This window comes from Panthera leo, chromosome B1 (genome assembly GCF_018350215.1).
Source record: "Panthera leo isolate Ple1 chromosome B1, P.leo_Ple1_pat1.1, whole genome shotgun sequence".
NCBI lineage: Eukaryota > Metazoa > Chordata > Mammalia > Carnivora > Felidae > Panthera > Panthera leo.
The window spans coordinates 89,557,917-89,630,005 of record NC_056682.1 but is presented as its reverse complement, the minus strand read 5'-3'; positions in this window follow the sequence as shown (position 1 = coordinate 89,630,005).

Sequence of the window (72,089 nt, the reverse complement as noted above, 5' to 3'; positions counted from 1 at the left end):
CACCATAATCACTCCTATCTATGTAGAGTCAATAAAAAAAAGATACTTCCCCTTAGACTTTAATAAACTTTTATTTTCTTTCTCAAGATAGCTTATCCTATGGAAATGTTTGCTCATTAACTGTTTTGAGTAAGTTAGGAAGCAAGTTCCCTGGCTTAAACCCAATGCAAGTGTATCTAACTGAGAAATTGTATTTCTGACCTCCTAAGGAACAGTTCTGGGTTTATACAAAAAATATGAAAATAAATAGAAATAAGTATACTAATATCTCAGTGAAATTTTTTTTCGAAAGCTACAGCAACAACAATAAGCAAATAAACACTCCATTTTTTTTTTTGTTTTTGTAATGTACATCAAATTTTCCCAGTTATGACATAAGCATTAGAGATATTCCATTTTCTGATAAGGCAAGCTAATTAGGAGTGCCCTGGAATGATGCAAATAGTTAGCTATTGTCTTTAAAAGTAAGATCACAAGATATTTCATATGAATACCAAATTAGCTATCGGGATACCTGGAAAGAACAATAAAAACGTAAAACAAATTAAATATATATATATATATTTTTTTTCACAGCTCTTTATACACACACATATGCACACACACACACACACACACACACACACACACGGAGGAAAGGCCATACGAAGAACCAGAGGAAGGTGCATCTGCAAGCCAGGAGGATTGCTCTCACCAGAAACCTTGACACCTTGATCTTGGACTTCCAGTCTCTAGAACTGTGGGAAAAAATAAAAGAAAAGCCTGTTGTTTTAATGTCGTTTAAGCCACCCAGTCTGTGGCATTCTGTGATGGCATTCCAAGTTGACTGGGATAGAAGAATCTAATCAGCTAACTTATTTTGAGAGAGCAGTTTCAGTGAGCCATGAGCTGGACACTGGGGATCATAGTGACAAATAAGCCATGGTCTTTGCCCCTGGTGAGCACACCAAATACCCAAGGATATACCAGACCAAAGGAGCCTTGGGTACCTTAGGAGAGTGGGTATTTTGATGATGAGAGAAATATAAGAAGGTCCCTCCTCCACTGAGTGGGAACAGAAGAGTCATGTGTTTGCACCCCCACCCGTTGGGAGGAGTTCACAAATGAAAACTAAGAATGCAAGAAATTTGGAGACAGCTCAGAATCCAAGAATTCTTTGGGAGACTTATGTTTCTACTATTTTACCTCTCACTGTCATTTCTTCCAACTTCAAGTTTTTTTTTTTTTTTCACCTCTTCAAACTCTCTTGCATCTTGCAACTCCTGTTGTCTTCTATGACTACTTTGCTCTCTGCTGCCCAGAATTTTTATTCTTTCATTCCCTCCAAGTTCAATTATAGAAGGTGGTTGTGTGATTCAGACTTTACGCGTGAGCATGCAGTATTTGAGAGGAAAAATAGCTCTGCACAGTGAAATAGAGACAACTTAAAATTTAACATTAGTCCTTACTCCCAAGAAGATTTAACCCTTCCCCATCATAGTGATTTTTTGTAACCCTGAACATCATTAATGTCCCAGCTCACCACAATATCTTGCCTGCTCTCCCCCCTTGAAGTTTTACATTTCACTAGACTCCAGACTCCACATCCCATAGTTTGTAATATTTTGCTCAGAATTGTCTTACTTTTGTAGATACATACAAGAGAATACTACTCTGGGATCAAAAAAAATGCAATCTTGCCATTTGCAACAATGTGGATGGAATTAGAGTGTACTATGCTAAGCAAAAAAATTCAGAGAAAGGCAAATATCATACGATTTCACTCATATGTGGAATTTAAGAAACACAACAGATGAACATAGGGGAAGGGAAGGAAAAAGGATATAAAAGCAGAGAAGGAGGCAAACCATAAAAGACTTAAATTCAGAGGAAAAATTGAGTGTTGCTGGAGGGGAGGTAGGTAGGGGGATGGGCTAAATGAATGATGGTCATTAAGGAGGGCACTTATGATGATCACTGTCTATTATATGTAAGTGATGAATTACTGGGTTCCACTCCTGAAATGAATACCACACTGCATGTTAAATAATTTTAATTTAAATAAATTAGTTTTTAAGAAAAGAATGGTGTTACTTTTTCTACCTGTCTGAAAGTATGATCCAGAGCAATTTATACCCTCCAATTTTAAGGAGCTTTGAGAAACCAAATGCATCCTTGCAAGGTCATCATCAACCTTGTAACACTAACAAAAGATTTGTAAGTGTTGTGCTGTTGTTGCTGTGGTTGGAGTAGAAGGGAGAGAGGAAGAGGTTGGGGAGGGTTCTCCTTTTATATGCATATTATTATTGATGTTTGAAAATTATAGCCTTCTTAAGTGGTCTCTCTTATAAAGAAAACTTGACTCCATTTTGAATAAAATGTATAAGGCTCATATGGCCAGAATCAAGGGCCATGTGCCTTTCATGTGTAATAAGAATATGTCTCAGAGCATCACTGTTCCAAGGAAGAGAGATATGGAGAAGCCCTGAGTCCAACCCACAATCTAGAGCCAATTCCAGGATTTCAGGAGGAGCACATTCTAGATCAACTAAAGCCCAGGTATCCTGCAGAATGAAAAAAGCTATTCAATATACAAAGATGCCTGTTACACTGTATTTTTGCAATGGAGGCTGAATGTATGAGGGGGAGAGTGGAACCCCTGTGTCCACAGCTCTTGCTCTTTGCTATACCACTCTCTCCTCTTACCTCTAAGGACACTTACCTTTGTCTTAGCATATTGATGCCCCCTTTCTCTTCCTCCTACTAGATTATCATTTCCTAAAGGACAGAACATGAATTTTTCTCATGCTGTCCAGTCCCTAGCACAAATCTTTGTACCTTGCTGCTGATCAATGAAAATTTCGGATAAATGGTAAACTTGAGCCTCATGTTGGTGATAACTACAGATGGAAATTATGGCTTAATTACCTGCTGGTAAATAAATATCACCAGTCCCCAGTGAGACCGGATGAGATTTAGAAATGGGCTGGCACAAATTCATCTCTCTCATATTGGCAGAGCTTACGCCTGACAGCAGAAGTAGTGAGGTGAACCACAGTAATTTGTTTCTACCACTAGGGGTTTCATCATTACTTCACATTAGTGTATTACTGAAGACATTTTTGGATACATATGAAAGGGCTTATGACTAAGGTAAGTGACTGCTTCAAGTGGAAATAGTTGCAGTTAAGATTCTCTATCTTCTCAAGAAAAACTATTCTGGCTGCTGAGAAAATTAGGGAGTGTTCCTGTCTCTGCTACCTTCTCCTTTTCCTTTTCAGGTTTTCATCAAATAGACTTCCTTAAAATGACCAAAGCATGACGTATTGGTATGTAATATGCCACTACACCTAGCTGTTTTATGACTACTGGTGGCATTTAACTATTATAACAAAAATGCATACCAAACTGTAGGAAAAGCAAAGAAAAATATATATATATTTTCACAATCTCCTGTATTTCTCTAAAAATGTGCATTTTCAGGGTGCCTGGGTGGCTCAGTCGGTTAAGCTTACAACTCTCAGTTTCTGCTCAGGTTATGATCTTGTGGTTTCATGAGTTTGAGCTCCACATTGGGCTGTGTGCCAATGGTACGGAGCCTGCTTGGGATTCTTTCTCTTTCTCTCTCTCTCTCCTCTTTCTCTGTCCCCCCTCTACTCACACTGTCTCTGTCTCTCTCAAAATACATGAATAAACTTTAAAAAACAAATAAAAATAAAAATGTGCATTTTCTTTTATTATCCTTGGATCCTCAATTAATGACTCTCATTGATATAGTATATAAGGACTCATTAAACGTTTTGCGGAGATAACAGAAAAATTTTGAGTTCCAAGCAATAACTATTGCCATTATTTATGGTTAGTATGCTGCCTTTATCCTGTCATGGCTTAGTGGAATGCTTCTAAAATCCTGGAGATAATAGCAGCTTTAATTTTTTGAAGAATTTAACAATCATGATCAAATAGTAAAATTATGATTGTAACGACCAAAGAGGTTACTAATCAAGTGATCTACCAAAGGATGGTTCCCATGATTTTCTGTGAAATAGATTATGTCAAAACCTTGATCGTATCAATATTTCTTAGTGAATGAACTATGCTTAATCTACATTTGTGATATAGGCAATGCTCACTGATTTTATTAAATAGTGGCTCTCCTAAATAGGATTCACAAATAGGCAATTTCATTTCAGGTCTTTTGCACCAAAATGAACCTAATCATTGATGGATAAATAGTACATGGATTATTTTCTGTAACTAATCTAAAAGCAATTAATATATGACTCTAAATTTCTCACCTTGAAATTTCCTGCAATAATAGCTATAAATCTTTATCTTGGGTAATTAGGGAAAGGCATTAACAAGTGTGATATTAAAACAATTTAAAAGTTGTTTTTCGCCATCAAGAACTTGGGCAAGAATAATGAAAAGAACTGACAAAATTCCGACTAAGCAAAAATATGCAAATAAATTAGCAAAAGCTTTTTTAAGCCAGATTGACATGAACATGCTAATGACTACGTTCTGACTACTAGAGATTTCATTATAATTTGCATCCTCGATTTGGGTGCTCGTGAGCCAAGAGAGCTGTAACACTTTGGGTTAATACTGCAAACTCTGTAAGCAGTCTTTCCAGGTTTGTACCCCACATCTTTCGCATGTTAATTATGTACATGAATGCAAGGTACCTAAATTATCTGTTTCTCAATAAAATGGACCAATAAAGTTGGTAGTAATTAATGCAATTATTTAAGATTCAATCCTAAAACAAATCAGGTGCATTTTATTTAAATGAGTCTTTTTCTTAATTTACCCTATTATATATATATATATATATATATATATATATATATATATATAATACATATTATATATATATTATATATGTTATATATATAATATTATATATATTTTCTAATTGTAAAGGATAATGTATGCTTACTGATAAATGTAGGCAGCATAGGGAAACAAATGGAAGGAAAAGCAATCTTTTTTAGAAAACATGAGGTATACTTTAAATAACATTTAATTTGCCCTTTCAAAAACCCACTAAGATATTAATGATAACAGAAATATTAAAATATCTCAGCTACGATTTATTGGGCTCTTACTATAATTAATTACTTTACTAGTATTATGTATTATTATAAGTCCTTACAACAAAACAGGTAAGTATTATTTTTCACATTTTAAAGGTAAATAAATTGTATATCAAGAGAGTTTCTATTGTTTGTCAAAGCCAATTCAGCTCTTAAGGCATGAATCAAAAATTCCAAGCCCTTTCTGTTTAGATCCAAAGCACCCCACCTTAAACAGGATGTGCTTTTGAAGAAAATCAGGTTAATTGTCTTGTTCACAACTGAACAGCTTGACAGTTAAAGAGTCAGTGCTAATATTCCCAGCTCCACATATGGTGATTAACTGTAGTTTCATAGAAAAAATGAAAACAGTCAGTTCTTGTATATTGTTAAAAACTAAAACTAAGTAATGGAATGCTAAAAGGCAGTATGTGAATATTATTTAAATATGAGAAGTGATTTTTGATTCATCTCTTCCTTTTTATTTCTATAGTTGTTTTTTTTAATCACCAATGTTCCAAGACATAGCTTTGAATCCAAGACATGTATCCATGAGCAATGAAGACTTCATCACAAAATAAGATAAAATGATAAATTACAAATATCAGTGATGCCTATTTAAAAACAAAAAATACTTAACACTGCCTATGAATCTACGTTTTATGTTCTAGTTCTGCTGAGACAAAAGGCATCTTGTTCTCACAAAAGGGATCCAAAGAAGGAAGAGAGAAGAGAAAAGAACATGCTAATGACTACGCTCTGACTACTAGAGATTTCATTATAATTTGCATTATAGGGTATCATTTTATTCAGCAATGTTTTTAATGGAAGAATAAAATATTTTTTAATCAACTGCTAGGCTTCTGGGATTGATATAATAATATATCCACCTTTTGAATCTCCTCATTTGTATAGACATACGAACCTTTTCTTCTTTTCTTACAATTATTCTTTCCATTTAGAAGGATTTTGAAAATTACATTCTACCTCCTTTGAGTGTGCCAAAATGCATGGCTTGTATGTCTCCTCATCCTGAGCCGTTTGTATAGTTACATGGGCAACCAGGTAGGTCAGACAACACAGCACAATTTCCCTGTATCTGCTTACTTCCTGGAGGCAGGGATGGACTATTCATAGGATGCTTGTTGCTGGTTCAAAAAGGGCTAAGGCCTTGGCCTTGGGTACCCAATCAATATCACAAACCACAGCATGTGCAGGCATTATCTTTATCCTAAATCACATCACCCCAAAGAAGTTAGGGCTTAAAAATACTAGCACAGAAAATGATGATACTGTGACTGACTGCTATTGGTATAGTATTAAATGGTTCTTCGTTTCTTGGAGGAAGTCTTCTTCCAGCATCTTTGAGATGTGCCAGACTAATTTGTTAGCTTACAAATAATGGAAAATTTCAGACCTCTTCACAGCTTTTGGCAATCATCTTCATGGTGCTGACAGGATGTAGAATAGATTTTAAAGAACACTTTTTTCCAAGCTTATGTTCTTTTTTTTTAAAGTTATTTATTTATTTTGAAAGAGAAAGAGAGAGAGAGAGAGAGAGACAAAGGAATTCTCAGAGACACAGGAGAGAGAATCCCAAGCAGGCTCTGCACTGTCAGCATGGAGCTCAATATGGGGCTGGAACCCACGAACTGGGAGATCATGACCTGAACCAAAGTTGGACACTTAACCTACTGAGCCACCCAGACGCCCCTGGAATGGATTTTAAAAATAAATTCAATTCTTTTTTTTTTTTTTAATTTTTTTTAACATTTATTTTTGAGAGACAGAGAGAGACAGAGCATGAGTGGGGGAGGAACAAAGAGAGAGGGAGACAGTATCCAAAGCAGGCTCCAGGCTCTGAGCTGTCAGCACAGAGCCTGACTTGGGACTCGAACCTAAGAGCAGTGAGACCATGACCTGAGCTGAAGTCAGAGGCTCAACCTACAGAGACACCCAGGTGCCCCAAAATAAATTCAATTCTTATGGACAAAGGGCACATTATGACAGTAAAGGTCTTCCACTACAACCCAATCAACTGTGTGTCTTCTTGAGTCCCTGATTCACACCTCCATTCAAAAGATTGACTTTTTATTTAGGCCATGTCAGTAACTGCTTTGATGACTGGAAATAGAAGTTTTATTTTTGTATCTCCAAGGAAGCCATTCAAATCTGTTAGCTGCCAAATCCTTCCTTTAGGAAATAGCCATCAAGGTCTAAGGAAGCCCAAGCAACCATCATAATAGACATATATGGAAAAGAATACAACCTTAACTGAGCTCCTGGACAATGTGCATCCAGCATCAACTTCTAGCATGTGTGTGAGTCACCTGGACTGGCTGCTGCCATGTTTTACTGATCGTGGTTTGCCTGTGTCAGCTGACATACCAAGAGCAGAGAAAAGCTATTCTTGCTGAACCTTATCTAATTTGTAAAATCTTAACAAATAAAAGATGGTTCCTGTATTAAGCGTCTACGTATTTTTTTTGTTGTTTTGTTAACTAAACTTTTATTTTGAGATAATTTTACATTCACTTGCAATTGTAAGAAACAATACACAGAGGATTCCCCTATAGCTTTCGCGTAGTTTCCCTTATTTGTGACATCTAGCTAAACTTATAGCCATTATACTGACAATGGTACAGTCAAGATAGAGACTATTTGTGAAGAAACTGGTACCATCTTGAGTCACAGCTGGAATATCAGTCACCATAATGACAAATATTTCAGATTCTCACATAGGAGTCTGAAGGAAAATGGTCTGTCCCTTTAAAAATAATCAGTCTTGTGAACACCAGAGGAAGAGGGGTGCAGAACTGTAATAAAAACTCCTGAACAATTAAATTTCCCATATTTTATGCATGACTCTTTAATGTGAAGGTTTAAGGTATCTGATGATATACTCAATGTCTTTCTGCCCATTGCTGCTTGCTTCTCTTCAGGGTCAGGGGTATGGGTCTGTCACTTAGAGTCAACCCACCATCACCTAATACCATAAGCCAAGCATGTCTTTAAGTGTCGGAATACATCTCCACAGGGATGGATCCTGTGTTTCCTCAATGGAAGCTTTATACTTAGAAATGCAGCCATCTACAATATCACATTTCAGGGTATAGATTCAGATGTTTTCTTGGACAAACAGGATTCCCCTCCTCCCACTTTGAGGGTAGGTTACTTCTTGTAGCACATACTTCCAAAACCATGAGTCAACACCCATCTAGCTTTACATGAATAAAAATGGCCAGTATTGTGGTCTGCAGCCTTCCCTGCCTCTCGTTCATCTCACATCTAACTTTTTGTAAACAGTACTCTCTCTATCACCAATTTTGTACAAGATAGACTTTTTGGTAGGAAAACTGTGAGGCCAAGACTTTATATTTAACTGGCAGTTAGTTCTTCACAAAACCACTAATCTACCCATTTTGTAAAAGTAAATCTTATATTTAGAGGCATCTATTCCTTTGGCATTTTACTTTAAGGTAGCACAATATTACTATGATGTATATGTTTATATTTAATAGTCTATTTTTTAGAGGCATTTTAGGATTATTGAAAAAAAGGTATAGGAAGTAGAATTTCCTTCCATACCTTCTTCCCTTCACACAGTTTCTCCTATTATAAAAATTTTGCATTAGTGTGGTGCATTTGTTAACAAATGATGAACTAATATCAATACATTGTTATTAACCAAAGATCGTAATTCACGTTAGAATTCACTTTTTGTTTTGTTGCACATTTCTGTAAATTTTGGCAAATATATAATGATGTAACTATCATTACAATGTCATATACGATAGTTTCACTGCCCTAAAAACTCCCACGCTTCATGTATGTATCTCTCTCCCCTTCCCATGAAACCTTGGCAACTGCTGATACTTTTATTGTCTGTATAGTTTCCCCTTTTTTCCCAGATATCATACATTTGGGAATCAAGAGAATGTACCCTTTCAGATTGGCTTCTTTCACTTGGCAATATGCATATAATGTCCTTCCATGTCTTCCCATGGCTGCATAGCTTATTTTTGTTTATCACTAAGTAGTCCTCTACTTTTTCAATGTTTATCGACTCATCTACTGAAAGACATTTTGGTCGCTTCCAATTTTTAGCAATTGTGAAGAACAGAGCTACCGTTAACACTTCTGTGCAGGTCATTGCATAGAGACATCTTTAAAATTCATTTGAGTAAATACTTGGCAGCATTAATCCAGAATTGTATAGTAAATCAATGTTCAGATTTGTAACAAACTGCCTGTCTTCCAAAGTGGTTGCACCATCTTTCATTCCCAGCAGCAGTGAATGAGAGGTCTTGTTGCTTCCCACCCAAATCTGAAGAGTCATCTTGGACAAATATAATAGAGAAACTCTGAGCTGGGCCCATTTTTAAGAAGAATAGAGATGACAGAAAGGTGCAAACACTTAATTCAAGACCAAATCCTGCATTAGGGCAGTGACTTTAATTAGAAAGAGAACATTACATTTTGGGAATCTGTAATTACCAATTTTAGCAGTGATATTATGGAAATAAGACACATTGAATAAATCTTACTATATTAATGCCTGGCACAGAAATATAAAATCATGTTGTAATCATCTTTGGAGCTACTGAGATTAAAGTACTTAGAACTCAACAAAAAAATAGCTCCTATAGTTTATATGACTCTTTCCTGTGACAAGGAAGAGTCCATCAGTAGACTGAGCTGATCAATAGCCTTTGTGATATATTTTTACCTTTATATATTAAAACATAAAATTACATTTTATATAATAAGCAATTCATATACTACATGCAGCTTGAAAGAGTTTTTAGTAAAAATTGCTCATACATGCATATAATATATATTAATGGTTATACACAGAAAAATTATTGGTACATGAACAATTAATTAATCATTAATTGATAACCTTAAAATTGGAAAAAACATTTATCTCCAATAGAATATGGAAATAATTTTGTTCATAAAGAAAATCATCTGTAAGCTAATACTCATTTTTGATTCTTTTTCTTTTATTAGATTACTTTCAACATCTTTTGAACGAGTAAGCAATGATTTATTCTAAGATTTATAATTTCAGTACAAAACCAAGTACACCAAACATATTTATTTCATTTGTACTCATTAGGTCAACTCTAACAGTATATTGATGCTGCTAGATAGCAATTTAATTTTACTAATAATAAAATTCCAAAAGTAAGTAGTAGATAGATAATTAAGGCAGAAGAATTTGATTCGCAATTGGAATGTAAGAGAGAAAAAAGTTTGCAAATCATTAAAGTTTTTAATTTCTTTTAAAATTTATCTCACTTTTAGTCTTTTAAAGGATTTCATTGAGATTCAATTTAATGTGATATCTGTTGAAATAATGAGATTTATGGAAGAGATGTATTGTCATTCTTAATAGTTATACTGAAATATATTCCAGTACAATACTGAATCCTGCTAACCATTAAAACGGTGAACCAAATGAACTATCTAGTTCTCAGAATAAATGACATTTCATAGATCATTCGTTATAATTTCACAGTGGCAAATAGAAATTAAAATGATTTCAAACTAAGCAATAATTTGAAAGATTTGGAAAAATTATTCACACTATATATTGGAAGGGGAGCAGACAAAGAAACAAAAAAAAGAATGGTGAATTTAATACAATTTACCAGTACAATTTCCATAAACTAGTATGGTAAGTTTCATGAAAAAAGTATTTACTGATTTGCCTTCGTATTTTATTATTGGGTATAATATTTAACACTACGTTATGGGTTTACATGAGACCAACAGACATATGACAAATGGTACATTTTCTCTGAACTAAAAAATGTGCCTGTATTTCTCTCCTATGCTTAGAATTTGAAATCACTAACATGATAGTGGGCCCATGAGTCATCCTGTAGGCATTTTGCAAAATCTAGGAGCTCCTTTTATTCCTGAGAATATTTTTCTCATTCTTTCTGCCCCCTACCTACATTTACTAAAGCCATTCTGCCATTTATGTCCATCATTTGGTGAATTATGTGTTTTCAAATAGATGCTAAAAGCCCACATTTATTTTTTCACACTGTAGAAAAAAATTTTATAATCTTGTAAACAGCTAAATCTTTATGAAATATGCACTGAGGTAATTTTAATTAAAGGAAAATGTATTGTTTTACAAAAAAATGATCAAATGGTCATTCTTGAAATGATCAAAAGGTCTTACTGGTACCCTCAGCTTGACTAAACCTTAAGGAAGCTTTTTCCTTACCCTATGCCCTAACCTCCCTTTTGTTAGAGCATTTACTTTAGAGAATTTCTAATTTCTTTTTCTTCTTCTTAAATGTACAAATCTTCTGCCAGCCTCTTGCCAGCTTCTCAAGGACCGGGGAGCCATCCCTTTAAAATATAATCATCAAGGAAGATAGTGCCCCAATCTCCTAGTTTGTGTAGAAGGGTAGAGGCCTAACATTAGCAAGCACCTTGCTCCAAGTTGTAAAAATATCTTCTGTCATGAAGATATGGGAAAATTTACTTTTCTATCGGGCAAAAACAATTGGCAAACACTGATAGCCTATAATTTCTCTCTCGTTCCAGCCTCGCTATGGAAATAGTACGGAGGTTCGTCAAAAAATTAAAAATAGAAGTATCATGTGATGAAACCATTCTTAACCTCTGTTGTGTTTTGTTTTGTTTTGATTTGTTTTGTTTTGTTTTGGCAGAGCTGATCCTGAGTTCTGGCTTTCCTTCATAATTCCAGTAGCCTTGAATAAAGTCCTCCTTGCCTATTTAACATTGTCTGGTGCAACTTTGGCTTAGACCGAAAGGATAGCATTTTTTTTAATGTTTTTTTCAAGAGTTTTCTATTATTGAAAGACTAAGTTGAGTAATTTCAACCGCCAATGAGTATGTGATGTTATTTAATTCAGTTTAGTTGCATATTACTCACCTAAGAGAGTTTTGCTATTTTTTAAAAATAGTTAAATTTCAAAAAGATTAGCATATCTTAACACCTAATTTTATATTTTATTTATCTTGTTTAATTTCCAAAGAAGAGATATAGAGGGATAGAGAGACAGAGATAGAAAGAAAAGAGAGAGAGAAAAAGAAGAAATGAATGAACTGTGTCATTTCTATGAATGTGTCATACTAAAGTATTCATAACATAGAGTTCTTTATGGGATTAACTTAAAAATGATATTTTTAGGGGCGCCTGGGTGGCTCAGTCGGTTAAGCGTCCAACTTCGGCTCAGGTCATGATCACGCAGTCTGTGAGTTCCAGCCCCGCGTCGGGCTCTGTGCTGACAGCTCAGAGCCTGGAGCCTGTTTCAGATTCTGTGTCTCCCTCTGTCTCTGACCCTCCCCCGTTCATGCTCTGTCTCTCTCTGTGTCAAAGTTAATAAACATTGAAAAAAAATTTTAAAAATGATATTTTTGGGGTGCCTGGGTGGCTCTGTCAGTTAAGCATCTGACTCTTGATTTCAGCTCAAGTCACGATTCCAGGGTTGGGGGATTGAGCCCCACTGGGCTCTGTGGTGAGCATAGGGCCTCCCTCTGCCCTCTCCCCTGTTCACACACTCTCTCTCTAAAATTAAAAAAAAAAAAAAAAAGGAAAATATATTTAAAAAAAATTACATTTCCCTCAATTAAAAAATGTAAATGTGATTATAATAAATATAAGGCCTTTACTGTTTTTTTTGTTTTGTTTTTGTTTTTTGTTTTTTTTGGTGACAATTTAGCCTTCCAACATTACCCTTTTATGAATTCATGATGTGTTATTTACTGCTTCTAATTTTAAATTTTGACAGAAATTGTTGTGAGTTGAGCATGCATATATTTGAAATCAGGGTGTGAACACTCAGTTGCCAGTTATAAGTTGACCTCAATTTAGGATGTATGCTAATTTTAACTTTAAAATTTCTATGCTGTGTGATAGATCATTTACATGTGTAATTTTATTTGTAAAGCTTGGACACCAGTTGCAGTTTTGGATTGTGAAAATGTGTGGTATAAGATATGAGGGTTTTGTGGGCTTTCCTGTAATTATTTTTTAATCGTTAGTTGTGCATTTACTCCAGAATATAAAAAATAAAAATAAAAATAACAAATTCTTAGCAACTTTTTCTTCCTTAAATGCATTTGCCCTTCTGTTTTTCCTATCAATGTTTTAGAAAAAATTTCAAGAAAAAGGGAAACTTTTGGAAATCTTCATATGTGTTAATATTAAAGTGAGTCTTCTAATACATATAAAATATTGTTTTCACCTTAAGTAGAACATCACAAGTAGTGTTATATAAGAAAATACATGTTTAATGTACTTAAGGCATTGATTTGCTTATTTAAAAACAGTAGATAATCAGATAATTAACTTAGTCTCCTTATTAAATTTTAACTTCTCAAATACTAGTTATATTACCAAAAACGTGTGATTTGATGAACGTAAATTATTTTGGTGGTAATTATCGGTAAATCTTTAAAATATGTACAGCATTATTTATGAACAAGATTTAAAAGGTGCAATACATCTTTGGGTTTAATTCGGTGTATTTTCTTTGGAACATTAAATATTTGTCTGCTATCAGGTTTCTTATTATACTGAAATATGTTTAGATAAAATGACCACTTAACAACAGTCCATATTTGCCCAGGTACCTGCCAGGAGAGACCATGCTGCTTTAGTCGGGACTACACTGCTGGGGCCAGCTGTTCTCAAGACGTTAAAGAAAAAAATCATTGAAAGAACCCTGGCATACATTCCTAAGAAAGCAGTAAAAATATTTTCATTTGGCTCTAGAGTAAACTTTATTGCCCATATCTGAAGCAAGTTCAGATTACTGCCATGTCTCTGCCTTCAGGTAGCAAGGTTTCTGGTGATTCCTCATGAACCAGCTTTCATTCTTTTACACCAGGTCATTCAAACTGCCATATGATACCGTGGCTCTGCTCCCTTTAGAGTGTTTCCTAGCTGAGAAACTAAAGTGTAAAGAAATCACCTGTGAATCCTCACTTTCAAAAGTAAAAGAAAAACAATTAATATAGTTTTACCACTTAAAACATAGAACTTTACAGAATTGGCTTAAAATAACATGAAAATCTTCAGAATATGTACCTGACATTAGGTAACTACATTGCCACTCCCTTGAGATCTGATCACACTTCATTCAGTCTCCAAATGTGTTCTCATTTTGAACATAATTGTATGGGTTATTTTTCATCTTTGCAAAATTTGACATGTTTCCTTGATTATCCATTTTTAACCTAATACCTTATACAAGCTGTTACACAAAAATTTGCAGGTATAATCACCTTAGTTTTTAAAGTAAAGGCACCATGGATGTTATGAATCACGAAACGGCATCAATAGAGGGAAAAACAATCCACCACATTGTTAAAACCCTCAGTAGCAGAGTGATAAGAGATGCGAGAGAAGCTGGGAAAGGAAAACTGGATAAACTAGAAGTTGGCAGCTGTTGTGTTAGCATTTACGTGCTTGGTTTCTCTACCTCTCAGGTTACAATTTCTTTGGCTTAGAACCAGATTCAAGATCTGATATTACCTGAGGTGATTTTAATTTCATTCCTTAGTACAGCCGGTGCATTATTTTGAAAGACTGTAAAATTTGATGTGTCTCGATAGTAAATCTTTAGATTACATGTTTCTATGACTTTTATTCTAATCTTTTAGGGGACTGAGATTATATTTTTACCTACTCCATCTCACATGCTCGGAATAAAGTGCATGATATTTTAGTTTTCTACTGAATTTGTGATGCAAATTTTGTTGGAATTTCAGAAATTGAAGCATAGATTTATGCATATTTCAAAGTCTAACTGTTCAAAGAGGAGACAAGCTCACATGTAAAAAAGAGAGTTTCTTTAATTTCCCACTATATTGAGCACGACTTTTACGCTCACTGTATAAGTTTCAACAATCAGAACCACACCTACATAAAACCAGTCAATCAAGCAGACCAAATTTCACCACTGGAAAACATCATAATATGTTTTGTAAAATTTTATAGAAGTTGAATAGGCAATTATTTTGTACATGTTTTTCTTAATAAATGATTTATGAATAGTCATATTTTCAGATAGTGTGTTTGGTACTATATGCTACTGAATCTGGAAACACATGTGAATATATAATAAATGGCATATTAGTAGATATGTTTTAAGAGGTTAAGGTGATCCTAAGACCAAAAGAGTTGAGAACATTTTCTATAAGTAAATCATGTAGCAGGTTTTTAGGGAACAGAAGAGAAACATCTCAACTAAATGACCATTAATCTATCTTTTAACTGGTAACATATGCTAGACCTGAGAATTTAACAGAAAGCAAAACAAATAAAAAATCATGCACTAATACAGTTTCATTCTAGTTTTAGGAAATTGGTAATAAGTTTACAAAATAAAAAAAATTAATAGGGTGCAAATGTAAAGAGATAGAGAATGCCAATGGAAAGACAATGTTACATGATACTTAGGAAAAAAGAATTCATTCAAAGGAGGAAGGGGGTGTGAGCTCTGTGGCCATCCGGAGAAAGTAACCTATTGAAAAGAGAAAACCCACAACCATGGTTCTTGGGGGTGCTAACCTGCATGTTACTGGGAGCCTTGAGGAGGCCAGGGTGGCTTGGCAGAGTGAAGAGTGGTGAAAGCGGTAGATGAAATAAAGGGTTGAGAATTGACAAATCCATTTGTCCTGTCAAGGGATTGAATTTTACTCTGAGATGGGAAACTAATGAATGGTACTGAGGTCTATTATAGCTCAGATGGTAATGAGCTAGGCCAAAATCTAATGGGAATGAAGTCTCCTCCAGATTCCTTATGTTTTTTTTCAGGAAACAAAACCTACTGTGGAGTGAATCTATCTTCAGCAAACTGGTGGGCTTCCTCTTAGGATACTTTTAAGATTTTGAACTTAAATTTAGTAAAACTATGAAGAGCTAGGGTAGAATATTCTTAGAGGGAAATTAGATCTTCCCAGTTTTTCAGCATATTGCTTGAGAATCAGAAACAAAGTGGAGATAACCCTAGTCTATAAAATGTCAAAAAAGCCCTGAGTTAGTTCAATTCTTGATGGAATTGAAGTTAAATGGCATTTTTGTAAGAGAAAAAAAAATGTCTGTATTATTGTTATGTGTACAGTTCTCAAAGCTTACGAAAAAATACTAGACATTCAAATGAGCAAGAAAATATGTCTTCTAGTCAATAGAAAAAGAAAAAAAAAGTCCAGAGATTTTAAACAAAGCTGAAACATCAGAATAAAATTGGTTTCATTCCAGATAAGGCAAGGTTCATTAAACTTTGGAAAATCAATCAGTGTAGCTCACCATATCAAAAGACTTGCAGAATGATCATTTGCTCGAAATTTAAGAACCTAGTGAAGATCATGATTCTTAGCCAACTGGAGATAAATCACATTCTCCTAACCTAATAAATTATAAGAATTCTTGGGAGAGCATTATACTTAATAGCATTTATTAATATATAATTATCACTGAGAGTCAAATACAATTCTTTCTATTCCCATTCATACTCAATATTATATTGAAGTTCTAACCAGTACAATAAAGAAAAGATGATATTATATTATTTTGTAGATAAAATAAATTTTATGTAGATGACATAATTGAGTATATAAAAATTCCACTGGATTTACACATAGCTTATTTGAATAGAGAAGTAATTTTAGGAAGGTCAGTGGGTTCAAAGTTATCTATGAAATTTCTTGTATTTATTTTAATACTAACAACAAATAAATACATATTGCTATTTAATGTCAGTATACTTTTAAATAGTATCAAAATATCAAATACCTACAAATAAATAAAATAAATGAAAATGTTCAAGACCTATATAATGGAAACTACAAAATATTAATGAGAAAATATAAAAAAATAAATGGAAAGATATTTTATATCCATTGATTGAAACAGTAATATAAAAATGTCAATAGTCACCAAACTGATCTAGAAACCAAATGTATTTCACACCAAATACGTGGAAAAACAATGACCAAGTGAAAGAGACATTAATAAACTACAAAAGTGTTCATTGCCAAGGGTCATCTGGAGAATGCAAATTGAAACCAGATGTGATATGACTTCATACACTCAAAAATGGCTAAAATGAAAAAAAAAGTTAGCTTGCAAAAATTATAAAATCTCACTCTTCAAAGTTCTTAACAGTAGTGCCTGTTGCTGTAAGCAGGAATTGTAGGAAGCTGGTATTATCCTACTTTTTCATTTGGGTACTGGTTACATGAATTTTCATTTTGTGAAATTTATTAGCTGTTTGTTTTTTTATTTTTCAATTTTCTATCTTGTGTAATACTTCAATGATTTTTTTAAAAAAGCATTACTACATAGAATTGAGAGTCACTACATATTGATTAAAGTTTCACTTACCAAACACATATAACAAAGTATACCTATATATACCAAATAATTCAAACTCCAAAGCAAAATGTTAACTTAGAAAATAGAACAAGGAAACATATTTTCATAAAGAGGAATTTAACATACCTCTTAGCTTTTGATAGATAAATTATATTCCACTAAAAAGAGAAAACAACCATACAGAAAATTTGGAACATTAGTAAGACCACTGAGATAACAAATTTGATATACAATACTTCCCTTAACCATGGCAAGTAATACATTTTTATCAGGTCCTCTTGGGGAATTTATAAGAAAAGTAACATATATCTGACCATAATATGTTAACAACAAATGTCACAGAATCAGTGTCTGGAGTGGCTGGTCAGAATGTAATTGCCTAAGACAAAAATAGAAAGTAAAAGAATTTTAAAATCACTTCAAACTTAAAGAAAAAGACATCGCAAAATTCATCAGTAAAAGAACTTATAATGGAAATTCATTATGCAAAATTAGAAAAGAGCGTATATAAAGTGTGTGAGAGACATTTGCTGTAGAGATTAGAGGGAGACACATTACTCTAAATCCTTGTACTAGAAAATAGTAACACTGAGATGATAATATAGGTAGCCAAGATAATTCGTGGAATAGAAAAAATTGCAATACTGAAGTGTGATGAAAACAAAACAAAAAAAAAGTTTGTAAACACTAAACTAATGACATTGACACTCATTATATTGATTTAAATAGAGGAAGAGGGCAAGGACACAATTTTTTAAAATGAAAAGGAACACATAAATCATTATAAAAATAGGCAAGAGGAAAAGTCAGAGAAACTAATCTGAAATCTCAAGTTTGGTTAAAGAGCTATTCAATATAATTGAAAGAAAAAACAAACATTTCTGTGTAAGGTCACTCTTCAAAATTAAAATTAGATTAATGAAACATCAAAGAATCAGTGACCTGGAAGAGAGATTCCAGACTGCTGTCGGATTTGAAATTACAGATAGCTCTTCACTCCTATGTTGAGGAGAGCAAAGACATTCTGGTCAAGATAATATAAACAGAGAAATAGAAGCAAATCTGCAGCTAAATATTTTGTAGAGAATTTAAAAAGATAAAAAAAACAAAGAAACATGTAAGTGTAACCAATGTTATAGCTAAATTGTCTCAAATACATATTTTCAGCAAACATTGAATGTAAAATTCCCAGATATTTGCTGAAATGTAAAAAAAAAACAAAACAAAACACCAGGAACTTTATTGTAGAGAAAAACTGGGGTGCAAAATATAATGCTAAGATGGAGAATGAAACTAAATGTTTGGGTGAAACTAAATAAAAATCAAATTTTTCCTTTTAGCAGCCAATACTAAATGCATAGTTAAGACAGTATTGTCTTAAAAATAATAACTAACTTACAAAAATAATAAGACAGATTGGTAGGAGATATCGGCATTCCAATGTATCTGCATCCATGTACTGTTTGAAAGGAGAACAGAAGTTGGTTGACTTTATAATATTTTTACTCAAATATACATGTTAAAATATTAGATGGGGGATAAGTAATATATTAAAATATTTAACTCAAAAACTAAAGGAAATAGAAAATATTCTCTGACGTATTAAAAAAAACTATCAAAACAATAAGAATCAGGAAAGAAAGAAATGACACAGCCCATCGCCCCCCACACACATACGAAAATGACATGGCAAATAGAAAATGCAAAGTAACCTAAAATCAACAAGCCTAAATAATCAGTAATCATCATCAATAAATATGGATTTAAGTAGCTAATTAAAAGAGGTATTTTCAGATTTTAATTTTCACATCTCTTGCTATTTTTATAAGACAGAAACATAATAAGAGAAAAATGGAAATTAGATTATAAAGATTCACTTTAGTAAATATTAACAGAAAGAAAAGTAGCATAGTTTTAATAATATTAGAGTACAATTTAAATAGGAACTAGAGATAGAGTGTATTTTTTAAATTACTGCTAAAATGAATATTTCAAGAGGCAGGTAGAATATACAGCAAAAATTAGCATAATCACGAAGAAAGTGGACAAATCCACAACTGTGCTAGAAACCATTTTGCCTAGATACTGATAACATGAAGCAGGCACACAGGTGAGTTCAGTGAGTATTTAGAAAGTTTAATAATACAACATACAAATATAGTCACATATAGAACCCTAAACCCTGGGGCACCTGTGTGACTCAGTTGGTTAAGCATCCGACTTCAGCTCAGGTCATGATCTCACTGTTAGTGAGTTCGAGCTCGCATGGAGGTCTCTGCTGTTAGCACAAAGCCCGCTTCAGATCCTGTGTCTCCCTCTCTCTGCCCCACCCCTGCTCACACTAAGTTGTTTAATAAAATAAACATTAAGAAAAAGAACCCTAAACCCCCAAATTAGAGTTGTAAATTCTTATAAATATATGTCAAATTTGATTTGAAATATAAATTGTATTACATAATTAATTATTTAATTCAGTAGGATACATTATGATTGTAATTTTGGACATACAGAAAGGAAGATTTAATTTGACACTGAAAGTGGCTTAGTGCTTTGAGAGACAGGAAATAAAAAATACGTGATGTTTTGAGATAAGGATTGATACATGAGTACAACTAGAATTTCCCTCTGAGAATAGCTAAATGGTATAAAGTGACACTGATTAATAGTGTGCCTACTAACATAAGAATATCTAAAGAGCTCACATTATGTGCCAAGCACTTTCCTAACCAACTTTGATTTGTCAGTTCACACAGTCCATACAATCCTATTGGTGGGCTTGCCCCATTTACCATAAGGAAACTGGAATAGAAAGAGTACAGGACCCCTAATAGCCAAAGCAACCTTGCAAAAGTAAAGCAAAGCTGGAGGCATCACAATTCCTGGACTTCAAGTCATATTACAAAGCTGTAGTGACAAAAATAGCATGGTGCTGGCCCTAAAATAGACATGTAAATCAATGGAACAGAATAGAAAACCCAGAAATAAACCCACAATTATATTGTTGATGATTAAAATTAAAGAATATCCAATGGAAGAAAAGACAGCTTCTTCAACAAATGGTGCTGGGAAAACTAGACAGGAACATGTAAAATAATGAAACTGGACCACTTTCTTATGTCATACACAAAAATAAATTGAAAATGGATTTAAAAACTAAATGTGAGACATGAAACCATTAAAATACTAGATAACATGGGCTGTAACCTGTTTGATATCGGCTGTAGCCAACTTCTTACTAGATATAACTCCTGAGACAAGGGAAACAAAGGCAAAAAAATGAACTATTAGGACTTCATCAAAATAAAAAGCTTCTGCACAACAAAGAAAACAATCCACAAATTACAAGGCAACCAATAGAATGGGAGAAGATATTTGCAAATTACATATCTGTTAAAGGGTTAATATCCAAAATCTAAAAAGAAATATAAAATCCAACATAAAAAATGAATACTCGAGTTAAGAAATGGGCAGCAGACATGAATAGACATTTTTCCAAAGAAGACATCCAGAGGGCTAACAGGACCATGAAAAGATGCTCAACATCACTCATCATCAGGGAAATACAAATCTAAACCACAATGATATATCACCTGTCAGAGTGACTAAAATCAACAACAAAAGAAACAACAGTTGTTGGTGAGGATGTGTAGAAGGGGGAATCCTCTTCCATCATTTTTGGGAATGCAAACTGGTACAGCCATTCTGGAAAGCAGTATGGAACTTCCTCAAAAGGCTAAAAAATAGAACTATTCTACAATCCAGCAATTGCATTACTAGGTATTTGCCTGAATACAAAAATACTAATTCAAAGGGATACATGCACTCCGATGTTTATAACAGCATTATTTACAATAGCCAAATTGTAGAAACATCGCAGTTGTCCATTGACTGATGAATGGGTAAAGAAGAGGTAGTATATGTATGCAATGGAATAAAAAAGAATGATATATTGCCATATGCAACAACATGGATGGAGCTAGAGAGTATTATGCTAAGGGAAATAAGTCAAATACCATATGATCTTACTTATATGTAGAATTTAAGAAACAAAACACATGAGTGAAGGGGGGAGACAGAGAAAGAGAGACAGAGAGAGAGAAAGACAAACCAAAAAATAGACTATTAACTGGTAGAGAACAAACTGATTGTTACCAAATGGGAGGTGGGTTGGGGTAGCAGGGAAAGTTGACGTAGGTGATGGGGATTAAGGAGGGTTTTTTTTATTGTAATGAGCACCGGGTGTTTATGGAAGTGTTGAATCATTATATCGTACACCTAAAACTACTCTGTAAGCTAACTAACAAGAATTTGAGTAATAAGTTAAAACAAAAAGGAAGACAAGTAGTTAAACACCCTGATGTGACATAGCTAATAAGTAGCAGGATAGAATTTGAAACCTAGCTTTTGTGATTATTGTTTGGAGTCAGAGTAAGGTGTGTGTGTGTAGGTGTGTGTGTGTGTGTGTGTGTGTGTGTGTGTGTGTTTAAGTTTATTTATTAATTTTGAGAGAGAGGGAGCACATGCGTGTGAATGGGATACTGGCACAGAGAGAGGGAGAGAGGGAATCCTAAGCAGAGAGAGAGAATCCTAACAGTGCAGAGCCTGATGTGGGGCTTGATTTCACAAACCATGAGATCATGACCTGAGCCAAAATCAAGAGTGGGATGCTTAACCAACTCAGCCACCCAGGCATCACAGGGTAAGATATTTATTTACTGTCTGAATATGAAATGTTTCATAGAGAATAATTTAGGGAAATAAAGAAGCTAAATTTTACTGTGAGTGATTCAAGATTACACGAAGATAATCTTTTGTGCCATATTTTCTATGTAATTTTCATTTTGTATCCTTAACTACAGAAGAAAACATCAAGACTAGAAGTACCATAAGCAGTGTAGCTGGATCTTTTCTGGAATAATAAAAATCTGTACTATATAAGGCTTTATCTTTATATCAGAATATAGTCCTAAATCGATAGCCTTTTAGCAGATACATAAAACTTTAACGTACTATGGATTTAAAGTTTTTGTTTTGTTTTGTTTTACAAAATCTGCTAGTAGTTACGGTGCTTTTATGAATACTAGAGTCCATCACAAAGTAAATATGTCATTTTCAAACACAGAGGAAGAAACTACAGGTGAAAAAAATGAGAATATGCACATATAAGCCTAGGAAGATGAGAACTAATAATATGTTTGTTCCATCAATGGCTTGAATGTTAGAAATTTTGTGAGAGAAAGGAACTAAAAGCCAAGCCTGAAGTGGGCATGAGTGGAGAAAATAAGAATGTCAGCTCCCTCACTCTAGCTATTTGAAACACTAAGGAAATTAAGTTTTTTGTTTGTTTTTATTTATTTTTGAGAGAGAGATAGAGAGAGACAGAGACAGCACGAGTAAGGGAGGAGCAGAGAGAGAGGGAGACACAGAATCCAAAGCAGGGTCCAGGCTCTGAGCTGTCAGCACAGAGCCAATGTGGGACTCAAACTCATGAATGGTGAGATTATGCCTTGAGCCGAAGTCAGACGTTTGACTGAGCCACCCAGGTGCCCCATGAATTTAGGTTTTTAAAAAATCATTGGAATGGCTAGAAACATGAGTATTTGGGAATTCTACTTTTTTTAAGTGGAGAAGGGAATGGTAACAAAAGGACCAGTATGTATTAATTTCACTGCAATGATAGATATTCAGACTATCATTTTTAAAATGTAGCTTTCTAGGACCTGATCCCAAATACTCGGATTTCATCAGGTCCCAAGCACTGCTTAGAATACTCTACTCTTGGTTAGCCATGACTGCCCTATCCTTGGGCTGGCAACATTCTCAGAAATGATGACAGTAACAGTGCTCTGAAAGAAGGTCACCGGATTGCCATTTATGCATTCTTTTACTCAACTAATACCTGAGTACCCATTCTTTTCTGGATTCTAAGTATACACAAGTGAATAAGAGGAGGGGGGAGAATATCCCTGAGGGAGTTCACATCTGTTGTGGACTGAATGTCTGTCCCCACAAAATTCTTTTGTTGAAACACTATCCTTCATTAAGATGGAATTAGGGAGTGGGGAGGTAATTAGGATGAGCTGAGCTCATGAGGGTGGAGTCCTCATATCCTGGATCAGTGCCCTTGTAGGAGTCCCTGGAGAGCTTGTTTCCTCTCTCTGTTCCCCACCAGGTGAGCATATAATGAAAATTCAGCAGTTCGCAACCTGGAAGAGAACTCTCACTAGAACCTGACTCTTCTGGCACCCTGGTTTCAAACTTGTAGCCTCCAGAATTGAGAAAGTAAATTTCTATTGTCTGTAAGCCACCCAGTATATGGTATTTCGTTATGACAGACTGGACCAAGACATTCCAAGCTATGTGTCTTATCCATCAGCTAAGATGATTTCTTTCACACTATATCTAAATGTTTGAAATCGTATGTCCTGCAACAACCACTCACCATGTGACTCGCGTTGTTTCAACCGTGACAGTCATGCCTTATGAAAAACCAAATAAAACAACCAAATTAAAATAACAATTTGGCCATCATGGTCATTAAGCTGATTTAGCTCTTTCACTCAGTGTTAAATCTACAAATTGTAGTTTTATTATTATTGCTTCTTCACTTTATAACACACATCTGAGAACCTTTAAGTGATAGCATTGACAAGGATCAAGCCACGGAGAGACAAACCAAGGTAAAATTACAAAGTGCATGGGATAGAGAAAGCACAAAAAAACTTTATGTATTGAGGGAAAGTCCGCAAGAGGTATTCTCTGCACTGACTGATTCAACAGTCTTGCCACAAAGCAGGTCTACTTACAGTCTAAGTTCTATTAATTAAAACATGTGTCAGAATCATCAAGATTTATATCCAGGGAACAAAAACTACTCTATTTGAAACACAAATCAGTCAGGTTTTTACAAAGTCATTGGAAGGGTTGGGGAATTGGTTCTTACTTACATCTCAACAGTTGTTCCACAAGAACACTGCAAACCCTGGCCTTCCAGGGGAGCAAGCCTAATAGGGGAGCAAATCCTGGCACGGTGGACTTCAGGAGCATATTATCATGGCAGTTGTGATCTCAAGATCTGGAAGCTTCTGTGCCCAGAATTTCTCTCAATGGTCACAAATCTAATTATGACTGAACACCAAAACGATGCTGTCAAAACCCGCAATGACTCTAGGACCTTGCTTACCAACAGGAAGGAAGTAAAACCAAAAGAGAATGCCTCTAGGGAATACAGTCAATGATACAGTAATGGTGATAGCAATAGTCACAGGTGATAGATGGTAAGCAGGTACACTTGTGGCGAGCAAAGCATAACATATAAACTTATAAATGTATTAACCACTATGTTGTACACCTGAAACTAATGTAACATTGTGTTGCCAACTGCATTAAAGAAATTAAAAAACAAAACAAAACCCCCCAAAAATGCTTCTGTCTCACCTCCACCTTCCAAATATGCATTTTGCAAATGCATTTAATTGGCAAATCCCAATCTGTACCCAGAGTCTATGTCTCCAGAGTTTACAGTAAAAGGATGTTTAATATCCCACATTTGAAAAGGATGCATAATGCCAATTTATCCTGTCCTTAATAATCCCAACATGGAAAGCAATTTGGAGAAGGTCTTTGTTGACTGGGAAGTTTAGCAAAATAGTAAAAGGGATATTCTTGGGAATTATTTATTCTACCTCCAATGGTTAATAGACCTCGCTGCTTAGGACTTTTTCTGCCAGCAGTTAAGCTTTTTTTTTTTCTTTTTTCTTTTTTTTTTTTAATTTTAATTAAATGTTTTCACATTACCATTTGATTGATTGATTGACTTAGTCTCCCCTCCAATTGCATTCACTTTTTTAAAATGCCTTTCTCAGAATAAATTAATCTCCAATTAGCAGACTGATGTGGGGAAGAGACAGATACGTATCTGTGGATCTTTATATTCAGAAGCCTTGCTCATTAGAATCAGATTTAGGAATTGGTAGCTTCAAATATCTGTAAACTGCTTTATAAATACCACCGAAGCTCCAAATCATGTTCCGTGGATAGTAAATTTCCTGAATGAAGGGAATTGGAATGATATTCCTAAAATACAATGTATCCAAGTCTTACTATGTTCTCTCACAGAGTTATGATAATGACTACACTTCAAGATTAAAGTATAATTTTCTTAAACTACACTGTGAGATGTCTATGTGCCTGCTTATAATAACAATTATGATTAGACTATCATTACCAAGATACAAGCTTAGCTATATCTTGTTTCTTGGTTCTACATACACAGATTTTTATGTATCTTAAAATGTATACATATTGGTACCTCCAGCTTACTTTGCCATCACCTGTCAATGGTAAAATTGAACTTTGACATGATTTTCTAAACACACACTTATTATAAAAAATTGGAAAACAAATTTTTGAATTAATATTTAGGTTAATTTATCAGTGATTTTCTTTCTCAAAATTATTTTTATTTCATTTTTAACTTATTTTATTTTTTTATATTATTTAACGTTAAAATCTTACTTTTTATACGTGCAGAAAATGTTTATGTCAGTATCTATATTCATTATTTTTGTTTGTTACAGAATGTGGTATTCACACATTGGCATTCTTGAAAAAATATAGAAATGTTTGAAACACAGATTAAAATGAAAGTTTTAAGTGCAAGTCTGAATAAAATGAATTTAAGTAGAAAAATACAGTAAAGTACTAAGTTTCCACCTCTGAAGGTACAGAGTGAAATCTACAATGAAATAATTTAGTTTGCATTTTCCCTGTTGAGTAATTGTTCATAGCTGGCTCATTTAATTTTACTAAAATATATCTTAAAATATTTGAGTTCAAATTAATTCTCATGTTAAAACACACACTACACGTTTATTATAGTACATTTGTCTTTTTTAAGTGAGTTGGTTACAGTCAAAGAATTTGAAAAAAAAGCATGCTATATTATAATTAAACTATAATCCTCAGCTGGGGTTATAAATAAGTTGTTCTGTGTATAAATAAGACAGGTCTGTTTTTGAAAAAAAATAGTAAAAATAAGCTACAGTAAATATTTTGTTCTATCAAAACCTAGTTTACACAGGTTGCCTAGTTATTATGGCCAATAGAACTGAGCGCCTAAAGCTGTGGTTTTATTATATGTAAATTGTATTTCATTTTTTTGTTGAAATATAGTTGACATATAACATTGTGTAAATTTAAGGTCCAAACCATATATCAGATAAACAGTTAATGTTCAGAATATATAAAGAACTCATACAATTATATTACAAAAACAGACAAAACAAAACAAAAAAACAGAACATGGACAGAGGAACTAAGGCTTTTTTTCAAAGAAGACATCCAAATGATCAACAGATACATAAAAAGATGTTCAATATCACTAATCATTACAGAAATGTAAATCAGAACCACCACAATAAGATATCAATTCACCCCTATTAGAATGGCTATCATCAAAAGGGCAAGATGGCCAGGATGTGGAGAAAAGGAATCCTTTTCCCTGCTGGTGGGAGTGCAAATTGGTGCAGCCACTATGGAAAACAATATGGAGGGTCCTCAAAAAATTAAAAGCAGAACTACTGTATGATCTAACAATTCTGTTTTGAGGAAATGAAAATAGAATATATTTTAATTTTCTAACAGTTACAAGAAGCATTTTATTTTCTAATGTATATACTTTACTGTCTTTGGTTACTTATAAAGGACATCTTTCTAACGTGTAAGCTAATCTATTGTTTTGGAGTCAAATATTTTTAAATACATATTTTAAAACATGTAGGAATAGATTATTCAGCATTACATGGTAAGGCTGAAAGTCTCTCCTGATTTTCTTGGGAGCATAGGAGAGGTTTTCTACACATATTTATCCATGAAGATTTTTTCCCCCCATGGAATTGAAGACCATGACCATACAGATCTAGGATCTTTTGCAATTTAAATGGTTTTGTGTCAAACCCATTATATATGAAAAATAAGAAGCTTTTCTGTTTAGATTTTGGATGTTTGAAATATGTGTGAAGTTGACACTGATAGCTTTAAGTTAATATTGTACTACACAATTCACATTAGGTTTTCCCGTATCTTAACTCATGTTGGACCTTATTATTCATTCCTAACTCATGCCTAGTGTCTTTTAAATAGATTACAATTCTGCCTGATTTGACAAACATTCATTTATTGTTTTTTAGGTGTGAAATACTGCTTTAGGCGACAGATTTACTAAAACAATAAAAGGTTATCCTTTCCTTCAGGGAGCTTGAAGGGAGGAGAAGATTCATCTGCTAATGGCAGATCCAGATACTTGAACAGAGAGCCTGGTGATAAAGAGAGTAAAAGCCCTGGGGCACCTGGGTGGCTCAGTTGGTTAAGCACGGGACTTCTGCTCAGGTCAAGATCCTGTGAGTTTGAGCCCCTGTCTGACTCTTTGCTGACAGCTCAGCCTGGAGCCTGTTTCCCATTCAGTGTCTCCCTGAAGAGACAGACACCTCTCCCCCGTTTGTGTGTGTGTGTGTCTCTCTCTCTCAAAAATAAACACTTATACAACAACAATAAAAAGACAGTAAAAGCCTTGAATGCCTTCTCTATGTGTCTCGAGGTCTTACTTTCACACTGTTCATTCTATTTTGTTTTTTAAATATTGCACTAATAAGCATCATGTCAGAATATTTCTATGTTTGCAGACTTACCCAGAATCAAAAAATCTCCATACATGTTAGAATACATGTATTTACTATTTCTGTTCTTCCGGGGTTATCAAGTGCTCAGAGGATAGGTAGCCTTTGAAAGAAGGGCAGTTTTCAATTTATTTCCCCAATTTTTATACGGCTGCAAGTCTTCTTTTCATAGAAGCTAGTTAAATTCTATGGATCCTGGTTCTTACTGTGAATTTGGTGGAATGTGTAGCTAAAATTTTCTACTTTTTATAATATACAGAGTTTTATACAAAATCCCAAGAGGCATTTTTATTACCCGAACTCCCTAGGAGGATTGGCCTCGAACAAGACTGGGAACACCACAGATTTCTGATCACTTTCTATTGTTTGTTTCCTTAAGGCTACCTGGTTTCCTAACTTTTTTTTTTTTTTTTTTAATAAATGTACCCTTTATACTCCCCTTATTGTGCTTATGGATCAGTTATTTTAGTCTTGGTTAAGATAAATGTATGAATGTTCTTCCTACTTTATACATTTATTTATAATAATTTTGTAATATCAACAGTGATTGCCAAGGTAATTCTTTTAAAACATCATTTTGAAAAATGTTATGAGGTGCACAAACAGGGTAGAAAATGTAATATTATAAGATATATTATAATTGAATGGAACTTCCAAAAAATGATGATTGGTGTCGTGAATATTTAAAGAGTGAGTAGGGTGAAATCTAGACATCGTGAGCATCTGTTTTATCCATTATTTTTATGGCTAACCTTTTAATCTTAAAGTAAATTTAGTATGGTAACATTAAATTTTAAATTTTACTTAGATTAAGAGCTGAGATAATGTGATTTTCTAATAGTATTTAATCTATGTTTGAGATTTAATAATATGAATAATAATATGAATAATGTTAGATGTGCCTACCTACTCTTAGATTTAACATAAAGCAATGTTCAAGAATATATATCTTCTAAAATAATGCATTTTACCCTACTCTTCCTACCTTCTCCTACCCTCCACTTCTTTATTCAAAATTGAGGTCGTTTTGCATAAGCCAACCATCTGAGAACCGGCACAGACAATCAGACACCAAACTGTATTGATCATATCTCTTAAATATCTTTGATACATATTTAACATGATTGTCTGCTTTATTACTCACTTATATTCTGTGCAACATGTCTCCAAAGCATTAGATGAAAGAGAGAATCTGAAACAGGGTCCAGCTCTGAGCTATCAGCACAGAGCTCACGTGGGGCTCGAACTCACGAACTGTGAGATCATGATCTGAGCCAAAGTCAGACGCTTAACCGACTGAACCAGCAGGTGCCCTGCTGGTATTTGTTAGTGATTCACATAATTTAAAGGTAATCTATATCGACTAATTAATTCATATACATAAATATGCATATATATACTTGCATCTATACATTGAAAACATAAATAAATATGCTTGCAAAAGTTTTTCGGAAGAAAAAGAAATTACATGCAACATATTGAGTATACATACATTTCAATTTCTTTATTATCCTTGTTTTTTTTACAAAGTAGATTGACAGATTAAAAAGTTTTCTGCAAAATAATTCTTAATGGTGTAATTTAAATTCCATTAGTTTCTTAAAGTTATTACTTAATTGTATTCTATCTTTTCCTATCATGTTTAAAATTGTGTTGTGGTTTGGGAAAAGTAACATAGTATTTTGTTCAGAATACTGGATTAAATATTACACATTTTCATTACATACAAACTATACAGTATGCCTAATGATCATTAGTTTTAAGAATTACAGAACCACTGAATGGAGATTTAACATTAAAAATATATCTATAAAGAATAAATATTGGCAAAGGAAAACTCCATTGGGTTATAAGTAAACACATGTTTTTTGCCCTCAAAAAGAAATAGGATATATATTAGAAACTTGTATTTCTACTTTGTCCCTGAGTCTCATAATGCAGAATATTATTGACAGTCTAGTGGTCCCTTTTTAAAGGTATCACATTAAGCAATCAAGCCAACATTCATTCTTCGCTTGGCAAAAAACATTGTTTTAGTTATTCAGAATGTATTTCAGAGCCACAGGGGAAATAAGAAATACCCAATGAAAACAGATTCTTTTCTTGAAAGCAGTAATTTTCTCTCTTTAGATGAACACAGTGTGGGAGAAAACATCAACAGCCATTCAAGTGCTTATGTCAAAATGAAGCTAGGAGTATATATACCGCTGATAACTTCATCATTATGATTTTAAGTTTCATAAATATTTCTTGAATAGCTTTTGAATTAGAGTACTAATAGTTTAATTAGTGAAAAGTTCTCTCCAGTAAGTTGTTGATTACATTTCAGAGAGAGGGAATCCTGAGTCTGTAGAGTAATTAAACATTATATATATACATACTTTACTGTATTTCTAAAAAAAACAAAAACTGTCATAAAATGTCCCATTCCACACATTGGATTGAGAGATACTTACTAAAAATATGGCCAAATGATGAACATTTTACATAAATTATAACAGAGGATATAAATATTAAGCTTTATAATAGTAGTCCTTTTTTCTTCCCAAAATTTCCTATGACTTTTATTGTAATTAAACTTTCCAATAGTGCTGAAGATAAATAAAACATATATTTGTCTTTAATGAAGATATTAAAATATATATAAAAAAGAATTATCTATTGAATATATTGCATGTAAAATTATTTGTTAAACCTCAACATAGTTCTCTCCGAGTACAGATTTTAAAAGCTACATTTTTTTCTCTTTAAAATAAAAACTAAAATGTTCTCTTCCATTGTATGCTTTAGAATACTACTTTTAGGTTTTTAAAGGTAATGTATGCATAGTAGATAAAATTTTTTAATGCAGATGTTTAACAAAGGTATATAATCACAACATAAGACATAAATATTATAAACATTTTATATAACTGTATAGGCTTTTTAAATAAAATACATACACATTTTAAATTGTCTGAAATCACCTACCATTCATCAATTGGCTCTTTCCCACTGCCTTAATTATTGTGGAAATTTCCTATGTCACTCATTTGTATATTATTATTTTAAATAGCTGCTCATTTTTTCATCATTTAAGTATACTGTTAAGAAAGTTAGCAAGTTGATTTTTATTCTATACTTACATCACTTCTATTTTAATAAAGTTGTGCTAAAATCACTGTGCATATAACTTTGTTTACACTTCTGGTTGTTTTATTCATAAGACACTGAGGTGAAATTTAGGTACATAGAAGTTGAGAAGATTAAAAATGGACCATTTACTACATAATAGAATATTATCACAGCTATGTATGTGCATACATACATAATTTTATGAGTATTTGAAGAAAATCAAGAAATAGATGATGTCACTATATAATGAATTAAGTTACTCTCTAAATATTTCAAATGAAAGAAAAATTTCATATTTCATATATCTACCTTTCACATCATTAAGTCTTCAGAGTATATCAAAACTCCTGGAGTACAATAAGGAAGCATTATATATATCTTGTTGAGTCCTATAGTAAATCTAACCTTCTATAAAGTCAGGTATTACCTCTTAGAAAATTGTGTTTGCTTCACACAGATTACTAGTTGCAGAAGATATGCACCATTTCTAATCTTGCTAAAAGTTGCCTTTTGTAAGGATAACCAAAATAGTCATGCTGCTTAAAGCCTGGCTGTGTCACCAGTTAAACTAGGTGAAAACCATCAAACCATACTTTTGTAAACAATATAGACAATCTAGTGTGGGGCCCTCAGTCGAAATTTTGAACATTGAACAGCATATTATGAATCACCTGCTAACATATCTCATCCTTATATTGCCCAAGAGTGATTCTCAGGCCACCAGGCATGCCATACATAATGATAGCACTACCCAGTCCTCCTGTTAGGATGAGATGCAATCATGGTACAAATTAAGTGCACCAAAATAATAAATGTGACATGGAAACTTCTGATTGCACCATCCCTTAAACCACCTCTAATACTTGAACCATTGATAAATTGACAAAATGTTCAAATAGGTTGTGAATAAAATATTAACATTATTTCTGATAAAGTTAGTTGGGTACTACAGCTTGAATGTGCGATTACAAGTAGACTTCTTATCACTTTCACCTATTCTTCAGCTTGGAAAGACCCACTTGAGGGGAAGTTTGGTCTGTGAAGCAGTCATATTTACCTAGACTCACTGCGTCAAACCACATTTTTTCCCACCAACTTCCTTGTTGTTAAATCAAAAAGGATATTTCCCAATTTACGTCTGTCTTTATCCATTTGAACCATGTGATATTATGTTCCATTTTTTTTTTAATGCAAAGCTCTTATCAGTTGGATTTTGTGGGAAAAAAAAATGGTATCCTTTGAATTCTCTGGCTACTTTTTCTTAAAGTCCTTCCTAGTCTTGTCTTCCTTATCCTAATATGACCCATCTATATGTTGATAAAGTAATCATTTCTGTTTCCAGCACAGATTGATATTTTGAGCTCCAGACCTATTGACCCTGGTTGTTTTTGAGTTTCAGACAGAAACAAGAAATCTAACATTTAAAAAAAATTGAATTCATACAAATTTCCTGTAAATCTTCTCTTTCTTGTATTTCTCATCTGAGCAAAAAACACCATCCATAAGAAAGTGCATTTGGCTTCTTTCTGTACTCTACCTTTTCCACAAATTCAATCACTCAACAGCTATAGAAAGTCCTTGCTTTGCATAATTCTAATACATATGAACTTTACTTATCATGGTGTAGTCAAATAACACCAGTTTCCCACCAACATGGTTCAAATTCCAGATACCACCTGGTATTAATCGTCTAAAGTACATAAAGTACATATTTCACTGCAAGCTCTTTGGTCCACAAATCACCATATAAATAACATATGTGCCATGACTAGTGACCAACCATGTCATTTCTTTCAAAGTCTATTGATGATTGGTCACTACACATCTGTTATTCAGTTCACATACATACAGACAAAAAAGCATAAGTCTGAATGATAAACCTGCATGGCATTTTATAAAAATGGGTAACCAAGAGAAAACTAGTGTAGTAAGATGGAAGTCCAACAGAGAGTTGTGTTTTTTTGTTGTTTTTTTTTTTTTTAAAGACGATGCTGGAGGTGAAATTCAAATTGAATGTAAATGGAATTGTAGAAAACAATAGCTGTCGATGGGAGTATTAACACTACCTTGTCAGAGACTCTAAATATACAGTAACAGGATCTTAGTAAAGGTGAAGGTACACATAAATGAGAAAAGTGTTTTGACTAAAATAATAAAGATATCCCAGAGAAAGTGATGTCCATATGAAATTTCTCATTAAAGGAAACTTTTGGGGTGCTGAGTGGCTCAGTTGGTTAAGCGTCCTATTCTCGAATTTCAGCTCAGGTCATGACCTCAGGGTTGGTGAGTTTGAGACCTGCCTCAGGCTCTGTGCTGACAGCACTGAGCCTGCTTGGGATTCTCTCTCTCTGCCACTCCCCCATTTGCTCTCTATCAGTCTCTCAAAATAAATAAAAATAAACTTTAAAAATAAATAAATAGGGACACCTGGGTGGCTCCCTCGGTTAAGCATAGACTTTGGCTCAGGTCATGATTTCACGGTCTGTGGTTCCAGCCTGCTTCGGATTCCGTGTCTACCTCTCTCTACCACTCCCTTGCTCATGCTCTGTCTCTCTCTCTTTCAAAAACGAATAAACATTAAAAAAAAAAGAAAGTAAATAAAGGAACCTTCCAAGGTATTTTGAGACACGGAATGATGCACAAAGGACTAAGTGATAGAAGGTGACCCAAATTTAAAAGGGAGCATGAGAATTCTTCAAAAAATAGGAAAGATATTATGTAGACTTGAAAATTATAGAATAAGAAGGAAGCAAGAACTGCTCAAATTACTCTTAAAGGTTTTATAAAGAAATGATGTACTTTAACTTTCAATGTTTCCAATGCCATAAATTATAGAACACTGTATACATACTAAATACTACTTTTACTATTTTTCCATTTTCCTAGTAATTGATAACTAATATTGAGACACTTTTCAAATATTGTGACAAAAAAATGTAAAGGTCATGAACTATTATTTTTTCCATTGATTGTTGAGTTGCTACCAGTGGTTTCAGCTTTCACGGTCATTTTTATGATGTTGTACTACCGCCTGAAATGAGGATTGTCTGTATAGTGCATCCCCCTTTCCCAATATTCTACATTCCATTCTGTTTCTACTGCCATTTTCAGGACACAATCAACCATTACCTGGAATATTATAATAGCTTGTTAAGTTATTTTTTCCCTACATTTTAGATTGAACTTTTTGGAAAGCTATCCTTTTTAGCAAGCTTCTTGCGTTTAAATTTTCCATATAATTTTCCATTATTACCAAGGTAAGCAAGTCTAGATTTTCTTTTTTTAATTTAAAAAATTTGTTAAGTTTATTTATTTATGAGAGAGAGAGAGAGCGTGAGTGAGAGAAGGGCAGAGAACGAGGGAGACACAGATTCTGAAGGAGGCTCCAGGCTCTGAGCTGTCAACACAGAGCCAGACGCGAGGTTTGAACTCACAAACCGTGACATCTTGACCAGAGCCGAAGTCGGATGTTTAACCGCCTGAGCCACCGAGGTGCCCCAAAGTCCAGATTTTCTAATATGACTAAGAGGCTCTTCATTTCCTAGTGCCTAGCATCATAGTCTAGTGAATCTCTAAACTTCTCAAGATGTATACTGTAGTCATATGCAAAACCTTCAGTTTTCCAAATACTTTATAATTATTTTTGCCTCAGGAGACATTTTCATTCATTTATTCCACTAGTATTTGAATTTGGCATGTTCCAAGTATGTAAAAGATAATAATTATATAGTTTTCAGTAAAGTTTAGTGAATGATTCTGAAACCTGGCACTGTGATTTGGGAGTGATTATTAAGCAAGTAACCAATATGCAATTTCATAGTTACACAAAATATATGTGCTACTCGGAAAGAGTATGATTAGGAAAGTTTGGGGTGAGATTAGAATAAAGTTCTTGGAAATACTGAATGGCATTGAATTTGTAAAGATGATTAAAAGAGCCATGGGCTGGAAAGAAAATTACAAGTTAGCATTTCAGGCAGAATAATAGGACATGCAAAGATCTTTTGTTCTGTGTCTTGTCCAAGATTGCTTTATTCTTGGAAAATGGAGAGATTAAAAGCAGGGAAGGTACACTGTATGTTAACTAACATGAATTTAAATAAATATATATATTTTTTAAATCAGGTAAGGCGAAGAGTGCAGAGTATATAAAATTGAAAGTGGTAAATAACATGTGTAATGATCATTCTAAATATGTAGTTAAACATGATGGCATGCATGGTAGTAAAATTCAGTGATACAGAAAACTATGGAACACTATTGGCTGGGGATAGAATGATAAACAAGAAGATTGTGAAATATTTTAATAGAGCCATTAGGAGACAGATGTATACCACTAAAACTCAGAGGCCAAGTCTAGTCTTAAGATAAAAAGATACCAGCAATTTGGTATGGGTAGTAGGGGAGTTCCAGCATATTTTGTATTTTCTTTAGGGAAGCACACGGAGAAGCTTTTTAATTAGAGGACCAACAATTTTTCGTTTCTAACAGAAGGGGAGAAGGGCATGATAGGTAGGACATATGACTCAGATCTCATTATCTGGTTAGCTGAACGTTTAAGACCATGCTGTGTGATGGCTTCTATTGCCTCTTTTATTTAAAAAAAAAAAATAGTTAACTTATTGAGATCAGGAAGTTGTTTTGAGAATTCAGTCATGGAAGCAAATGAATTAGGTGGCACAGAGAAGAGGAATTCAACTGAGAGGCCCTATTTTTGGATGGATAAGCCTTAGAATACACATATCACACACACTGGTGCCAAATTGTGACACGAATAAGAAGACTTTAGACCAGTTATCAAAATATTTGTTTCCACTCGGGATAAAAGCTATAAGGTCAACAAATGACAGCATTTAGGAAAGGGAGATGATGTGTCCGTATCCAAATAGTATTGAGCCATCAAAGAGGTGCTTTTTATCATGATGATGTATGAAGGAAGTTCTAGAGTGACAACGGTGGCAGTTAGTGTGCTTAGGAGAATATTGACTTGATCTTACAACACCCATTAATGGTGTCATTTCCTAGGGCAGTCTTCAAAAATCCTACTTGCAAACATGAGAGTCATAGAGTTTGTTAACCAGGGAGTCCAGTATATGACAACTCTGAACAACGTAAATACTCTGTTAAGGTTTTCATAGTCAGTAATTCTTTTAATTTGAAAATATGCATAGGTAAAATGGCAAAATTATGTGGCTTTTCCATGAAATCTTATATGCTAAAGGCATCTATAGTTAAGTTGAGAGAGGTGCATGGTTGCAATAAAGAAATATAGAAAATGCAAGAATTATATCTAAACAGGAACATAAACAGGACATAAAATTAGCACATGGAGCCAACTTTAATAAAATTGAGAGTCTGACTATGTTTCTGTGAGAATTACATCATCAAAATATTCATAGACTGGAGAAAAAGAGACTACGAATATTTGAGATTTAAAATTACCCTTGTGCCAAACCAGTAATAAGCAAGAAGTAAACTGGAAAAAAAAATAACTCAGCTCCCAAGATGGTCATATTCCCTGGCATCCTCATTGCAGTTTTCAAAACAAGGTAAGAGAAAAAAAACATCTCTAAGAAGCAGGAGCCATAGTGAATAAATAGGAGGAAAGCTACATTTAGGAGACCAAACTGAACAGATTTTTAAAACTCAGTTTAATTGGCAAGAATATCTTTTGTATATAAAGCATGCTCTGAGTTGCTTCTAACCTGCACTCTTTCTATAAATGTGGGATCTGGTTAAAAAAATATGTAAGTCACCTTGCAAGCAGAAAGAATCAGGAAAATGGGGGAGTTGAATACAGAAGTGGGGAGCTGGGCAGTGTGGCCCTGAACTCAGTTTTTCTGTGGTTAGAAGCCCGCCTACATTCAGTTAAGCATGATTGCCTTCCTTGGGTTCTAATTACCACCACCTGGTACAATCCCTTTCTTCTCCTACCTGATACTTCTCTGAATTAGTTAGAGCAGGTGCCGTTTCCCATAATAGCATAGAGCGAGAGCAATCACCCTGATATTCCCATCTATAGTGATGACTCTGATAATTTACACTAAAGCTGCACTTTGATTATAGTTGAGTCTAGATAAAATTAAATCAGATTGCATATATACGTACATAGACATATATAGACATACATGTGTTTTTTTTTTAAGTGATGCATCTAAAATACTTTGTTGAAAACGATAAAACACCCTATTGATTTCACGAGGTCTGGCTCTATTGAAATATTTGAGTAGACGGGAGATACAGTTTAGGATTGGAGAAGTTTTTGTGATAGAAGGAACATTAATAACCACCTGGCTTCTTTACCAATTCTTTCAAAGTATGATCTAGGTCTTGAAGCATTTACATAAGAAATAGCCTTTGTCCTTAGGGGGTCTTTGGTTTAGATGGAGATTTAGGCAAATTGATATAGTGTGATACTGGTAAACACTGAGGGCTCTAGGACTAATAATGGCTGTTTAAGCAATCTTAGTGTTAAAGTAGTCCTTAATGATTTTCTGGAGGAATTGATAACTAAAATGAAGCATAAGGGGTTAAGAGTCTGTTATTAACTCAGTGTAATGCAAAAATAGGTCATTGATAAAGGGAGAGAGCTACATAGAAATAAGAAAAAGGAGTGTTTGTGGTTACTAAAATGTATTTATCTTGAAGGATTTGGGGAAATATTAAGGGATTTACATAGGGTAGAAATTCATCCTGGGATGCTATCTTGGGATGTCTCTTGGATGCAGATAGGTGTCTATTGGATTCAGGAAACAATTTGTTCCTCAAGCAAGTATATGGGTGATCCTCTTGGTACAAGATAATGTAAAGACTTGGTCAAATGACAGTTTCCCAATTAATAGGACAAGGGGAAATTTTTTAGTTTAATGTGAAACTTTGATTTGGAGTTTGGATCCAGAATTCATTCAATGTTTTCTCTTTCTTAATTAAAGACTAATTACAACTCCAATTTGAAATATGCATGCTAAGCCATTTAAAAATAATAAGTATGTAAAGACAATAGCTGTTGGTCCAGAAACAAAATGTATTGGCCTAATCTCCAGAGCATATTATTATCAAAAATTTCCCTGTTACTATTTTTGCCCTGTTCTCCTCTATATGCCCTGTTACTTATCTGTGATGGATTATATTTAAAATGCAGCAAAACATTTATTTTTTACCTGAATTTATTATATATAGAATTTTATTAGATTAGAATTTTATTATATTAGAATATTTTACAGGGGGTTGAAATTTTACTGTTAACCTATTAGGTGCCAGGCAATTTTTTAAGTACTTTATGTTTATTTATTTCATTGTCCAATGGTATTCAGTTGGATTTTAAAAACAATTATTCTGTTAATTGCTAATACTGAAAATCATGTCCAATTTCTCAGTTATAAAAGATGATAAGTATAAACTTTGTTTTATTAAAACAGAGGCATCTACTGAGAGAGGAAGGGCATTGTATGACAGTGAGCCTAGTGGCCACCTACTGTTTAGGCAGTGATCAAAGATGATGTTGGTGAGCTTAGGACCAAGAATAAGATCAAGGTTTTGGCAGATGAATAAATGTGTTGGACATCAGACTAGTATAGTAAGGCCAATAGAGACACACCTAGGTTTAAGTCCTTGAAAATCAGGAAGTCTGTAACTTGCATAAGCTATCTGAATTTTGAAATACTGGAAGCATTTTGGATAACATTTTGGATAATGGTGATGACTAAATATATGAAAGCATCTAGCATAATCCCCAGTGCAGTAGATATTCTCTAAAAGTCAATTTCACTCCTTCAGTTGAATATTTAAGTATTGAAAGTATTTTTGTATCTTTTCATATTTCTGTGTGTGTGTGTGTGTGTGTGTGTGTGTGTGTGTGCACGCATGCACATACATCCTATTGTGTTGAGCAGTACTTTTCAGCACATGAAATCAGTTCAGTATATGTTCTAGATTGGTGACTTTAATTTTTTGTCTGGTTTTCTAGTGACTCTACTAAGAATATATTTTTTATTATGACCCAGAATTCACAAACCATACTTACTTTAGGTGAAGACTTCTAATATTTAATTTTGTATTTTAATCTATTTCTGTTTTAATTAAAAAATCTAGTCTATTCTTTTTTTCATTTTAATTAAAAATCATTCTGATCTCCACACTCTATAAATCCTTGCTATGAAGATTTCACAACTGTTAATGAATTCCACTATGCACTTTGGAAGTACTCTCCTCGGAGGACGTAGGTAACTTACTCATTCCTTATTATTGTGTAATGAGAATAATAAAAATACTTGGAAAATGGAGAGAAATATGCCTTTCAGAACTGAAAAAAGGCTTCAACAGACATATCTGAATTAAAAATAATGGTTGTCTTCTACCCTATAAAGATGATGTCAGATGCTGGCTAATAAAGTGTCTTCTTGTGACCACTATGCAAAAAGAGGTAATGGAAACTGAGTTTCATAGAACAGTATTTAGGATGAGACTTCCTTATTAAAACACTTCAGTTTTAGTAAAGAAATTTTGCTTGTCTGAAAATATTCATCAAAATGAGTTGAAATGGAGTTTTCAGGTTGTCCTAAAAAATGTAAATAGACTCCTTAAGATATTTTTGATTCAAAAACTTGATCAAGAGCTTGACCAGCATGAGATAGTGCATTAGAACAGTAAAGAATAGGGACGCCTGGGTGGCTCAGTTGGTTAAGCGTCTGACTTCAGCCCAGGTCACGATCTCACGGTCTGTGAGTCTGTGAGTCCGTGAGTTCGAGCCCCGCGTCGGGCTCTGGGCTGATGGCTCAGAGCCTGGAGCCTGCTTCCGATTCTGTGTCTCCCTCTCTCTCTGCCCCTCCCCCGTTCCTGCTCTGTCTCTCTCTCTCTGTCTCAAAAATAAATAAACGTTAAAAAAAAAAAAAAGAACAGTAAAGAATATGTGGGTTGTCATTGTGTCACTTATCTCTTTCCTGAATAATCTATTACAGATTGTCCATTATAAAGTATTGACATATTTCATTCTCCATGTAGGCACTGTAAATGTGGCTTTTCTTGAAATGTATATGATATCTCAGGCATTCTTAAGAGTTAAATGATAGAATTTACTTATAACATTTGACTTATCATAGAATTGAAAACATCAGAAAAAAATTTGAATCGTTTGAAGGATCATGGTTTTATATTTAACACTAAATGATCTGATGATCTAAAACCATGGCCCTGAAGGAAGCAGAATGTGAACTTTTAAGCTTGATAAACTAATCACGATTAGACATAACCTGAAATTTGGATACTGATTGCACCAAGAATCTGCTCTATTTCAATTTCTACATGAATTTTTGTAACTTTCTTTGACCTTAGCTTTGGATTTGGTTGAAGAGAATATATTGAGAATTTTAATGTTTATCTGGCTTTAGTTTTTAAATTAAAGATTTAGTAAAATTTTAAATTAAAATACATCTGTGAAGCCTTTGGAAATAACATGTGTTTAAAGACAATAGCCTCTAGGCAAAGAAAAGTAGTCCTTTGCCTGCTTGCCAAATCATATTACTGTCAAAACTTGAATGGAGTAAGAAGCCCAATTACTCACTGTGATAGCTTACAGATGAAATGCAGAAAATTACTCAAGTTTTACCTTAATTCATTACATTTAAGGATTTTCATATGAGAAGATAAATAAGGTTTACTCCTGTCTACTATGTCAACCTATTTTGTAAATACCACAATTATTTGCTTCATTAGTTAATGGGATTTTAGCTTGATTTTTAAGCAATGGTAGTCTTGGTTGTTACAACTGGATGATATCCTATTTAGACTTTTTAGGATAGTACTTTACATAGCCTTAATAATAATATACTTCACATAAAATAGGGGGAAATAGAAAGTTCTATTTTGAGTAAAAAATATAACATGCTTTCCAAATTACTAAATGAAGCCACCAAATATTTCCTAATCATAGACTGTCATTATAGGGTTTCTCTTTAGTGAGGAAAATACAAAATCATCATCATCATCATCATCATCATCATCATCATCATCATTCCATCTTGTCAGCCTGGTTGAGCCCCATGTGATGTCCCTTTTGATACATCAAGTGTTTTCACCTGAAATATTCTGATCCAGCCTCTTCTTTTTGCCCAGTAAAAAACACCTAGTAAGGCCACTGCTATAGGGATGCAGGGCATATTGTGCTATTTATTTCTGTATGACTCTTCAATTATGAAGGCAAACTTTTATACTACACATACACTTTTGATGGGCGCATTTCAACTTTGCTCTTAGTTAATGAAAATATTTTAACAAGGGTAAATAATGCCCATAATTTATGAAATTATGAATATGCATGGGAATCACACACTGCTGCAGCATAAAATACTTGCCTTGTAAGCCTTCCCAGCCCTCCCACCACACCACTCCCTTTCCCCAACCAATTCACTTAGTTTGTATTCTATCAAACAATCATTTGTGTTTTTCTGCATCTTATATTGATATTACAGAGGAGAAGAATGATTTTGTTGCCATTACGTTAGTAAAAAAAAAAGTGTGGCTGTTGCCAAGCTTATGTAAATACATTTTCCTTTTTTAACTTTAGTTTCTTTAAATGATTTTCTTAATTCACTCACCTACAGGCTTATCTCACCTACTTTCCTTATAACTGCTCCTGTATTTCACAGATACTAGATTTTTAGCACATTTTAGAGTATACTCAAACTACGGTTTCATAAAATATAAGAAACTTAATTATCAGAATAACAAAATGTCCTTTACTCTCTCTTTTCAGGTTATTTTGTATTTTTAATTTAACTTAAAAAGCATTTGGCAATGAATAAAAGCCTAGAAGCACATGTAGTAGAATATATAGGCTTCAAAATAATTGTAAAGGGAAAGAAGACATTGAAACTCTCAATTGTTAACAGAGAAAAATCTGAAGGGTATATGGTGGCCTTTGCTAAATATGGACAAATATGGATAGACTGTATGTTGAAGGGAGACTAGCTTTCTCCATGGAAACAGGACATTTTTAGAAGTTATAGCAATGTAAACCTAGATTCAGTCAAAAGATGGATATGAGTATAATTACAGATGTTTGAAATTTTAATCTACTAACACTGAAACTAGTAACTCTCTCTCCCTATAAGAAGGCCACACACCTAGGACAACTATGTGACCTATTTTCTCCAAGGCAGAGTTAAGAGAGCTAAAACAAAATGCTGTCTATAAGCCTCAGATTTTGGAGTTAAGGATTCCTGATGATTTTTTTTTTTTACTTGAAACACTTTAACAAGAAAAGAAAGAATCAAAATTCAAGATGCAACTTGAGGTAAGAGAATATGAAGAGCTGAAATAGGTTTTAAGTATTTCCACTCATATTTACTGAATTCAGGACTGTTGTTAACATCAGATAATACTGTTAGTTACTTCTTTCTTCTAATATCTCGAAGATTTATTGTCTCTTTGGGAATCTTACAGCTGAGGGATGTCATTGCCATGTGTTGTAATTTAAATGAGATCAATTAAACACTACTTTAGGACCCTTCCTCGTTCTCCACATTACAGGGCCCATGGAAATGCCCTTTATTAGAAGGGTATACAAAGTAATAGAAATCATCTCAGAAGAACCTGAAATTCTTTGGTGTTCAACAATAAGTTCACATTTGTAATATTTTAGTTTCACATTTTTTTGTAATGAGGGCAAAAGTCACATTTATTTCTGCCACAGATTTTTTCTTAAATAAACACATAAAAATCATAAATGTAGGTAATAAGGTACACAACATAAATATAAAATTTGTGATATCATCAACACAAAGTGAGTGCAGATACAGAGATGATAAGCAGAAGAGTTTTTATATAAAATTGACAATATCAGTTTATAATGGTTTGTTAGGGGCTCCTGGGTGGCTCAGTCGGTTAAGCGTCTGACTCTTGGTTCCAGCTCAGGTCATGGTCTCACATTTCATGAGTTTGAGCCCCACCTCAGGCTCCACACTGACAGAATGGAGACTGCTTGGCATTTTCACTCACCCTCTTTGTGCCCCTCCTTCTATCTCTCTCAAAGTGAATAAATAAACTTTAAAAATAAAAGATAATAGCAGAGAGGGAGGCAAACCATAAAAGACTTTTAAATACAAAGAACAAACAGGTCGTTGGAGGGGTGTTGGGTGGGGCGATGGGCTAAATGGGTGATGGGCAGTAACGAGGGCACTGCTTGGGATGAGCACTGGATTGTATGTAAGTGATGAATCACTAAATTCTACTCCTCAAACATTATTACACTATATGTTAATTAACTTGGATTTAAGTAAAAATTAAAAAATAAAGAAATTAATTAATTAATTAAATTAAAATAAAACAGAGTGTTATATCTTTAAAATGTGTTAAGTAATCTTTAAGGTAATCACAATGAAAATACGTACAGAGAATATGTTCACCAATAAATAGATGATGACATTAATTCTATTATTATGACAATTCATCTAGAGAACATACTGCATTCACTGACCACTCACCAAGGAAAAAAATAAACAAGGTAAGTCACAAAGCATGCATGGGTTATATTTATAAAGAAAAATACATGGATAATTTTATTGGTATAGGGCATAAAGCTGATTTATATTTGGGCTACAGTCACACTGTCCAAAAATGTAATGTGGTGAAAATTGTCATCCTATAACAAAATACAGTTAAAAACAAAACCACACCTCAATAATGCTGTGGAAAGCCCTATACAAAAGGAAGCACATCTTCATGAAATTTCAAAACCAGAATAATACAAAATTTAATGCAAAAAATTCTACATACAAAAAGATGAACTATTTCAAAGGAAATATACTACAATATAACAATAATTTTAAACTGTGATTGTGTACCCATGAAAAACAAATGTTTTGAATAATTGGCATGTCTTCATGGACAGTAAAATTATAATGAATATTCATTAAAATCAACCATGAGGGGTGCCTGGGTGGCTCAGTCGGTTAAGCGGCCGACTTCAGCTCAGGTCATGATCTCGCGGTCCGTGAGTTCGAGCCCCGCCTCAGGCTCTGTGCTGAGAGCTCAGACCCTGGAGCCTGTTTCAGATTCTGTGTCTCCCTCTCTCTGACCCTCCCCTGTTCATGCTCTGTCTCTCCCTGTCTCAAAAATAAATAAAATGTTAAAAAAAAAATAAAAAAAATAAATAAAATAAAATCAACCATGAAAAGCTCCAATAAAAAGTTTTATGAATAAACACTTAAAAACATTAAAATTGTATTATGTTAATAGATTCTTTCTGTTATACAGAATTTAAAGGTACAATCTATTCTTCAGAATCAAGTAAACAAAAACCTTTCATTTCTAAATAAATAAGCACCACCAAAGTTGTAAAATATGCTAACACTCACTTCATAAAAAAAATATTTAGGATTATATTCAGATACATTCTGAGGAAAGTAGAAAAAACCCTAATGATCAATTTTTCCTAACGTAAAAATCACATTTATGAGTAAAACTTTTTTTCTAAATATAGGAATTTTATTAAGTATCTACCTCAATCATATAAAGTACATGTCCATATCATATCATCAAATTGTTTTTAGCCATCAAAATTTAAAAGCATCTTCCATGATATTATTTTTTTATTGATCAGTAGTAATTCCTATATGACTCTTGATGTACTTTACCTTGCATACAGCACATATAATGGTAATCTTTTTTTTTTACTTTATCTTCTCTCCCTGACTTTGAAATACTTCGCTACCACATAAACTGAAAGAGTTAATGTGCCATCTCCTGAGAGGCCTTCCATCTCTGTAGCAAAAGGCTGTTGTTCCTTGAGTGCCATGTCTGATTGGAGAGCCCGCAAGTTTACCGAGGCAGATAGCTTATCACTTCTGCAAGAAGTATTGAAACATGCAACTAAATCCTTGCTTCCAAAATTTGATCTTGATGTGTTACTGAGTTCTAGCAGATTGAAAATAGAGTCTATTGTAAAGTGTACTCCAAGCTGGGTATCAGGTCAGAAAACCAGGAAATGGAAAGGAAAGAGTGAATTCTACATTTCAGGAAGAAGCAAATGGTTTCATATTTACAGATAATATGTCTTTGATTCATGAAACTCAGAAAATATACATTACTAACAACAAGAGACAAATTGAATGTGGAAATAGCACAAATTTAGGTCTGTCAACATATGATTCAATGCTGGTATGTTGCTTAATGGGTAGATACTGGAAGGTGAGCTGGATATAACCTGTCTCACAATATTATTAAATTCAGTTGATAAAATCCCAATATTGAATGACATATACAATAGTATATTATGTTTTGGTGGTATTTTAATGTAATATGATTATAGTATCTGTCATACTTCTCTATGTTAAAACATCAAATGTGTATACGAGTTCCGTGAAATGGGTTCAACACCTCCTTATACCTTTTAACTGTGTACTTCTGCAAAGTCAAAGCAGACAATTACAAATACAGATAATAAATTAAAATCAAAGTAATGTTTCTATATTAGGAGAGAAAATATATTTTACATAGAATAGATAAATTTCTATGCAAAATTGTCAAACGTAATGAAGTTAATTGGGCCCCAAATACGAGAACAAGATACTGTTCAGTTTTTCTCTTTCTGAGCGAAATAACAACAAAAAACACCTTGATCCAATAGTTCATGGATATTTCTTTATATAAGAGTTTTAAATCTTAGAATATTAGCATTTTAAGACTTTTATTTATAATGTTTCTCCTATAAGTCTAAACTCTAGCTATGCATCTCTTATATAGTGAACAAAATAATGCAATAAATATGGAGAATTACCTCTCTCTGACCTTACAGGTCTAGGAGACTGACATTTTGGAAGCAAGGATGGAGAACCTTAGAGAACTGATTGAAACCCAGATCGGATGGATGAATAGAAAAAGGACCCATTTTTTTTTTGGCTGACTCCCTCTTATGTTATATGATAGCTGTTGGTGGTATAAGGGAAAAAATGTTAACTCTGAAGTTTTGTGCAAAGAAAGCCCAAATCTTTCTGTAATAGGTAAACATATATTTCTGCAGCAAAAAGTCCTATATTTTCCTGGAATAAAATTTTGTCATACAAATTTCAGACATCAAGAAAAACAAAATAAGTGCCTAAGTGGGCGATGAATGTCTGGCATAATAGCCATGAGAGAATTCCAAAGTAGAAGCGAGTACCTCCAACTCTTTGCTGCACTATATGTATTTTATTGTTAATTATGATGCAAACAAAAATGTTGACCACTGGAAATATGTACACCCAGAAAGCTTGATAAAATGATTACTATTAGACAAAGATTCTAGACAGTTGGATATTTAAATATGATTTCCTATTCCTCCTCTATAAATGAAAATCTCTGTTTCTCCTGAATCAAACTGTGGTTGGGTTTTCTGCATGGCTGAGTGTAAACAGTATTTTGGGCTTCATAAGAGTGGGCAGATAGAATTAATGTGGTTTGTACTCTACAGACTGTGTAAATGCTTGTATAGGAGTAAAACAGAGTTTGGACCTCAGAGATTTGGGTAGTTTTCATAGAAAATCTAACATGTAACCACTTCACTATGCCTATTCTCCTTGGCCTTCACAAGGGATCTGAAAATTTGGGCTGAAGGAAATATGTTTGTTAATTTGGGAAAATTAATCAATTTGGGAAATAGCAATTTGGGAAAATAGTGACCTCAAAATCCCTATAAAAGTATAGATATACATGTATATTCATGTATATATATAGATATACATGTATATAGAAATACACGTATATTCATATTTATGTATATTTTCACATAATTTATGTGCTTTTCCTGAGATTCCATATATAAGTAATATCTTTCAGTATTTATTTTTCTCTGTCTGGCTTATTTCACTTAACATATTATGAGAAATAAAAACAGCCTCTTTTGAAACATTGGTCATGTAGTTTCAAAAGTTCCACAGTATACTTCCAAGTTTCAGTTGCTCATAATTATTTATTTTACCAGTTAACATAGGAGCATGTATACTAATTAGTAAATGAGTCAGAATGAAAGAAGAGTTACCTTTTTTATTTGATCATAAATATTGTTATTGGCCCAAATATGGAGATGTAACCAGTATTTTTCTCACTTTTTCTCCCTGCGGCAACTCCAAATCCTATACATTTATGTTCAATATGAGTACATATAGCATCCAGTTAGAATATGTGAAAAAGTACAGAAGAATATAAGATAAACACAATGTGACATTGACCCTATAAGTCAAAGATAAACACTGTTAATATAAAATTTAATGCACATCTTTTGCGCTCATATAAAATTTAACTTTTCAAGGGTGAGAAATTAAATACCATTATTAAAACCTGGAGAGTTACTTGGGATAATTTTTCTTCTCACTTTGGAATCTAAAGGATGTGGATTTAAACTCTCTGACACTACTGTGTGGCCATGGTAAAGTCACTCGGCTTCTCTAGGAGTCACATTTTATGTGTAAATTGGTATTAATATTACGTAGCTCTCAAAGTAGTTGTGAAAATTAAGTGTTGTATTACATGCTGAGGGAAGAACAGAAATTGTTATAGCCATTTTGATTTTTAGTCTACTTAAGTACTTCTGTATTAGCTAACAAATACCTATTGTTTTTGGGCCCCCAAGTTCCCCACCAACTATATCAGTTGCCTAGAATACTCTTTTGAGACCTATTAAACGCTTCCATTATAATTCAACCATTAAAAGATTATTGTCTGCCACAAGGGATTTTCAGAACCTGACTTCATACTATAGCCAGTATATATTATGATTGTGTGTTGCCCATTCCATACTTGTTAAATATCTTTTTTTTTCATCATATCTGTTTTGTTTTGTTTTGTTTTCCAGCAGAAATGTCGGTTCTTTGCATAAAGTGCCCAACGCTGGAGTACTATCTTCTTATTTACAGCATTCAGAAATATTACATACTGTTGGTTTACCTTCTTTAATTAAAAGATGTTATGTAATTTTGGACAGTATGGCTTTCATCTTTTTCTTAAATCAGGATTCTTAAGTAGGATTCCTGGACCTAGTGACACTACTTTTACTTAGCCATTTTTTTTTTAAGTTTATGTATTTATTTTGAGAGAGAGAGAGAGAGAGAGAGAGAGAGAGATGGAGAGGCACAGAGAGAGAGGGAGAGATTGAATCCCAAGTAGGCTCCACACTGTCAGTGCAGAGCCCAATGCAGGGCTGGATCTAGTGAGCTGTTGATCATGACCTGAGCCTAAGTCAAGAGTTGGTCACTCAAATGACTGAGCCACCCAGGCGCTGCTTGTTTGGCCAGTTTTGTTTTGAAAGGTATTTCTGTCAGCATCCAGTATGATTGGTTGATGGCCAAATTACATTCTACCTGATTGGTCAGTTTCCCTACCATAAAGACCATCAAATCTATTGAATATTATCTCAGTGTATGGAAAGGCTACCTTAGGAAGATAGGAAATACCCAGGAATAAATATAAAACATATATATATATATATATATATATATTTTTTTTTTATTCCCAGAAGGGGAGACAATATTTATTAACTGCTCAGTGAGTATGATATATTAATATACAGGGTAAGTTCACTTTGATTACTTATCTAATCTACTGATGCTGGATATGATAGAGAAACTAATTAATTCAGTTAAAGCCAATTTGTCTATTGAAATGTCACAAGGTGTGAAGAGCTTAAAAGGGATAAACGAGGGTGGTGGGTACCTGAGTGGCCCAGCAGCCAACTTTGATTCAGGTCCTGATCTCACAGTTTGTGGGTTCTAGTGCCACATCAGGCTCGCTGCAGTCAGTGCAGAGCCTGCTCAGATCCTCTATCCCCCAATCTTTCTCTACCCCTCCCCCACTCATTCTCTCTCTCTCTCTCTCTCTCTCTCTCTCTCTCTCAAAAATAAATAAACATTAAAAAAATAAAAAGGACAAGTAAGAAAATATTTTATGGACAAAGAGCTATGTATTAGGGGCAAAGAAAACTAATTAGATCTCTCCTAATAATGTCTCAATTTATGATAATTAGAGGAAAATTAAAGTGGAAACATTTAATGAAAAGTTAAAGTGAAATAAAGCAGAACATCTCTATTTTAAATAAGTGCTCATTAGAAACGCCACTTTTGGGGGCGCCTGGGTGGCGCAGTCGGTTAAGCGTCCGACTTCAGCCAGGTCACGATCTCGCGGTCCGTGAGTTCGAGCCCCGCGTCAGGCTCCGGGCTGATGGCTCGGAGCCTGGAGCCTGTTTCTGATTCTGTGTCTCCCTCTTTCTCTGCCCCTCCCCCGTTCATGCTCTGTCTCTCTCTCTCTGTCCCAAAAATAAATAAAAAAAGTTGAAGAAAAAAAAAAAAAATTTAGAAACGCCACTTTTGAACCCAATGGAAGACATCCACAGCCTTACTCCCATGAGGTACTGTTTGATATAACATCAATAATATCTAAAATTCCTCTAATCTTTTCAATTTGATCTCTTTCTTCTAATCATATATAACTTGATATAATTCTCACAATAAGAGAGGATTTTTTCAGTAAAACACAGAAAATTACACAACTGATTTCTTGACTGGATATACTCCGCTTTATGACATAATAACTTCATTGATTTGTCTTTTTTTTTTTTACACACACAGCTAGCATTACTATTTGATTTGATGACATTTCTATATCACACTGAAAATTGTCAAAAACGCTAAAGATAAAAAAAAGATTTAGTGATATAGGCAGGTATTATCAAATATGCAAAATGATCAACAGCTTTTTTAATAAAATTGTAAAATTTTCACCTACAATGATCCCTCTCCTTTCCTCCTTAACACTTTCTTCCACTCCCTGAACATAATTGGCATCAATAAAAGCACTTAGTAAACCTGACAGAATTGTGTCTTTGTGAACAGATTTACCGATACATACAAATGTAGTTCTTAGTATATTTTTTTTAATTATCCAAAATGTTAAAAATGCAAAAGAAAAAAAAAATAAACTGAACTGAGGAAATGGTAATTGTTAAATAAGAAGAAGTGATTTGCCACTGGGGCCATTTCTTTCACTGTAGAACATAACTCTTAGAATGTGTTTAATATGTTTGAAAAATTCATTAGCTTTTGAAGATACAGGATACCGAGCAAATAACTCTGCTGGTCTAAAGAATAACTATAATCTGAAGGAGCTATTATCACTTTAAAAGGTATTTAATTATAGTAAGAATGAGTTCACAAACTGCTGGAAGCCACATCAAAAAGCCATTCTACGTCTTAAGCTGCGCTTACACTGTCATCAAACAAATGATTATAATATACAATTTTCATTAGATCCCAGAAACAACACAATATTTATTGAACAAGGCATAAAAAGCTGGTTTTTTTCTTCTGAAATATTTTACAAAATGAATTTTTAAGCTACCTACTTTGGGAATGTAAAAAAGAGCATAGATTATTAAATCTAAGACATTCCATAAAACTCATCTGAATTCTTCATCTATTTAAAACATATTTACTCTATTTTCTAGGACCCTATAATGGGGAACGTTATTTTGTTGCACTGCAGTTATTTGGGTTAGGTACTAATTTTCCCTAACAGAATATGAAGTACTTTGCAATAAGGCAAATGCCCTATTTTTTTTTCATATGCAAAACAATTCTTAAAAGAAAGGGAAATGCTAGAGAAAGAATATCACTGGCTGAATGGCTACTATGTTTATGCCAGTGTACTTAGCATAGAAGATACTAACTTACTTTATTTCTACAATACCACCATGTGACATGTGTTCTAATAATCATAATACATAGATATTAAGGAATTTGTTGAATATTATTGAAAGGGTATATACATTGTACAAAGCTGGGATTTTTCAAATTCCGGGTGCTACATTTAAAATACATATCTCATAGGGGCGCCTGGGTGGCTCAGTTGGTTAAGTGTCTGACTTCAGCTCAGGTTATGATCTCACGACTCCTGAGTTCAAGCCCCTAGTCGGGCTCTGTCCTGATAGCTCAGAGCCTAAAGCTGGCTTTGGATTCTGTGTCTCCCTTTCTCTCTGCCCCTCCCCCATTCACACACACACTTTCTCTCTCTCTCTCTCTCTCTCTCTCTCCCTCAAGAATAAACATTAAAAAAATAATTAAAATAAAATAAAATAAATAAAATAAAATACGTATCTCACCCATTAAGATAGCATCCAGGGACCACTACCAGAGTGCTAATGTGATCCGAATGAATGAACGGAATGTGTTTTCTTAGAAAATAGAAGGATGAATGTGACTTACCACATAAGAATGTGAAATCCCTTGAAAGGCTGGTGTGTGGAGGCTGTTATTCTCTGATGTGTGTGCAGACTGGACTATAATCACTAAAGTTTACAAATATCAGATATGATTGAAAACATGGGAGTTTACTCCAACAAATAGTGTTGTCCATCCATGCAGTATACTGCTCTAGCAGGTACTCTAATTCCCTTCAGTAGAGTTATTCAAGCAAAACTTAAATTGGCATCTGTCAGAACTGAAATAAAAGGCATTTTTCATTCAGTGGGAGTTGAATTAAATGTCCTACATAGCCCTTTCCAACCATGACAGTTTGTAGTTTTATGATAATCATCAAAACCCAAGATAATTACCATGACAACAACATATTTCAAAGTATCTTTGGGAAAGTTGAAGTTGAGCACAATTATTTATATAATAATTATGGGTTAGATGCAGAGTCAGCTAACTTTTTCTGTAAAGGAAAATCAGTAAATGTTTTAGGCTTTGCAGGCCACGCAGTCTCTGCCATAATTACTTAAAGTGCTGTTGGAAAAGAACCTTAGAATATAGGTAAAAAGTTATAGGTATGAGTGTGCTCCAATAAAACTGCACTACAAACAAAGGCAGAAGAGTGACTCTGGTCCACAGACCATAATCTGTTAACCTTTGAGTCAGATAATGGTGTCTCTGGGGTGCAACCTTCCCAAAACTGCCACTGAAAAAATCTTGGTTTAATCTTGTTTCTCCTAGCTAACATCTTGGCTAATCTGGCATGAGACACTGCATGTTGAAATAATACTTCCCTTAGAACCTTTCACAATTTTCTCCAGCACTAATATTTCATGATTGTAAACTCATAGTTCTTTCTTACACTTTATTTGTATATTTTTGTCTTCTTCATCTCCTCAAGCTGCCTTTGATTCACAAATAAAATGGAGACACTATTTAAGCCAATGAATTAACTTCCTGAGATTCAAATGAACAAAGAATTCACAGTCATTAGGATGAAATAATCCAGAGTTTGAGATACCCGATGTGAATGGTGGACAGAACCAGCAAAACTGAACATCTGCAGCAGCAATCAAATGTCCGCCAGGAACAGCAGGCTCTGAGAGCAGTGACACATCTGGTTAAACCTACTAAGAGCTTGAAGCCAGAGGAATTTAGTCATCTGAAATAGAGCATGAAGATGCCCAACTTCTTTTGGTCTCATTTTGTCAATGCTGAGTAAGTCAGACTTCTCATACACACTTGCAGTTTCTTCTTTAAACCTACAGAATAAAATGGCTGCCCTCCAGGCATTCCCTGGCACTACTACTTTTGATGGATTTGTGTTGCCTTGGAGATTTTTGGAAGACATATGTGTTGAAAGGATTGATTTATACTTGACATAAAGCTAGGGTTTCTAATATTATTCTGACAGCATTGATGAGCACTATTTTCTTTAATAATGTCTTCATTCATTTGGAAAAAGATTGGTATAGTTGCCTCAAATGGTTTCCAACACTTGAAACTTGTGAGTATTATAATTTTACAGTTTCTCTGAGATAACAAGTAGACTAGCTCTCTCTTCAAATCCCAGATCTGTGTCTGGCTGAGTTCTCCTTGTTCTTTGATTCTCAGCTTAAATGTCGCTTCTTCAAAGTGGCTTTCTTGAGTGTTTTCTACCTAAATGCATTTATACATACACCTATGTGTATTTGTGCATGTGCTTAATGCTTTGTTTAATATTTATGTCCCTTTCTGTCTGTATGTGTGTGTGTGTTTACCTGCACTAGACTTAAAAAAGAGTACATCTTTTTTTCTCTCTATGCAAACATAACACTTAACATACACTTCTTGATACATAATAGGCTTTCAACCAATAATTGTTTGACATGCAAGTTTATGATTGAATAAATGATGATTGAATCAGGATAAAATGTGGGCAGATATAACTTCATTTTAATATTACTTAATAACCACTATAGAATTACTTCTACAATTATTTCAGTGTTTCTGATCAGTGTTTCATCACTGAAAGAGTAAACTTACGTGATTAACAAAACATGTTTTAATGCATTGTTTTATGTTCAGAAAATGAAGATGATGTAATTTCATTTATATGCATCATTGCATGGTTTAAAATAAATAGAATTCTGATGTAATATACTAGTTTCCGTCCCTGGTTTGCTAATTGTAGATCTTATTGGGTATTTTTCCTGAAAACATAACCATGCCTACTCCGAACTTGCTGGTTGTGCACCTGTGTGTGTGTGTGTGTGTGTGTGTGTGTGTGTATTTGTATGCAGTAACGGATTTACTTTGTCTCTTTGTTTCACTTTAGTTCCTAATTTCTCATTATATAATCAGACCCATAATTAGTGCCTGCCTCTTCAGTGTTTGTACACTCTCTTTTGGAAAAAGGAGAGAAATAGCAAGAACTTATGAGAAGAAGCGGGATTTGACATGGAGTTTCTTCTGCAGGATTCCTAGAGCCCCTGGACATTGGGTAGCATGGAGACAATATAACTTTAAGAGAAGAGTTGGGGCGCCTGGGTGGCTCAGTCGGTTGAGCGTCCGACTTCAGCTCAGGTCATGATCTCACAGTTTGTGAGCTCCAGCCCCACATCGGGCTCTGTGCTGACAGCTCAGAGCCTGGAGCCTGCTTCGGATTCTGTGTCTCCCTCTCTCTCTGCCCCTCTCCCGCTCATGCTCTGTCTCTCTTTGTCTCAGAAATAAATAAACATTAAAAAAATTAAAAAAAAAAAAAAGAGAAGAGTGAATTGACTAGGAAAAAATAATGGCTATACTGTAAGATAAATCCATGAAAAATTTAAACAAGATGCTTATTAAACAAAATCCTACCCACAATATTGTTTAGATTGAACAGGCCTAAACCCAAATGCATATTTTTTAACTATCCAAAGTCTACTCAGGTAATGAGCAAATTCTGTTGAATCCAATTAATATCTCAAATGCCAGGTAAACATTGGGTGATGGTAAAGGTCAAACCAGAACGGTCCATTTGCTCAGTATGAGGAGAAAAGGGATGTATACACTGCCTACATTTTTAAAATATTTCATTTCTCTAGTGGGACATTCTCCAATAATTTCCAATCTTGTTCTTTTAAAATTACTCTCTTTAAATTCATATTTAAGAAATAATAAATGTAATAACATAAATAGCCCATTGATAATTATTTGATTATTGAAAATAATAGTATTTGAAATAGTAGGAATAATATTACCAGTAGGATTCCTTCCATGTATTTTGGAATAATTTTAAAAATTGATGACACTTATTTTTTTAAAATAGTTCCTAGGATAATAAAGAAGGAGAATAACACATTGTTCTAAAGTGCTGAGTTTAATCATCCTATAATAAGGAGAAGCTATCATCGGACATTTTTATTAGAGTCTGTAGGTTTTAAGACTCACCTTTTCCCTTCCCCTCCTATGAATGCAATATCAATTTTATGCATTAAAAAATCAATAGCCAATTTTTTCCCAAATAGTGAAGGTGTTCAAAACCAATTAATGATAAGCTTAAAGTACAAGTAAGAAAAATATAGCAATAAAAGTCGTCGTATGAACCAAAGATCTCAGTCATCTTTACTACAAGCAATAATTCTGGAGTATAATAAATCAGGTAAAATGCAACTATTTTAATTAGGATACTTATTATAAAATTGCAATAATTTAATATATACATTAAAATTATGGGGGAAGTTAAGGAGAAGATATCTCCTGCCACACTTATACTATCTCTGAAATATTTTAATTATATTAAATATGAGAAAAAAACTTTATAGAGTGGAAGCAAAAATATGGATCATCTAAGCACATCAAAGTAACTACTAAAAGATAGAGACACAATATCTAAAGAAATTTCTAAAATATCTTGATTTTTAAAATAAAATCCAAATTGAAAAATATTTTAGCTATGTATCAAATTGCCACTCACATATTGTCTAAATATCTGAATATGAGATCTTTATTTGGACTATATAAAGATGACTATATATAGACATACAAACATATATAATAACGTTAACATGCAACTTGCTTCTCTGAGGTACAATATGTTCTAAATAGGCTTGAGTAATACTGCAAATGTGCCATTATTTTCTAAACTTGATATTCACTGCCCTCAGCTCTTTTACTATGAATTGTTAAAATCTTTGTCATTCTGATCTCTGCCACTTCAAATCACTGCTCTCCTCACTTTTCACATAAGAACATATGGGGCAATCGGTGTGACTTGTTTCAAATTGTATTCATTGTATGAACATTTATGAAATTCCTAATTTAAGCAGATATTGTGTTAGGTTGTGGAAATGAACATGAAATAAGACAGTCTTTGACCTTGAGGGTTCAACTCTGAGGGAGAAACAGGAATATTTTTTTCAATATATTTTCTTCAACAAGAAAAAAGTTGAGAGAGCTATAAATATACATATATATATATTCTTTTCCTACTTATACACATATTTTATATTTTAGATATTTATATGCTTACATATTTTTACTGTATGTATTTTATGCTACATATCATATATATACAATAAGAATATATGCATAATATATAACATAAAATACCATATATGTATTTTACATATGCACATGTATAACCAGTAATATAGTCATTGGATATATGATATAACTGTATTAATATAATTTACATAAAAATTATGTACATAAACTATAATTTATTCTAGAAATTTAAACAAACTATAACTTAAATCTTGCACTATATAGACGAGCTTATGAATAAAGTACATTTTCTAACATACTGATTATATAACTTTGAAAAGTAAAGTCAGTGTCAAAAATGAGTACTTTCTAAAAGGTTAAATAAATTGTACTGCCATTGAATTAAAGCTGCTGAAAGTTCTTAAAGGTCATCTTTTCATATTTTTACTTGTTTACTAACCATATTACTTATCAGAGAACTATAAGGTATGCTTCACAGATTGGTAAAAACAGTAAGCTCTATGTGGAAAAGATAATATGTGTTACTTAGTATTAAGATTATCATTTAGTATTCTTAACTTCTAAATTGCTTATCAATAAGTGATAAAGAGAATTGACATCAACAAAATCGACATCTATAAAATATGTATTTTAAGTTAGAGTTGAAAAGATAAAGTTACCTCACCTTACACGTATACACACACACAGAAACACACTTCATCACCTTGAAAAAGAACGGGCTGCTCACAGGCCAAATGGCAAATTGACAAATTTACCTGCGGTACCGATTACCTCCCTTGTAATCCCAATTATCTCTGAGTGACCTTTTTTGCCTTCTTGTCCTGAATGAACGCTGCATTATACTCACTGATATATGCTTTACATTTTATCTTTTAAAGGAATTATAGTATTTTAAGTAACGACTCCTAAAAACTAGGAAGAGTTAGAGCCACGGGAATAAAATATAATTAGTTTTTATTATAGATTAGATAAAACATTTGGGATTAGGGAGAATTGCATAGCCCCTCACCAATCATACTATTTTTGAAACCGTTCTTTTCACTTCTCATTATTCAGAAAAATTACTCATTATTCTTTAGAGCAACTCCTGGAACATATTGTATACTTAATAAAACTTAATAAAAATACTTAATAAAAATTTGTTAAGTAAGTGAAAATGTTAACTATCACTATTCCACATATCACTGGGATGACTTCAAAAGCTAAATAAAACAATGCCTCCAATAGCTCTTAATTTATTAATTAAACCAGTTTTATTAACTTGACTACACCTAAGTTTAAAGTAAAAAAATAGAAAGATGACCTGATATTGGTAAAGGAAAATATATATGTGTGTGTGTGTGTGTGTGTGTGTGTGTGTGTATGTATGTACGTACGTGTGTGTGTGTATATATATATATATATATATATATATATGTTTATTATATATATATAAAATATTTCAAAATATTTTACCATGAAAATGCTTTATAAAAAGTGTTTATGTAATCGCATTTCATGTTTCTATATCATCTGATATAGGGAAAATATGGAGAAACACACATAAAAGTAGAGTTTTGTGATGGATTTAAAAAAAAATAAGTGCTTAAGTGGTCTCTCAATTCTTTTATTTCCCTCCTCTCAATTATATACATATACAATTTATACAAATTTATACAAATATATACATATACAATTTATACACATAATATAATACAAACATATATACAAAAAATATATATACAAAAAATACATATATATTTATATTTATACATATACAATTGAATATATAACTTGTATATGCATAATATATATTATTACATTATACATATTATACATGCATAGTGCACATATGCTATACAATATCTATGTTACATAATATACTATCCATAATACAAATCATATATTACATATATAATATATAATATATATATAATTGAATAGATATAATTAAATACACCTCCAGGGTCAAGTAATTCTAATACTGATTATTTTTTTCTTTGTATTTATTCGTTTATACTAAACAAAAACAAAAATAATACATCCATTTCTCCCACCGCCGCTCCTTGCCTCTGGCAACCACCAAGATCTATGAGCTTGGTTCTCAACCTGTATATATATATATATATATATTCTCAACCTGTATATATATATATATATATATATATATATATATATATATACATGTTTTCTTAGATTTCACTTAAAAAAGAGATCATAAGGTATTTATCTTTCTCTACCTGACTTGTTTCACTTAGCATAATGCTCTCAAGGTCCATCCATGCAGTCACATGGCAGGGTTTTATTCTTTTCTATGGCTGATTAATATTCCAGTGTATATCTATACCACAATTTCTTTATCATTATTCCATTAACGGGCATTACATTGTTTCCATATCTTGACTATTATAAATAAGCTGCAATTAACATGGGTTATATACATCTTTTCAAGTTAGTGTTTTTATTTTCTTTGCATAAATGCCCAGAAGTGGAATTGCTGAATCATTTGACAGTTCTATTTTCAATTTTTGAGGAACGTCCCTCCATACCATTTTCCACAGGACTGTACCAACTTACACTCACACCATCAGTGAACGAGAGTTCCCTTTTCCCCACATCCTCACCAATACTTACTCTTATCTTTTTCATAACTGCCGTTTTAACATTTGTGAGGTGATAGCTCATTGTGGTTTTGATTTGCATTTTCCTGACAATAGTGACTTTGAGAGCATCTTTGATGTACCTGTTCACAATCTGTATATCTTTTTTGGTAAAATGTCTATTCAGATTTCTTCTCATTTTTTAATTGGATTGTTTTTTTTTGTTTTGTTTTGTTTTGTTTTGTTTTGTTTTGTTTTTTTGGTTTTTTTTTTTTTTTTTTTGCTATTGAAATGTATGAGTACTTTATATACTTTGGATATTAGCCCTTATCAAATATATGATTTGCAAATATTTTCTCCCATTCAGTAGGATGCCTTTTCATTTTCTTGATTATTTCCTTTGCTGTACAGAAATTTTTTTAGTTTGATGTAGTCCCACTTGTTAATTTTTGTTTTTTTAAAATAATTTCAGTTAATTGTTCTCATATTTTTCCTTCTTTATGACCAAACTCATTTTCTGTCACAAATGTTCATAAAACTTGTTTATATCAATTCTCTTTTCATCTCTTCAAAGACACTACAAGTCATATTACATAATATGAATATTTTAAAAGGAAGAAACTGTTAAAGATGGAAGATGAATGTTAAATATTTCTATTTATAGCTAAACGTGACTAAATATATAGAGCCTTTGAATCATTTAATGCCTACATTTTCTTCAGAATTATACAAAGTATAATTTCTCCTCACTCATAACATAAAAATTAAAGATATGTGTATGGGATGTGGAATAACTGAAAATAATACCTATTTATTTTGTTAATTCAGCCAGCACATTTCTAACAAACCCTAACATAAAATGAGCCACTTAAATGTTTAGATTCCATCATACTCATGGGTGTTCATAGGAAAACTTATAGTGATAAATTTAAACATAGACAGAATTCTACCTGTCTATACACACACTGTTCTCAACTGAATTCAATAAACATTTATAACTTGCTTTCTACGCTTGTTAAATAGTCTAATTTTTCTGAGAGTCTTGAGTTTCCTCGTAAGCAGACTCTGAGACAAGGATGTGTGTAAAAGGAATTTAGTAGGATGTTTTCCAGAAGCAAGCAGTAGAAAGTGAAAGAGAGGCAGGAAAAGAAAAATAGCCAACCATGTATGTGAGATCAGAAACATCACAAAGAGTAATTTTGGCTCACTTCCATAGGGAATCCCTGGAGGTAGGTAGATAATAACTATAGTTATCTCAAGCAGTTGCAAAGGTGTTAAGAGTGTTAATGCCCTCATCATTGGTTAGGTTCTTTCCATGGAAGATGTATATTCCTGGGCACTCCTTTCTTCACAAGCACAGACAAAGCACTAGTGAGAACATCTGTTAACAAGGTCACACCACAAATGGAAAGGGGTTCCCAGGGCATATGCCTAGAGCAGGGACATGCTTTGATACATAGTTTAAGAGGAGAGAAGTATCATTTTAACATTCAAGGAGCTTAAAGGCTACTCTGGAAAAATACATAATACCACAGGTGCTTAGAACAAATATTTCTCCACAACATTATATGAAGCCTACCTTATGATCCAGTCATACCTAGTTAGAAGGAAATAAAATTTCAGCAAGTAGTGTTAAGCTCCTCTGCCCCCAGTACCTTGAGTTTATTCTGAGGAATTTACAGATTCCCAAATTTCTAAGTCCAGTGGGTGATAGTGATATGCTTAGTGTCCAGGTCCGCAGGGCTACATAATCTGCTGGACCCAGTGCCAGAGCATATGTGGAGATCCTTGTTCAAAAGGTAAAAAAAAATATATTGTTAAAGTGATGATATATAAAAAAAGTGTTTTTTGTTTTTTTGTTCCATCATCTCTCTCTTGACTTGTCACTTTTTATCATTATTGTTAATTAATGTTCTAAAAAAGAAAACTTTAAATTTAAAATTTTCTTCATGAATTTTACTGTTTGTCTTTGTTATGGTGAAATGCCAGTTTTAAATGCAAAAATAGGAGCATTGAACTCATATGCAGAATCACTGAAATTACACAATTTGTATTTTGTAGCCAGGACATGCATATGTATTTTGTTCTTACCAGAAGAGTGGAAACACTGCACAAAATTAACTCAACTGTTTATACTTCACTCCTTGATGCATGCATATTCTACCTACATGCTTTACATACCCTGCTACTGAACAGAAATAAATGACCAAAAGTAAAAGAATCTATGAGTGGGACTATCTTTCTTTTTCACTTCACTTTCAACTCAATAGGGTAGTTAGTAGAGCTAGTTAGTTGGTTTCCACAGCTAAAACTAATATAATAACATTTCTTAGGTGTTTCAAAGAACACTACTGACTTCTTTCTGTGTGCAAAGAAAATTCTGGTTCAAAGAAAATGTGCAGTCTCTAATTTGTTGTCACCCATTCATTTAGTCATCTACCTAAGTTGCTTCTTCCCCTTGTATTTGCTGAGACTTGCTTGAGCTCCCATACACTGAGGGTTCACTGGAAGTCTGTGCTCACAGGACATTGCTAATGCCGTATGTGAACAGGATGGCAATGAACACGCTTCATTGTCTCTTCAGATGTCAATTATACAAGTTCAATAATAAAATGATTAAAAATTCAAGATGGTTGTCTTTCCTCTGTTAATCTATCAATTCCTGACCCTGAAGCCTTGAAGCCACACCAAACATTTTGCCATTCTCTACCCTCTTTCTCATTTCTTCACGCTATTCCTGCCACCTGGATTATTCTACCACTTGATCTTTACCCATAACTCCTACCCAGCTTCAGAGACTACTTGAGTGACCCCTTTCTTGACACGGCTAAAGCCTAGAGTACACTTTTTCCTCCATACTTCCATAAAGCTTTTCTTAATCTCTTTTTAAGAGAGAGTATAGCCTTTTTCAGTAACTGTTTTTCATCGAAGACAGAAATACAGAAAACTCAGTAACTTTTTACCAAATGAACAGACCCATTTAACAGCCCAGATCAATAAGGAGATAATATGACCAAACCCCAGATGTCTCCTGTGCCTGCAAACTGTGGGGTGTGAGCTTCATGGACCACTGTAGTCTTCTGCTGCTAGCAGAAAGCATCAAATGCACAGTCGAAGAGTGCCATGGCACCTGGCCTTTGGTTCTCCACATAGGATTCTACTTCTCCAGTTGTCCTAGACATTGCTGAGGGCACTCCACAATGAAATCCTTATGAAGGAGATACACTCTGATGACTGAAGAAGCTAAGGGAGAAGTACCCAATCTTTGACTCCTTGAGGAGCCAGGGAGAACTAGAGGCTTGGGTTTTGATGAAATCCTCCAACGGCACCAGAAAATTATCTAAGAACAGGATGCAGGCCTTGAGGTCCTTTCCTTTATCAAAAATCACCATAAACAAATGGGGCAGGAAATTGTTAATGTGCTGGATGAACAAAATAAGATAATTGATGAATTTGCTGACCTGGTGAAGAAGACATATGAAAAGCTTTAAACTGAAACCAGGGATGTGAATATGGTGGATATAAATTTAAAATCTTATGAGTTTATAATGGTGATTTCATTGCTGTTATGGCGGTTGTTGCAGTCTGGCCACCAGCTAGTGGAAATAAAGGGACCACCAGCCGTGACACCTGCAATGGTACACCCTTTTGGTACATGAAAGACACTCTCAATAAATTCCCCCAGAACTCTGAAAAAAATCAAGATAGCAGCATCATAACATTAAACCCAACATGATGCCCCTCCGAGAGCTGGGTCTTGTACAATCATCCCAGTTGTACACTCAAGAAGTTGGCCCCGTATCCTGTGCTTCTTGCCCCATTGACAGTGGATGCTTTTGAGTTTAATACCAGACTTACACAAGAGAATACTGGTCCAAATTGAGGGACCTGGCATGTTGTCTGGCTTCCCTGTATGCATATAAAGCCCTTCTCTGTGGAGATCTTGCCAAGTCCTTGATTGTCTTGAGTATGAAAACATATGTACCTCTTACTTGCATGATCTGAAAAATCCTATTCACTTTGCAATCATATAAGTAGTTCTTCAGATGTTTTCTTCTCCAGATTACTTCTCCTCACATCTAAACATTGTCCTAAATCTGTCACCACCTCACATCCTTTGTCCACCATACTTCTTAAATCACCTCAGCTCTCCCCAATCAAAAATAAGAGCTAACTGGAGAACTAGCCTGGAGGTTCCTGGAAATTCTGTCTCTGAGTCTGTAAACAGATATCTCAATGGAAAAGGAAACAAAATATCAGTTATAGAAAATAGCATAAAAATTAATTTCTTATTGAATGATGAACCATATGCAACATCACTACATAAATAAGACATGTCTTATTTATAAGAACACGTTCATATTTATGAACACGTTCATAAGAACGTGTCTAATGAGAGGAGAAGAAAGACAGAGGGATTAGATGATAGTCATGCAAAAATATAAAATGTCTAGAGGTTTCAAAGAATAAAGCAAATAAAAAAATTCTATGTTTTAGGATCAGAAATGTTCAGAAACGCTCTTTTCTTAAACAATTATAAAGAGAAGCAATATATTCTCAGTGACAAAAATAACAATACTGGCTTTGGTTTTTACACTGAAGACTAGCAGTTTACTTTAGCTAACCTTATCATAATAATGATAATGATGAGGAGCACCTGGGTGGCTCAGTTGGTTGAGCATCCGAATTCAGTTCAGGTCATGATCTCACAGCTCATTGGTTCAAGCCCCGAGTCAGGCTCTGTGCTGACAGCTCAGAGCCTGGAACCTGCTTTGGATTCTGTGTCTGCCTCTCTCTCTGCCCCTCCCCCGCACATGTTCTGTCTCTCTGTCTCTCTGTCTCTCTCAAAAATAAACATTAAAAAATTAAACAAAATAATGATAATGATGATCAATAATTTCATTGTTAATGTCATTTACATCTAAATAAGTATAATTTATAAATTGTCATTCTCCTATGGGAACCAAATTTTATAATTGTTCACATTTATCTGAGATACACTATACAAAACTTTAATTTTTAGAAATAGAAGTTTCATTTTAGGTAAGCATACATAAGAAATGCATCCAGTAAATTTGATAACAGACAGACTTTATTTCTTTACATTGAATAGAAGGAGAATTATAATCAAAGATTTGTTCTTAACTTTTGATAAAGAACAGAATATTACCACTTTAAAGTTGTTTGTGGCCATCTCTTCACCTTGATCAACTATATAATCCAGATTCTATTTTTAAAAACTTCTTTGCAAATTAAGTATTGTAGTCACTGAAGAATAACACATTTACACTGGTTTTGAGGTGTATATGATTTCTCCCCTATAAGTTTCCTGAAAAGAAAATTGATTCCTTTTAAAAGCAAACTCTAAATATTAATCCTATTTTTTTTTTTTTAAATTAAGGTCTTATATTATTCTACAGAAGAGTCTACATACTCTTAAGATAGAAATTTGTGTGGAGATTCAAAGGATAAAATACATTTGCCAAAGTTGTCTAAAGTTGACAAATGAAAATACGAAAGCATTTGACCTTGGAGTTCAAGAATCAACATGAAAACCAGAACAAGTGAATAACAACTTTAGATAGCTTTCAAAATTGTAGAAATAGAAATTGTTATTTTGTACAGATTTATAAAATATCTATATGAAAATAATGTGAAACATAAAGCAAAATTATGTCATGCAATTTATCAATATATCAAACTTGAAATCTGTCAATTTAATATTTATGATTAGAAGAAAATAAAGTAATATACACAACACATCTATAATGTACAAAGTACCATGCAAATTGTTTTATATTTTATGATATTTCATTTAATCCTCGCAGAAACTTAGCAGGGTAGGCTTTGATATCCTTATTTTACAAATAAAGAAGTTTAGCATCTTGAAGTTTAAACACTTTTTCAGGAGCACAATGCTAAACACTATTGGAGGTGAGATTCATATATCAGTTAACATACAAAACATATTCTCTGACGGTCAAATAAACTCCAAAAGATTTGGTTTTACCACTTTAGATTATTGGACCATAATAATTGTATATATGTATACAATTCTCTTTTTCTGATTTATGAGCATTCTTAACAGAATAAAAATAAAATCTAACTCGATCAATATGAATTTAAAAACAATCATTTAACCAAGTAGTAGCATAATCATACCTTTTTAAAAAAGATTAAAAATAGAGGCGCCTGGGTGGCTCAGTCGGTTAAGCGTCCGACTTCGGCTCAGGTCATGATCTCCCGGTACGTGAGTTTGGGCCCCGCGACGCTCTGTGCTGACAGCTCAGCTCCTGGAGCCTTTTTCAGATTGTGTCTCCCTCTCTCTCTGTGACCTTCCTCCAGACATGCTCTGTCTCTCTCTGTCTCAAAAATAAATAAACGTTAAAAAAAAGTAAAAACAGATTAAATTCTAGATAAAATGAGGGTTAAATATTTAGAGTATTGCTTAAAGTTGTGATATAGGGTGCTATAAATTCATCCATGCCACTCAAAGATTATATCTGGCATCACAGTCAATTATTCATACTGCCCTTTTCTTCCTCCCCAGAATGTATTGGTTTGAATGGCAGATTATAAAATCACCATCATTATGTGCAAACATAGGTGTGTGAAACAAACAAAAAATGTTATGAAGTGCTTACACCAGAGGATAAAGTATAAAATACCCAACCGCAATAAATCTGACTCAAATCACATGAATAATATATTTGAACAATAACGTTAGCAAAACAATAACAAAGCTTATATCTAGTTATTATTTGACCCAGCAGAATGAAACAAACAGAAAAAAAAACAAAAAACAAAAAACGGCTTTCAGAATGATTCAATTCTTGTTACTGTGTTGATGTACAAAGCTACAAAACAGAATGCAAGCTTTGAAAATGGTTTGCTAAACCTAGCGAGGAACTTAAAATCTCTAGCATGTTAATGGGAGAAATCAAAAAGAAAACATCCATGTCATAAATTAATGTAAAAAAGAAAATTAAGCTCTAGGCTATTAATAGCTTGCTCTTATGTTAAAAGCGTACTTTTTATCCCCTTTCTTAAAAATAAAGCTGCTATTAGTCTATCGTCATTAAAAATGTTATTTGAGAAGGCTTTTTAAAAGCTGCTGCTTGTTCAAAAACCCCTCGCTAGCAACCTTACTTGTACGCTTGCCCTTGAGTGTTCAACATAACTATTATAACCCCAGTCAGATTTTCCTGTAGGAAGTATTTCCTACATTTCCCCTTATCATAGCTTTTGCCTCATTCCCATAAAATGTTCCATTTATTTACCTGCTGCCTTTACTAAACTATAAGCCCCTTAGTAGAAAAGTCTGTGATTAGCATGGAAAATTCATGCAATTAATGCATGTTTAATGGACACACACACACACACACACCATGCTTAATTAACCTGATGACAAAGAAGGTACTTTTGTCTTCCAGTTCACTTATTTATTATGCAGTATTATTTATTTATAACAAATGATATAGCTTAAAGTATATCTGAATACATGTAAAATGTGGCTATTTGAATATGTATTGACAGCATTTTCTTTTAATTATCAGAGAGGCATAAAAATTAAAAACTTGGTTGAAATGGTCAGTTCCATTCTTTATAAGTAAGTCCAGGTCAATAAATATTTGTCATAAATGTTTTTAATGGCTGAAAAGATTTTTATTTTTCCTATCCAATGATAGGACACCAATCTCATAAAGATAGGTGCAAGAAAATCCACTATTTTTTTAGAAAATGTGTAAACAGAAGATTCTCTACAAAATCTAACTCCATCTGGAAAACTCTAAATGGTAAATGAAATGACATTGATTTTATAAATAAAATAGTAACTTAACCATGTTTAGGATCCCCATGTCATCAGGGCCAGCATATTTAGCCTAACGTTGAAGTGACTCCCTGCTTTCTGTATGTCATTGAAGCTGATAATGATTAAAAGCATCCAAAGCCTAAGGATATACACCTGGTCTGATTTAAGACTCTAGTTGTTCTCAGAGTCAACCCACATATCATTGTGTATATGTCACTAGATTTGGGTTGTATTTTCATCATGATTTAAGCTAGTCTGAAGGTAGATAATATCAGCATATGAATTATAAGGAATCCAAGATCTTAACAGCTCTTGGACACAGTCAGGAAATAATTTGTACAGGTTTCAAAAGCTAGTTATTTGTTTTCCCTCCAATAGGTCCCGATGGTCTCTGCTGAAATACAATTTATAAGGTTTATCAAATTAAAAGGAAAATGTTGGCTAATAATGGCGTGGTACTTTTGAAAAGGCTCAATCTTTGTAGGGAGCACTTCCACAAAAGATTTATAATTTAATTTGCAATGTCATTTTAGAATTTATTTTTTAATGCTTATTTATTTATTTTGAGAGAGACACAGAGAGACAGAGAGAGAAAGAGAGAGAGAGAGCGAGTGTGCAAGCAGGGTAGGGGCAGAAAGAGATAGACAAACCCAAGCAGGCTTGGTGCTGCCAATGCAGAGCCCAATGCAGGGCTCAAACTCATGAACTACAGCATTGTGATCTGAGAGGAAACCATGAGTTGGACGCTCAACCAACTGAGCCACCCAGACACCTCTAATATTGTTATATAATTTAGATTCATATAGATGTTTAAATATTTATAAAATCGTTTTACAAATGTCTCCCCATAGAAAGGTAAGTATCAAAATTGCGTACTAACAACAAAAAATACTTAAGTGTGAAAATCTATTGTATTTACTGTTTGGAGCTTCCCTATATCTTCCATTTTCTCTTGCCCCCTGCATAAGAGTCAGCAATCATCTACACTTCAATATCTCCTGTGTATGTGGATCCTTTCATAATGGTTTTTGGCAATGCTCCATCTACACCTCACCTGTGGATGCATCCTAAGACATTGAAATGAGACATTTCCCCCAGCTTCTTTGCATACTAATACATAGCTTGGAGCAAAATGGGAATGTTCTGTTCCCCGCTCGGAAAAATAGCATTCTTTTTAATTTAATTTTCCACAGGTACATTTTTTTTTTCTTTCATTCTGAACTGCATTGATGGCTACTGGCTTCTGAGTCTGTTTTGGGTTGTTTCTCCTTTGTGTGTCTACTTTAACATTGCTTCCTCCAAGTTTCTATTACCAATTACAGTAAAACATCTCAGAACACAAGCTAACTGATTGAACCAAATTCAAAGACATTCAGTAACACATTCATATTTGTTAAATAACTTCATCCTCATCCCTAATCCATGAGTTTAATTAAACTCCGTGCTTTTATTTCCAGGCATACATTTTCAATGTAATCTTTCTGAATTCAAACTGAATCTCTGCTTCAAATGATACTTACAAGAACTATAAGTAAAAGAAATGAATCAGTGTGAACTATGGAGTATAGTGTTCAAAGTCTCATATGAGATATTATTCCCCAAGAAAGAATTGTAAGGAGGATTTCTTCATTTATGCCTTTTAATTGAAAGCTTGATGGAAAAGAAATTGGTGACAGAAGGGTCTCTGACAAGAATATTGCAATACAAATGTATTAACCGAAGACCTGCTTAAGAATTGTATACTTAAAATTGCTTTAGAAGGTATGTCTTATGTTAAATATTCTTACCATACATCATTATCATCATCATCTTGGGGATAGGAGGAAACCATGGGAGGTGATGGATATATTTATGGCCTGAATGATGGCAACATTACCGTGGTGTATACTTATCCCCAAATTAATCAATCTTTTTACAGGTGAAAAAAAAAAATAGAATAAATAAATAAACAAGTCCCTGCTAGCAGAAAGCTCAAATGATTTCAACAGAGAGGATTATTTGATATGAAATTAAACATTGTAACAGATATAAATTTAGCCTTCTCTACGCATATATACATTTTCCGCCATATAACACATTTGCTTATGTGTTTTACTGTTATTTATATAATGACATAACAGTAAGAAACAAAAGGTTGTGGACTACTTAACTAATTTCTTTCATCTAGGAAAGAAAAACTTAAATGAGACCAAAAGCAAACAAAAGCAAAAACAAAGTAAAACAAAACTCCTATAAGTGTCCTTATAACTGGTGACTTAGCTTAAAAGCCCAAGATGAGACCGTTCTCAGGAAGAACTCAGAACTGCCCAACTCATTAGATTTCTCAACAAAAAGCCATTTCTTTAGGTTTCCAGGAAGGTTCTTATCTCTGATCAATTTGCAAGCGTTTCTTTATTCTCTAAATTTCAAACTAGTTTATTTTTATGGACATTTAGCACAGATTTTGATGAGTCTATTATGGTTTCAATTTATTTGTACAGTGAATTCAATCTTCTCATTGGGTCAGGAATTTAACCTCTGCTTCTATTACTAAAAGACCCAGGATACTGATGTGATACCAGTTTTGGTCAAGTTCAACTGGGAATAAAACAGCTGGGTTTTTTTTGTTTCTGTTTTTGTTTTTGTTTTTGTTTTTGTTTTTTTAGCAATAGAGATGGCAAACTTTACGTAGACTTTTAAGCATGTGCTCAATCCATATGAACTTCAAACACAGTCTTTAATCAGCATCCTATTGCCACCTAATTCTTTCTTATTTTCTAAAGTTCTTTCCCAGTCTGTCATGGTCATTGGCTCCACATTCATGAATTTTCTTGTCTCTTCTTCTAGAATAGGCTTTCTAAATTTACAGGGAGACAGGGCCTGAGCCCTCAGAATTTAAATCATCTGGTGAATTGGAAGTTATTCTGAAATTTTACGCTCCGTATTTCAAAATTGTATTTCTGTACACCTTATACCTACCAGTACCACAAGCTAAGCCTTTCCCAGGAGAATATTTTCCGGTGTTTTATTTTATTCTTTAGTATCTAGTCTCTTAAGCTAAAGTTGCAATTCCAGTTATTTTATCCATCTGTAGCATATTAATGAACCAAATACTATAGAATAGAAAATACATAAATGCACAAATAAAATAAACCTACGAGATTTAGGAGGAAACTGGTTGCCAAAACACTCATGTATCATTCTGTATCTTTTTCATCATATTGCTTCAGAGAACTGATATTTTATGAATGTCAATCAGGATTCACTACAGGAAATAGAAACCTAGAGTGGTTTTAAGCAGAAAATGAATTAATTGTTAGCAAAACCGTTAACAGGAACTAGAAAAAACACGTGTAGGCTGGGCATTCACAAGTTTCTCCTAGCATGTTGTAGAACTCATTCAGTAAAGAATCAGGTGCTGCCAATGGAATACCAATGTCAAAAAACACCTTAGATGAGGTAGTCTAGAATAGGAAAAATGGTCAGCCATCGTCGTAACTGTGAAGAACCAAGATGTTACTGCTGTTACAATTACCTGTCTCTCAAATAGAAAAATCAGAGGCCAGAACCTGGGTGTCCACTTCAGGAAACAAAACAAAACAAACAAAAACAAAAACGAAAACACACACCCACCAAAACAAAGGCCAAAGAATGTCTTTACAGCTTTGTCTATACAAGCAATTGAGCCTGACCTTAGCACTAGCTGTAAGAGAGTCTTGGAATTGTTGAGCTTTAGGGTCTTTCCACTATACAAAAGCTCATGAGGAGACGTGACATAATGCCAAGTGCTTAATGACCCTGTCTAATACAATATATAAGATGAAGAATACTCTTATGATTTGGTGAATGGTAAAGAATAATGAGTCGCTTCAGTAATATGACAGAAGATTCCTTATAAATAAGGAATCTTCAAATTAAAAGTCAATGTGATATCTAAGAGAAGGGAAAATAGATCTACACGTCATACTCATTCTTAATATTTTTATTCCATGACAACATTTGTTAAATAATGTTTCTATAATCAAGGTGGTCATGGAAACTGCAAAAGAATCCTAGATGTCGTGTCAAGATAGAGGTTCAGTTCTCAGAAAGAAAGCACTGCAACATGGAATTTAAAAGGTCATGTTTTTGTTTGTGTTAAGATTCAAGAGCCACTATCCAATACTTGAGGAAAACAGAAGGAAAAATCGAAACCCTTCCTTGTAAGGGGGTCATTTATGAAAGAAAGCAAAACCACTTTAGCCCCCACTGGCTATCAGTAGGCAATTAATGTTTGAGATCCATCCTTTTAGTCCCAGTCCGTAGCAGATTTTGAATTAGTGGGCATTCAGTAAATGTTTGATGAATAATTGAATAGTATTTAAAATGATTGATTGGATCAACAAAAAAAAGCTAAATTATATTCACTCTAGTATAAAATGAGTCGGAAAAGTGTGTCATAAGTTATTGAAAGGTTTCTAACAGAGCAGTTATAATGAAAGTTTCAGTTAGCAACCGGGAGAATTTCAGTCATTTGGATAATTCATGTTTGTGAAATAGCTGATTTCCCAAGGATGCCAGGTAAATGAAGCAGAATTGTATTAATTTCAGATAAATATTCTCACTTAATAAAAGAAAGTTTATAGTTGTTTTACTGTTTCAGCATCTGAGCTTTGTGTTTTGTTCACACTGCTTCTCTTACAAAAATAGAAGCTAAACTAAAGTAACAATATGGAACTTGTTACCTAAAGTTTTTAATGATTAAATAAAAACTGAAATTCACATTATTTAAAATATTTCATCCCAGAGGTAATAACTTCTGAATGAATATTAATCATTTGTTTGGTCCTGAAATGTACTACAACCCAAACAATTTATGTTATTGCTAAGACTTTAGGTAGGAATGATACACAATTTCAAGTTTAGTTTTTTCTTACTTAACAGACCTCTAAAGAAATTTGTTATATTATTGAATGTTTTTAAACAACTATTCTCTAAAACAGAAGTACATCTTACAGTAACTATAAAATATATGTCATAGCAATTTTCAATATTATATTTCAAAGAAAAAGTGATTGATTTTTATATTGATATTTTCATTTGATATTCATAAGGGTGTAGTCTAAGTGAAACCTAGGCATTAGCTTTGGCCATCATAAAATCTAATTTATAATACATTCATTGAATATTGTATGCAAGTTGATCACATTCCCTTTTATTAGTGAATTGATTGAATACTTACCATTATATATACACACACACAATTTTAATATGTATGCTATACATATGTAGGTATATATGCAATATGCATAAATATGAAATTTTAATTTCTAAAATATTTTTATCATGAAAAGACATATATAAAGAAATTAAGGGAATATTAGAGAAAAAAATAAAAAATTAGTCTACACCCAATATGTGTCCATAGATATGATAGTGAAATATGTGCTAACAAATTCATACAAATAATGCTGGATCTCAGGGTTTAAGGCTCTGAAATTAAATTATTGTATACCATATTTATTATAAGACATTATTGGAATTCTCATTATGCATTTACATTTATTTGAAATAAATGTGCAGATACAGTTATTTGACTGAAAAGTTTTTTTTTCTACATTCCTCATTGCTATTCATTTTAAAAAAATTTTAAACGTTTATTCATTTTTGAGAGACAGAGACAGAGTGCAGTGGGGGGAGGGTCAGAGAGAGAGGGAGACATAGAATCTGAAGGAGCCTCCAGCCTCTGAGCTGTCAGCACAGAGCCCGACGCAGGGCTTGAACTCACAAACTGTGAGATCATGACTGGAGCCAAAGTCAGATGCTTAACTGACTGAGC